Consider the following 72,089-nt stretch of genomic DNA (forward strand, 5'->3'; position numbering starts at 1 on the left):
TAATAATACATAAAATCAAGCATAATGACAAACCAGACAGTAATTGACTGGAAATAAACAGACCTGTTAGATATGCAAGTGGTAAGTGTATAAGCAAAAATAGAATTAGAAATTATGTAATAAATGCATGTTGAAGCCTAAAAGACATTGCTTTATACATTTCAAAGAAATTAATTACATAACTAAAATGAAACACCTTTGACACTGTATGTCAAGAGATATAAACAGACTGTAGAGTTGCCTCAGAGATTTCTAAGCTATTTTTCTATCCTGTTTCATATTAAATATTTCAGACTTCTGTGTATATTTGCATTTTTATTATACTTTTCGTATGCTTGACAAATGTTTATCTACTTAAATTATTTGGTTTTTTTTTCATGTGTAGCCATCATTTCCTCCTAATGAACAGATACAGGGCTATGTATTAAGTAGTGCTGGGTATCTTAATTTCAGGCTACATCCTTATATACGATTCTCTGAAACTTGTCTGCTGCCGTTTGTTTTTTTCAATCCAGTCAATAGCACAGAAACACTATCAACCAAATCAAGGCCTCTGTTGCAGATTAGATCCACAGTCTGTGATCTGCCATTTCCTCGACACTGTTGGGAGGAAACTCAATTTCTTAATATCAAAAGGGGTTTCTCACCTCCCCCCCCAGGAGAATTTTCTCAATTATGCCGAGGCAAGCTTAATCAGCACTGCCATCCTTGTCGAGCTGTGCTGTGATAACAGGAATGATGCAATGAGCTAGAACTAGATACAATGAGCACACAAGAGAGGGACCAGTATGCAATGTACTCTATCAAATCTTTATTTGTTTACTACTCAGAGCCATGAGTGCTTGAGTAGAACTCACTCGGGGAGCCTTGCAACAAATGATTTCCATGGTTCTCACTGAGGCTAACATGTTTCAGGAAACCCCAGGTACACATTCCATCAATGAGAAGAATGTAAGAAAAAAAAATTTCCTGTCAGAAAGAGCCCTTCCTCATCCTCCCTGGCCAGAAAAGGAGTTCCTGATGTTCTTTTCCTTAGGGAACCTTCCTTGTGCATCTTACATCCCTCTGCCCTCTCCTGCTATATCCTGTTTTCTCACGACTTCTATCATGTTCTATCTTTACAGTGGACTGCACCCTGTCAACACGAGCCTAAGTTGGCTGGCCTGGATGATCGCGGTACGCTTCCAAACCCCCTGGATGTTCACAGCTGCTGGTCTTCAGTCAGGAGCAGCTATTTTTCATTTAATGTTATTTATTTCACAAGAATTAGAGAATAAGTTAGCCGACCATTATTCTCCTCCCCCTACATCAAAGCTGGGAGAAGGAACCCGGCATGGGCAATAGGTTCCCAAAAGAGAGCTAAAGCACCAGGGACAAGTACTGATCCCACTGCTAGGAGCACCACAAACACATCAAGTTACATAGCAGTCACACACATGCAGAGGTCGTAGGTCGGTCCTTATTCAGGCTCCCTAGCTGTTGGTGCAGAATCCTTGAGCTCTCACAAGCCCAGGTCAGCTGTCTCTGGGCTCCACTCTCATGACCTTGACTCTCCCTTGCTTGCACAATCCTTTCTTACTCTCCTCCATGAAACTCCTGAAAGCTCAGCTAAGTGCTTGGCTGTGGATCTCTGCATCAGTTAGAAAAACATTCCTAAAAATTCACTGGTTTACTGGTAGCTAGTATATATATTTACTCTAGTAGGCAATGTTTCAGTTTCCATAAGTGGAGTCTTAGTATTAACACAACATATTAAAATAGCTCAATTTACAAATTTATTTTTAATAATAAATTAATAGTGAAATTAAAATAGTTAAAATATTTCTAAAATAGAATGATATCAAGAAAAGATTGTTATTGATTTCATAGTGATTGAATGAAAGAAAACAATCCAAACGCATGTAAGCAGTGTAAAATTTCCACCACTTTCAGTCTCTTCAAATACAAGAAAATATGAAGACAATTGTTTGCAAGCTCCCTCTTGTATAGAAAGCTGTCATGCTTTGAATAATGAGCCAATCAATAATATAGAATAAAATACTTACCAGAATTTGTTTCAAAACTTCAATATGAATACTATTCATTAAACTATACACAATGAGTTCCAAGCTAGCTGGAACTTTCTAATAATGTCCTGGCTCAAACAACAAAACAAAATTACATTCAAATATATGTGTATGCATATGGGGTGTCTGTGTTATTCTGGGTTATTTAGATATGTTTTATTATCATACTCACTATGTAGGCTATGCAGGCTTGGCTTGACTCTGCTACTATGCTCATATATATACATTTCTGAGAAAAATTTAAAGGGCCTAACACCTAAAATAACTTTAAGAGATATTGTCCTGAACCTCCTGTGTTGTTTGTTATTCAGTTTTGTTGTTTTTTAAACATTGTGGTATAAATTATTGGTGGGTTGATGTTGTCTCTGTAGCTCATGCCTTTAAACTCACAGTTAACTTCCTGCCTCTGTGTCTGGAGTTCTACATTTAAAAAATGCACCACCACAGCTTTAAACATAAGTTTTGTGGTGCAACTTATCTTTTGTTATGTTTTTTTGTTGTTGTGGCTTTATTTTTCAAATTTAATTTCAGTCATTATTTAATGTGCATGCTTTTTTTTTCTGTTTGCATGTCTTTGTACCTCACTCATGCCTGGTAAGCATGGAGGCCAGGAGATGGTGTCAGAAGCTCTGGAACTGGAGTTGCAGAGTGTAGTGAGCTTCTTCACATACTGGAAAGGGAAGCTGGGTCTTGTGGAAGATTCTTCATTACTTTTAACTGCTAAAGTATTTTCCAATGCAAATTTTCTGTTCTTGGTTGTATTTCCTGTACAAAGCAGCCTAGTTTGGGTCAGACACCTGATTAAAAAGTGGAATTCTCTTTTAGGTGAGAGAATTATCCTCAGGCTGGGACCCTAAACCCAACATGGTCAGCCCTTACACCATAAGCATACAAATGTCAAAAATGGACTCAACAGGGTGTATTCATATATTTCAACATACTTTTTTTTTGATACACACTTGGCTTGGAAGAAGTTTGAATGGAAGCATGTGGAAAAGAATAGAGTACAGACAAAAAAGGGAAATTGGTGTAATATGTTTTAATTAAAATGTATAGAAAATTAATAAAAAAGAGGAGCTAGGAAGATGGTTCATCTGTTAAGCTCACTGGGTACTGTTACAGAGTATCCAGGTTCCATTCCCAGAACCACCATGATAGATAATCATTTGTTGTAACTTTAATCCAGGCATCTCTTGCCTTCTTTTGGCCTCAGTCAGTACTGTTCAGGCAAAACACCCACATAGCAATTAGAAAAAAAAAATGAAAAAGGAAAGAACAGAATTTTATACAGTGATTTCACAGGCCTGAGACAAATAGCAGCCACGGGTAGTTAAAATGAGCTCCTTCTGGTATTGCATGGAAGAAGATGTAGCCTCCTTCCTAGGTTAGTGAGAGAAAAAAGCAGCTTTTTTCTTATGTTAATGGAGCTCATCATAACCCTTCTTGTAAGAGTAGAGTATACAGTGCTGTTAGGTGCCTTTTCCTTTGCTGCTTTCTGTAGTTATGGTCTGTCTTTTTTATCTGTGAGAATTGTGCCATTGGCACGGCTATCATTTAGATCAAATATCAAGGTTAATATGTGGTATAGGCTACAAAGCAGTATTCTTTCACGGTGTCATTTACTTGATTTTAAATAAAGAGCTCATGGTAAAAAATGAACTTGCCAGAGGTTCAGAAAACCAGCTGAGACAACCAGCCTCATGGTTTGAACAACTACTGATTCTTAACATCTCCATTGGTAGACAGCAATTGTTGGGTTAGGTGGACTACAACTTGTGAATCTTTCTAATCAATTCACATATATGAAGAGATTGATTCTTACCAGCCCTGCTCATGTCGAGAACCATGAATAATGCAGCCATTTTTTTTTCTGTCCGAGGAAGATGACCTGGCACACAGTAGTGCTCATAAAGACATTCTTCCTAGGTTCAATATTCTCTAAATATTCAACTTACCATGAAGATTACTCTGTTTATTATTACTCATTTGTCAAGAGTTTTCCTTGAACCCTAGAAGAAAGCAATTTTTCTTTCATCATCCTGACTTCTGGTGCAAGGGAGATTTATCATCATCATCATCATCACCATCATCATCATTATCATTATTTTTTATGCTTCCTTCATTTCTGTCCTGGTTCCCTTAAGTGCTTGTGACTAGCAAGTAAATACATTCAGTGAAAAGTACATTCCATTGAAAAGACACAGACCAAACCTCTCCTTTTGTGTTCTTAAATCTCTCTTTAAAATTGTTAATAAATTATAATATAATTAATATAATATAATATAATATAATATAATATAATATAATATAATATAAATTGTTTCTGGGCACCCTTCCACCTGTGGGTCAGGGAATCACAACACTCCTCAATGAGTAAAGGACTCTGCGAGCTAGTCACTTGATGTTCAGGAGGAAAAAATGGGAAGTGCTTATAGAAGGCAGGAATACAGCACAGTCTTCAAGTCAAGCCAGGGGCAAACGCTATTAAAATGCACATCTCTACAGTCCTAGAAGGAGGGCGTCAGAAACCCTTGTGCTGTGTCTTTAAACGCACTGTAACCTTAAGGGAGGTGCTCTTGTCACTCACGCCTTATTAGCCAATCAGGACCTCCAGTAAAAACTGCCAGTCAGAACCGGTGCAGGGCCCTTCCGGGAGCCCAGCGGCCGGCTTGGCTTTGCGGAAGAGCTGCAAAGCCAAGCGGAAGAGCTGCTGTTTCTTTTCCGCTTGCTGTGCTGCTGCAGGGAGCTGTGAAGGGGCTATGGGTGAGCTGGGAAGCCACGACATGGTGAGTGAGGAGCTGCTGTCCTCCTATGGGGAAGAGCGGATGAGGAGTTTCGAGAGCCTGTGTGGCGGGTCCCACCAGGGCCCGGGTGGGGATCTGCAGAGTCCCTGTCCCGTGAGTCCCCTAGCAATCCGAGCAACTTCCTGGACCCAGGCACAGGGCTCTGCCTAACTTCTCTGTGGGCTACATCTGTGCAGATATTGGGAGCAGAGAGCTGTGTGTAGAAACATTTGGAGTCAACTACAATGCTTTAGGTTGTCAACCTTGAACAGATGGAGTTTCTCCTTAGACGTTCAGCACTTTGCAGTAACATTTCATGTAAGATCCATTCACAGTTAATTTTGTGGAGGTTGTAAAAGTCATTTCTTGCGTTGGGTAGCACTCCACTACTTAGCTGTGATGTCGAAGGGTAGAATTGGTTATTACAAAAGTTAATTAAGGTTTAGTAGAAAGTAAGTCTCACAAAGAAGAATATAGATAAGGCAGGGCTGCTTCTGAAACACTCCAAAGATAAGTATAAGCGAATGAGGCCTGGTAGAGATAAAAGTGTTAGGATACACATTTTTTTTTTTAAAAAAAAAACAGGATTGTCCAGGCATTTGGCTCCAAACTGTTACAAAGGACATACCCCTGATTTAGAAGCAGCCACTGTATATCAAAAAACAGGCCTCTCCCTAGCTGCTCAAGAAGGTCACAATCTCCTTAAGGCCTGGTCTGCCGTAAAGTTCCAGTTTTCTATTGAGAAATACCCTAGTTGTGAGAGATGGGCAGTGTGACACCAGGGGACAACTATGTGAAAAGTAAAATATTGTTGTGTTATGAACTGACTTGGTCAAGCAAGGCTTTCATTTAGCAAGGCAGGGAGCAATCACATTCTTTGGAGAGTTAGTAACAGCCTGGGGCCTAGGCCTTCAACGTTTGCCTCAAGACTTGATGCATTGAGAATAAAGCAGAGCTCCTTCTCTAAAACCAGGAATATAGAGCTGGTAATGGTCTGGGGCCATGGCCTTTGTGGACTGGTTGCTCCAGATCCCAAGAACCCAACTCTTCCCACTATGTGGAGCTATTGTTATCAGTTCCAAAGCCACGGTAGTAATATTCTTGATACCCTGTATTCCCCTTGTGCAACAGTATTTGATTAACCTGCTCCTGAGTTTATTCCATTGTATCATAGATTCAGCTGGCTTCATGGAATTTTCCCATTTCCCTCCATTTCCCAAGTAGTATTCTTCTTAAGAATTTACTTGTCAGCTGGGCAGTGGTGGCACACACCTTTAATCCCATTACCTAGGGGGGCAGCGACTAGCGAATCTCTGAGTTCGAGGTCAACCTGGTCTACAAGAGGTAGTTCCAGAACAGGTTCCAAAGCTACAGAGAAACCCTGTCTTGAAAAACAAAGACAAAAAAAAATACAAAAAACAAAACAACAACAAAAAGAAATTACGTGGTATAAGACATAGCTTGTGCAAAAACCTCCCCACTCCAGCCAGCTTTTATCTCGTCTGCTTTCTACTTTTCCTGTCTTTCTCATTCCCTGGCACCTTTACCTCTGGACTCAGTCACTGAAAAATGTTCTGCTGTATCAGATCACTGGTATGTATACTTCAGAAACAATTCTGGGAATCTCTTTGAGTGTAAGTCTCCCATCTGCCTAAATGTATAAACATGCAGTCTCCTGTCTCTATTTAAATTGTGCACAGTGTAACCTGGAGCATGACCCTAACAGAAATGTAAGGATGACAGCATATGTTGAATGAAAAATATGTCTAGGATGGCTCTTTTATGAGCATTAGCCAGAGATAGATGCTTGCTCTTAATAAAGAGATTTTCCTTTATTAATTGCCTAAATATGTGGAGGTTTTTTCTCCCTGGAAAGGCATATTAATTCTAGGACAGCTGCATTTCCAGCCTTTTAGAAAAGTGTTTGTGAGACAAGCTCTCCTCTGTTGCCTCAGGTGGCCTTGATCTCCGACTCTTGCACTCCTGGGGTAACGACCTTGTTGTTCTCTATATTCCACTTCAATAATTCTTTTTTCGACACCTCCACAATTCTTGAACTAAATGCCCATACCACCTCAGAGTTTAAAAATTATCCATTTGAGTCCTGTAGCTGACTGTCCATTGCAGTTAGAGGAAAAGGATTTGCATGTGAGCATAGCATCTGCCTCCAGACCAGAATAGGAAGAACAGTTTATTGTGTACACTGCAGGGGAAACAGGACAGGCAGTCAAATTCTGGAATCACCACTATGAAAAAGGACCTAATTGTGGCAGAGGGAATTTATAATTTCCCAGTATGCGTTATTTCATGCCATGTGAATGAACACAGACCACATTGGTGGTTGTACAATTTGAGAAAGTTATCTTGAGTCAATGAATATTGAATTCTCCTGTGTAGATATACTCAGTCATGCTTGACACATTTAAGTCATCTTCGAAGTTTGAGAAACAGGCCATTGTAACTCAGTGTGTCAAGTTACAGACCTCAGCAGCCAATGTGCCTATAGGGAAGATCAATCCGTCTCTTATTAATGTCTTTCTCTCTACTAGGGAAGGGCCTACTCTTCTACAAAGTCAACATAGCTAAGGATTTTAATCTAAAAAATACATGATTTTTACAATTATAAAAAGTCACTTACTGGTTTCATTAATGCTCTTTATTTATTTGTTTCTGTTCTCCATCGTTTCCTGGTCATTAAGAATTTCATTACAAGACAGGTGGTGGTGCATGACTTTAATTATAGCACTGAGGCAGAGACAGGTGGATCTCTCTGTGTTCAAGGCCAGCCTGGTCTATAGAGCAAGTTTCGGGGCAGGCTCCAAAGCTACAGAGAAACCATGTCTCGAAAAACAAACAAACAAAAAAATAAGGAATTTCATTCCATCTGGGAGCTGGTGGTGAATCCTCTAATTCCAGCACTCGGGAGGCAGAGGCAGATGGATTTCTATGAGTTCAAAGCCAGCCTGGTCTACAAGTGATAGTTCCAGAGCAGCTAGAGCTGTTACACAAAGAAGTCTCGAAAAGAAAAAAAAATAAATCATTCCTTTTTTCTCAAGTGCAATTGATTTATTTGTTTCTCTTGAGAGCAAAACTTCCTGTAGCCCAGACTTGCCTGGAGCCATGAAATTGAGAAATGTTTTGAGAAATGCCTCTGCTGCCCAGTGGTGGGAAGTCAGTCTTGCAGCTCTTTTCAGTCTGGGCCTTGACTGGTGAGGATACAAGACCTTTCAATGAGTGTCCTCCAGTCTCTCTGACTTTTACTAGGAGTTATAAATGAAGAAGGACCAGAGCAAGAATTGAGTTCATTGACTAACTTCGAAAGTGATGTAGTCAGAACGTAGAAAGGGAGGGGCAGAAAGGAGGGTGAGAGCTTTTCTGCTTTGGCAATAGTTGTTATTAACAATGAGGAGTCAGGTAATGAATTTTAGAGGCTCCATAAATTTCCTGACTGGCCATTTCTTGAGGCCCACAGATCAGGGCAATCATGATTCGGAATAAAGTACTGACCTTATCATGTAACCAAATCATTGCAGTTACACTAGTTTAACCAATATAGAAGATCTGTGTAAACATTTCTGACCCTGCCTAACAGGCCTGTTATTTTTCAGATTTATTATGTACAGTCTGAGATAAAAGGTGTGAGTAATCCTTGATGTGCTCTTATACTAATCCCTAGTCTCTGGAGTACTTGGTCCTAAAGCCAGTTTTACCTTTCAAAATAATTACTTGAGATACATCGTATCCAAAGTCTTTTTCTTGACTCCATGCCCTACTATGACTCCTCATTATTTTCTAATTCATGATGTCTTTTATACTTTAACAACAGTCACTGTTTACTGTGACCTGTGTTTGGCTGCAGGACTTCCCAGCTAAGAAGCAAAGGGTTGGCTACACTGGAAGTTGAATGTGTAAATGGAATGGGCATACAAAGGACCCTGTGCCTTGGATGAGGAACAGAAAGTGCTCTGGGAGAGTGGAAGAATGTCTGCTAAAATACATCTTTCCAGACTAGGGCCCTGTCTATTGAGCTGGAAGGGCAGAGCTTGGGAGGACCACGCTGTCTGAGTAATTTGATCGCTGATCATCCAGTAGGGGATCTACTAATAGCTGGGTGCCCCTAGCTAGTGAGGGACTTTTGCAAGGCATATCAATAGCAATAACTAGCTAGCAGGTTCTTTCCAGGATATTTTTCAACTTCTGCTGTAGGGAGTTGTAAGGAAGACCGCAAGACATGTCATGGTGAGTATGGTTATTCATAGCAGGTCTGCTGCATTGTCATTTCTGCTGGGGCTTAGATGGACCATCTATTAGACTGTGGTTCTGATGGTTCATGTGGTGACCTGGGCAGTAGCCCTTGTCTTTGGAGCCTCCCTGTGTGTAATTTCCTGGGGAAGGGAAGGCTTCCCAGCCTTGGGATGTAAGGATATGATGCTAGTCCAGTGAACAGACATAAGCATTGCTTTTGTGGTGCATGGTGGGAAAATGAATTGGAAAAGTGAAGATCTAGTTTCTAGAAGTTCTGAATATTGCATTCTACTTTCAGGTTTGAGTTATAAATATTACAAATAGTTTAGGAACTTGTAGAAAGAGGTGATGTGGATCAGCCTTTAGCAATACATGAATAGAATGCTTTTAACTTTCTGCTACCACTAGCTGCCATGGTGTGATTCAGTCCAGTTCCAGAGGAAGAAGGGAATTTCTGATGTAGAGAGATTTCTCAGGAGTCCTTGGTGTTGTGCAGTTATATAGGGTAGATTTTATATTTTGTGCCATAATCTATGTGGCAGGAAGCAGATTTTAAATTATTCTTTCATATTGTTTAGGCATCAGTGAGACTGGGTTTGCCTGAAACCACAAGTAACCATAAGTGTCTGCAGAGCCATGTCTTGAGATTACCTCCATTTGCAAAGAAAGCTTTAGAACATGGGGCTTATGTGTTTTGAAAAACAAAAAAAATCAGTAGCCGGAAAGTCAGAAGCATAACAGTTTATGGGTTACTTTGAGTTAATTTTGTGCAAGTTGTGAAGTCTTTGTTTATTCTCTCTTGTTCTCTCTCTCTCTCTCTCTCTCTCTCTCTCTCTCTCTCTCTCTCTCTCTCTCTCCCCTTCTGCCCTAAGATGGGGTTTCTCTGTAGCTTTGGAACTAACTCTTGTAGACCAGGCTGTACTCAAATTAACAGAAATCTGCCTGTCTCTCTTTCCTGAGTTCTGGGAGTAAAGGCATGCACCACCATCACCTGTATACATATAGAATTGTACGGAGTGGGGTAATGGTGGTCAAAATCACACTTTTCCTGGCTGAGTTTCCTTTGGTCTTTTGATTAATAGTTGACTATATTTTCCTTCCTTTGTTCTGGGCCCTTTCTCTCCATCCTCTTTATTCTTTGACAAATATTTTACACATTCTTGATTGTTGTAGGTAGCGTTATGTTAAGTATAGAAGTCGTATTGTGTCAGTCTGTGTAGTATTTTTTCATAATCCCATTGAGCATTCTGAGTGCTTCTAGTATACTTTTTAATTATATTTCATGTTCTAAATTTTGGGCATTGTCACTGGATTATATTTACTTTATTGTGTAAATTTACCATACACAGCCTCTTATATTGATGCATTATATTCTCAAGGATCATTTATTTATTTCTTCATTTATTTAGGTTTTGTTGTTGTTGTTAATCTGTGAAAGACTTTCGTCTATTGGCCAAAAAGTGTCATATGTCTTGGCAGGTGGCTCAGCACATATTCTTTTTGGGGATAACCTGAGTTCAGATACCAACTCTCAAGTTAGGAGGCTCATAACTATCTACTATTCCAGATCCAATGGGTATGGCACCTTCGTTTGTATGTCGCCTGTACACATATAGAAGGTATTTTTTCTCATGCGCAAACATTTACAAAAAATAACAATAATCTTGTTTTCAAAAGTGCTTGTGACTTATAAAGCAAAACAAGTTGCTTAGGTCTTGACCAAATTTTCTGTCCCACTAGGTCCCACATCTGTGTAGTCCCAGATAAACACACAGAGTTCCACATTAATCATAAACTTATTGGCTTAGTATCTCAGGCTCTTCTTATTAACTAATTCTTACATCTTAAAATTAGCCCATTATTCTTGTCTGTGTTAGCCACATAGCTTGGTACCTTTTTTCAACGAAGCAGTCACATCTTGTATGCTCGGTGTCTGTACCTGGATGACGACTACAGACTGAAACTCCCCTCTTCCCAGAATTCTTGTTGTCCCACCTCTACTTCCTGCCTGGTTGCCCTGCCTTTACTTCCTGTGGAACTACTGGACAACCAGCATTTATTTAAAATACAAGTGACAAGGTAAAAGACCATTGTCCCACCGCACTTCGTCCCCTTTTTAAAAAAAGAACACTTTATCTAATATTCTTTGTTTAGCCTTTCTCCTGATCATTATCCATAACAACTTGTAACCAACATTCTAAACAAAGGAAAATATCTATAGTCCATTTTTGGGGAATGTGGGCATAGTTTTCCAGGCTACTTCCTGCTGATTGGGAATGCTGATAATTTTACAGGAACCTAAATGAAATTTAGAATCATGATCAAATTCTGACTGGAAAATTCTGTGAGCCTTGATCATCTCAGGATGTGGAACTCAGACATCTGGGCCATCTTCTCCTATCAGAGATTTTTCAGGAGCTCTTCCTTGATCAAACCTGATTTTTCATAACCTGGAATGAATTCACAGCTTCTCATTTCCCGAGGAAACAAAAGTAAAACCTCTTCTCCATATCTTTTGACTTCAACTTTGAAGTCAAGTATTTTCAAAATACCTAACTTGCATTAATTCAGCAGCATTTATAAACAAATATCTTTTAGCAGCTGTTGCTCCTTCCTCAGCATTTAAACAATTCAAAGAGGACATAATAACATACAGTATCCGGACTCCCTGTGTATTTTTGATCTTTATGTGGCTTTATCTTAACCTCTATTTCTTTTATTTTTATTTTTAAATTTTGGCCTTTTGAGACAGGTTCTCTGTGTATCTTTGGGTGTCCTGGAACTCCCTCTGTAGAACAGGCTGTCCTTGAACTCACAGAGATCTGTCTGTCTCTGCCTACCAAGTGCTGGGATTAAAAGTGTGTGCCACCACACCTGGAACTCACAGAGATCCATCTGCTGCTGCCCCCAAATGTTAAAATTAAAGGTGTCTGCCACCACACCCAGCTACTCTCTTTGTTTTTTATTTTAAGGACTTTATCCTTTTTTTTTTCTTTTCTCTCCCAAGCCTACATATGTTTTTTAACACACTGTAAACCATTTAGAGGTTTTCTTCATCTTTGAATTTCTATTTACTGTATATCTCTCTTTTTCTGACCACATGAGTCTTTAATTTGCCAAGTGATATGACTAGGAATAAAGCTGCAACTTTGATGGCTGGATCCACCCCATTTCTTAGCTTTCTCAGCCTAGCTTCATAGCAGAGGTACTAGCTGGAGCCATGTTTATTACTACAACTCTATGGTGTTTCAAGGTCCCTGCCACCACCAAAATTTATGCAGTCAGCTTTTCATCAACACCATTTAAGTGTTTTGTGGCAGGACCTCTTAAAAGAGCTGCAAGGTCTTGCAGCTAAAGCTATGTCAGGAAGCCTATCTTAAATGAGAGCACTTACCTCTAACAAGCATAGCCCACCTGAGAAAATGTTACTATCAAGAAGCCATGCTTGACTCCATTCTTTTCCAAGCTCCCTTAGGCTTTATATGCATGTAGCTGTCCACATGTTGGGCACCATTTGTTGACTGAGGTTTCTGACCTGTGTGGTTCCCACAGTTGTTAAGTCCCAGAGAAATCACTTTACTAAAACACTGATTGGCCAGTAGCCAGGCAGGAAGTATAGGCAGGGTGACCAGGCTGAAAGTAGAGGCAAGACAACCAGAATTCTGGGAAGAGGGAAGTTTCAGTCTGCAGTCGTGACCTAGCCTCAGAGGAAGCAAGATGTAACTGCTTCACCAAAAAAGTTTCCAAGCCACGTGGCCAACATACACAGGAATTGTGGGCTAATGTAAGTTATAAGAATTAGTTAATAAGAAGCCTGAGCTAATGGATCAACTAATGCAGACCGCTGTGTGCTTCATTGGGACTTTATGGCTACAGGACCAGGCAGGACAGAAAACCTCTGTTAACACTGAGGTGCACACTGATTCTTTAAAAATTTGTTATCTTGTATTTTGTTTTAAAAAGAGTTTTCATTTCCTCACCTTGCTTCAGACTTATAGAAAATCATCAATCATAAAAAACAAAACCATGTCTAAATGATACTAACAGACATCCTTTTCTTTCTATCTATCTTTCTTTTGTTGTTTGTTTTTGAGGCAAGATTTCTCTGTGTAGGTTAGCAGCCTGTTCTTGAACTTGCTGTCTAGACCAGGCTAGCCTCAAACTCACAGAGATTCACTTCTCTCTGGCTACTGAGTGCTGGGATTAAAGCTGTGTGACAGTACTGCCTGGCATCCTTTTCTTTATCACAGAGAATGAAATCCTTTTAGTACTCAAAACTATTTTCTACAAAGTTAAAACATCAGAAGGCTTGAAACAAATCTCTCCAATTTGGTGAAACAACCTCCTCCCTCATCCAATTCTCTGTGACTGGCAAAGGAGAGAACTGTGGTGCACACACAGGGTGAGTCATGGCCATTGACTTCTTAGAGTCTGATTTTGATTAGGAGGATCCTGTAGTTCTTGTTTAAGGGGCCATAAAAAATATTTGTAGGTCTGTCCTTGTGTCTTGTTTTGCCAGTGGTGCAACATATATTGTTGATTTTATTAATTGTAATCTAATTATTTTGTTTATTTTCTGGAAAATGATGGACTTTCACCATCCAGAAATTTTCTTGTTGTGAGTTCTGTGATTTATTGTTGTTGCTGTGGAACTTTTTGTGGAGAGACAGTTTTAGTTTCTCCTTTTGATCTTAGAGGCTTGCATTTTCCAATTTCCTGGCATATCAATATTTTCCAGTTGTTGCAATTTTCTAGTTTGGGTTTTTCCTGCTGAAGTGATTGGTATGAACAATACATTGTCTTTGCGTCCTAATTAGCTTCAGCTGTCAGCATGACAGACTAGAATCATCTGAGGGAACATCAGTAGAGGGCCTGCCAAATCAGAATATCTTGTTACTGTGTCTGGGGGAGGTTGTGTTGAGTATGATTGATGTAGGAAGGCACTTCCATTGAGTCAGCAATATCTCTAATCAAGTGGATCTGGGCTGGATAAGAAAGATAGCTGAGTATGAGACAGTGACTAAGTAAGAGAAGAAACCAGTAAAAAATGTTTCCCCATGTTTTGCCTTTATTTATTAGCTTGAGTTTCTTTCCTAAGCTCCTATTAAGGAGGGATTGTGACCTAGAGGTATCACTCGTCTTCCTTTTACACTTAGGAATGAAGAAGTCTCATAGATATCAACTAGACATGGTGTCTTAGTTAGGATTTCTATTGTTGTGATGAAACACTGGGACCAAAAAGCAAGATGGAAAGAAAAGGGTTTATTTGTATTGCAATTCCACATTGATGTTCACTATTAAAGAAATTCTGAACACATACTCAAACAAGGCAGGATTCTGGAGGCAGCAGCTGATGCAAATGCCATGAAGGAGTACTTTTTAATGACTTGCCCAGCCTTCCCTTTTTATAGAGCCTCAGGACCACCATCACAGGTATGGCAGCACTTTCAGTGTGCTTGGCCCCCCTCCATTGTTCAGTAATTAAGACCTCACTGCCTCATTAAGACATTTCCTCAACTAAGCCCCAACCCTCTGATGTCTCTCTAGCTTGTTGTCAAGTAGACAAACAAAATCAGCTAGTATACATACTACAGCAAGTTACAATAAGACTAGGCACAAACCATCATATCAAGGCTGGATAAGGCAACCCAGTATAAGGAAAATGGTCCCAAGAGCAGGTAAATGAGTCAAAGACAACCCCCCCCCACACACACACACACATTTCCACTTTTAGTAGTCTTACAAAAGCATAAAAGTACATAATCATAGCATGTATTTCAAAGAACTTAGCACAGACCCTTATGGGATTCATGATTGCTTCTTCTGTTTGTGTGACACCTAAGACCTTGGGTTATTTGATTCTGTGGGCTTTGTTCTCAATCTCTCTGGCTGCGACAGTTCTTCCTCCCCTTTATCAACAAGAGCTCCTTAGCTCCTCCTAATGGTTGGCTCTGGATCTCTGCATCTGTTCCCATCAGTTTCTGGATTAAGCTTGTCTGAATTCAGTTGAGGTAGGTATCATTCTATGAGTACAGCAGAATATCATTAAGAATTATTGACTTTTTTTAAAATCTTTTTTGTTTTTATCCTAGATCTGTAGGCTATTGAGCTTTGGGTTTTTGGACATCCAAGTAGTGTTTCACATGGGCTCCCTCTAATAGAACGGTACTCCAGTTAGACTAGTCAGGTTGTCCACTCCCACAAGTTCTGAGCCACCAATTAACCCATCATCATTCGACCTTGCCTGGTTAAAGAAGACTCTTCAGTTTCCTCATCCCCCTGTTTTTAGGAGTCTTTTCTAGGGTCGTTTTCATAAAATCTAAGGAGTAAATGAAGAGCTAGGTTTACTGCTTTTGAAATTAGAAAGAAAAGTGTTTCAACCAATTAAGTTCCAGAACAGAGACTGCACTAAGTTTCCATACTGACTCCCAAATTAGTCCTAATTCCAGTAGTCTTCCCTCATACTCTCCCCTTCCATCCCTTTCCCTAGCCTGCTCTCTCCTGTTCCCAGTCCCACCAGCTCCCAGTCTATCCAAAAAATCTATTCTATTTCCCCTTTCCAGGGAGATCTATGTATCACCCCCTCCCCAGACCTTCTTGCTAATTAGTCTCTCTGGGTCTGTGGATTGTTGCATGACTATCTTTTACTTAATAGCTAATATCCATGTCATGTTTTTCCTTTTTGGTTTCAGTTACCTCACTCGGGATAATTTTTTTCTAGTTCCATCCATTTGTCTGCAAGTTTTATGATCCTTTTGTTTTAATAACTGAGTAATGATTGTGTAAATGTACCTCACTTTCTTTATCCATTCTTTGGCTGAGGGACATCTAAGTTGTTTCCAGTTTTTTGCTATTAGGAATAAATCTGTGAACATAGCTGTGCAGGTGTCCTTGTGGTAGAATGAAACATCTTTTGGCTATGTGTCTAAGAATGGTATAGTGACATCTTGGCGTAGATCTTTACCAGTTTTTCTGAGGAACTGCCATTTTGATTTCTTTAGTGTCTGTACAAGTTTATAAAAGTTCTTTCCCATACAGAAACCAGAGTGATATAGTTAAGGTGTTGTTCATCTTGCTGTTCTGAGGTTTAAGAGGTTTTCAGTGACATGAAATTATTAGACCTTCTCTTACTATTCCAAATGGAATTTTGTTGTTGTTGCTTTGTTATCTGGTCTAGCCTGGCCACTCATTAATGACAGCTTTCTTCCCAGCTTCTGAGTGCTGGGGATATATGCTTTGTACTCCTGAACAGTTAAAAGTTAGTGTCAGATTGGAAAAACTAGGTTCCCTGCTTCCTGTATAATTAGATGGGAAAGTGGCTCGCCAGTGAGAGCTGTATAACAGAGGCTGCAGAGACTGAAGGCATTTATTCATATCCATTGTGCCATTCACACATTTTCAGAAGTTGATATGTTAAATTAAAAACAAAAAGTCAACTAGTGTGGAGTAATGGTAACCAAATTTGACTGCTCATCAGGATTGCAAGAAATGCTTACTCAGCAACAGTTGAGGTACTCCATATCACCGTAGGAGGTGTATTCTAGAAAATGGATTTTTAAATAAAAATGACCTAATGTAAGTATTTATAGTCTGCAGCTTTAGAGAGTTTCATAGATAAGAGGAAATCTCATCTTGGAATAATGTGGAATATTTACACTAGTGGTATTATTTGCTAGTACATGTACTTTATATTTTTTCATGTTTAAGTACTTCCCTGTCACCTGAATATACTAATAGATGGTTTATAAGTTGTATGCATCTTAAATTTTCACCTCTGTCCTATGGCAAAAACACTTGGAAAAGTTTCAGACTAGTGTTAGTAACTACATAGACCAGTGGATGAAGCGAATTTGTGTAGTTGTAGCCACTGTTGATTTAGATAAAATTAGTATAAGCATGAAAATCTTGCCATTCATGAATTTGACCTGCAATAGTTTAGTAATAAATTTGACTTAGTCCTTATATGTTTGAAAAGCAACCATACAAGACAGTATATTTACATTTACTCTGACTTTAGGTGCCAGCATTTATTTTATAAATTTTATTTATATGTATTTGTGAGATCTTGAGATGACTCATCAGGTCAAAACAGGTACAAGCACAATATGCTTATTCCTGACAACCCATGGTAAAAAGAACCAAATCCTAAAAGGAAAGTTGTCTGTTGGTCAGTACACATGATGTATGTACCTGCACTCACACAAAAAAACAGAAACCCACTTTGTGGACCTGGAGTTCTTGAGCAGTGCAAGCTGACTGGCTTCAAGCTCAGGAATCTGCTAGCCCCTGACTCCAGAGTCCTGGGATTAAAGTATGTGCCACCACAACTATCTGAGATCTTTTACATATGACCACTAAATGCTAATGTTGGCTGTGCTTTGAAAAAGTATATCATATGTGGGCTAAAAATTTCTGGCCATACTTACTTATGCTGCTTCCTTGTAGTATGGAGGAGTGGGCTGTGTCCCACCACCTGGCTAGCTTATTCCTTGAAATAACCACACAGAAATTGTATTAGTTATTTTTAGTGTCTTATTGGCTAACTCTCATATCTTGATTAACCCATTTCTTTCAATCTGTATATCACCACAAGGTTGTGGCTTACTGGGAAAGATTCTAACCAGCATCTGTCTCAGGCAGGAGAATCATGGCGTCTGCCACACTTCCCTTCTTCCCAGCATTCTGTTCTGTCTACTCTACCCACCTAAGGGCTGCCCTAGCAAAAATCCAAGGCAGTTCCTTTATTCTACCAATGAAAGCAATACATAAGCAGAAGAACCTCCTATACCATTTCCCCTTTTTTTTGTTTAAAAAGAATTTTACTTTAACATAGTAGAATTACAGTTACAACATTTATATATATTTTACCTTTTATCATAACAGAGGAAAACTATAACTATTTTTTAACTTCATCAAAGACTCCAGAAGGATATATTACTTAAGTAAACAACTTTTAAAACTCTAGAAATGATAGAGACATCTCGCTGCCTGTACAGTCACCCAAAGTTTTTTTGTACCGTTGAGCATCCATCTTTAGCCTACAGGCCCATAGCATCCAGCAGACATTTCCATGGAGTAGGAAATGTTAAAGATACTTTAGTCACTTTTTTTGTGCTTTAAAGAATCACTCACAGACTCTTATGAAACAGGAACCCCAAAGGATCATCTCATCTTTAGTCAAGTTTAGTAGTCCTCTCTCTGTGGGATCTTCGTGTCCAGTTTATGTAACAGTCCAGGTAAGAGCGTTTTTTGTTTTTTGTTTTGTCCAAATGGCTAACCAACTCCATAAGGATCCTCTTCGATGCCCATCTTCTTCTTGAAGTAGTTTGGTGCTGCAAGGAGCAGATGTGTCTCATTGTCACGAAAAGTCCTAAGTTATTAAAACATCTTAAATGCCATGTTTTGTGGTCTTTGAAAGATATGAAGAATGCCTGTCTGAAATATATCTATGTACATCTAGAAAATCTAACTAACATGACTGCAAACTTGACTATTATAGATGATTATCCATTAAAAACCTATATTTTAATTAGTTCATTAACTTTTAAATGAACTACACAATCACAATACCTTAATCAAGATCAGAAATACATATAACAAAATTGACCTTAAATTTGTATCCATAAATCAAGATTTATACTAATGTAAATTATTCATTTCTATATCATATTCCCCTTTAAATGTAAAAGAACATTCATAAACAAAATACAGAAGGACCTCTTACACCACTACCTGGTCTTTAGTTGGCTAAGGTGGCATTGAATTCCCCTGAGGATGACTTTGTCTTGATGTTCTTACTCCCACACAAGCCACTTTCCAGCTTATGATTTCAACACATATAATGTGGAAATGTTGATTCTTTGTTCATACTGCATAGATTTTCATTCAGAGTTGAATAATAATCTTGATTTTCTTTTAGGTCTGTGATTTATATTTTTGTTTTTTTTGCTCATGTCTGCATAAGTTAGTTCTAAATCCTTATTATTACTCAGATTTCCTTTTTAAAAGCTTATTTGCTTTTCAGGTATGGCTTTTTTGCATATCTTATATTCTCCAGTATTCTAGATAATTTTCATGTTAGGAGTGGAATACAGGCAGGGCTCCTGCTAGCAGGTGCTCTCTTACTACTTGATGTTTGAAAATATTTTTTTTTTAGTATGATTTCAGCAAATAGATCAAGCACTTTACTTAGTAACTCTTTTGTATTAGTTTTTACTTCATCTGTGGGGTTTCTCAATGTAGGACAGTTGTGCTTCTTTTAGTTTCTAAGATTTTCTTTGTTTCATGTATCCTATCTATGAAACTCATGGTTTTCTTGTGGATAGTATTGAGACTGTGTGTAAGGAAGTGTCTACTTTTGTCGCAAAATCTAAAAATCATTTTAGCTAAATTACATTTACCCTCTTTTAAAATTTTTCTAAAGAATTTACTTATTTATCAAAGATTTATTTGTTTATTCTGTATGCAGTCTTCTCCTTACATGCCGGAAGAGGGCACCAGATCTCATTACAGCTCTCCTGACCCATTCCCTCCATCCCACATCCACTTTTCAGAAAGGGTAAGGCCTCCCATTGTGAGTCTACAAAGTCTGGGTTATCTATTTGAGGCAGGACCAAGCTCCTCCCTGTATCATGGCTGAATAAGGCATCTCTACATTGGGAATGGGCTCCAAAAGCGAGTTCATGCACAGACGATAAATCTTGGTCCCACTGCCAGTGGCCCCACAGACTGTTGAAGCCACAGAACTGTCATTCACATTCAGAGTGCCTAGTTTGGTCATATGCAGTTTCCCCAACTATCCGTCCAGAGTCATTGAACTTCCACTAGTTTGGGTCAACTATCTCTGTGGGTTTCCCCAACATAATCTTGGCCCATTTACTCATATTATCCCTCCTGTCTGTCTTTGACTGGATACTGCCCAGTGCTTTGTTGTAGACTCTGCATCTGCTTTCATTGTTACTGGGTGAAGGTTCTGTGATGATAATTAGGGTTGTCATCAATCTGATTATAAGGGAAGGCCAGTTCAGGCATTCTTTCCACCATAAACTAGGAATCTTTAGCTGGAGTAATCCTAGTGGACATGAGAGTTTCCCTAGCATGAGATTTCTCTCCAACCCTACAAAGGCTCCCTCTGTCAACATATCTCATTCCTTGCTCTCACTTTCTCCCTTCATTAACTCAGCCATTTGGTTCTCTCATGTTCTCCCCTTTTTCTTCATACTTTCCTTGCCTACCCCAGCACTCCTAATTTACTCAGGAGATCCTGTCTATTTTCTCTTTCCAGGGCCATCCATACATATCTCACTTATTGTCTGCCTTGATACATAGTTTCTCAGGGGTTGTGGATTATAGTCTAGTTACCCCCTTTTTTTATGTCTAATATCCACTTATAACTGAGTATGTACCGTGCTTGTCTTTATCAATCTGGGATATCTCACTCAGGATGATTTTTTTTGAATTCCATCAATTTGCCTGCAAATTTCAAGATGTCATTTTTTTAATTAGTACTGAGCAAAACTCTGTTGTGTAAATGTGTCACAATTTCTTTATCCATTCTCCCTTCCTTTCTTTCTTTCTTCCTTCCTTCCTTCCTTTCTTTCTTGAAAAAATTTCCACCTCCTCCCCGCCTCCCATTTCCCTCCCCCTTCCATCACTCCTCTCTCCCTCCCTGCCTCCACTCCTGTCCCCCTTCCCCCACTCCTTTCCTCCTCCCTCTCCAGTCTGAGAGCAGTCAGGGTTCCCTGCCCTGTGGGAAGTCCAAGGTCCTCCCCCCTCCATCCAGGTCCAGGAAGGTGAGTATCCAAACAGGCTAGGCTCCCACAAAGCCAGTTCATGCGGTAGGATCAAAACCTAATGCCATTGTCCTTGGCTTCTCATAAGCCCTCATTGTCCTACATGTTCAGAGAGTCTGGTTTTATTCAGTCCCAGTCCAGCTGGCCTTGGTGAGCTCCCAATAGATGAGCCCCACTGTCTCAGTGGGTGGGTGCACCCCTCGCGGTCCTGACTTCCTTGCTCATGTTCTTCCTCCTTCTGCTTCTCATTGGGACCTTGGGAGCTCAGTCCAGTGCTCCAGTGTGGGTCTCTGTCTCTATCTCCATCCATCGCCAGATGAAGGTTCTATGGTGATATGCAAGATATTAATCAGTATTGCTATAGGATAGGGCCATAACAGGTTCCCTCTCCTAAGCTGCCCAAGGAACTAACTGGGGACATCTCCCTGGACACCTGCGAGCCCCTCTAGAGTCAAGTCTCTTGCCAACCCTACGATGACTCCCTTAATTAGGACATATACTTCCCTGCTCCCATATCCACCCTTCCATTATCCCAACCATCCCATTCACCCAAGCTCCCCTCCATCCTCCCCTACTCACTTTTCTCTCCCCATTTCCCCTTACCCCCATCCTACCCTACTCCCAAGTTCCCAATTTTTGCCCAGCAATCTTGTCTACTTCCCATATCCAGGAGGATAACTATATGTTTTTTCTTTGGGTTCACCTTCTTATTTAGCTTCCCTAGGATCACAAATTATAGGCTCAGTATCCTTTATTTATGGCTAGAAACTAATTATGAGTGAGTACATCCCATCTTTTTGGGTCTGGCTTACCTCACTCAGGATAGTGTTTTCTATTTCCATCTATTTGCATGCAAAATTCGTTGTTTTTTACCGCTGAGTAGTACTCTAATATGTATGTATTCCACACTTTCTTCATCCATTGAAGGGCATCTAGGTTGTTTCCAGGTTCTGGCTATTACAAATAATACAGCTATGAACATAGTTGAACAAATGCTCTTGTCATATGATAGGGCATCTCTTGGGTATATTCCTAAAAGTAGTATTGCTGGGTCCTGGGGTAGGTTGATCCCGAATTTCCTGAGAAACCGCCACACTGCTTTCCAAAGTGGTTGCACAAGTTTGCATTCCCACCAGCAATGGATGAAGGTACCCCTTCCTCCACGACCTCTCCAGCAAAGGCTATCATTGGTGTTTTTGATTTTAGCCATTCTGACAGGTGTAAGATGGTATCTCGAAGTTGTTTTGATTTGCATTTCCCTGATTGCTAAGGAGGTTGAGCATGACCTTAAGTGTCTTTTGGCCATGTGAACTTCTGTTGAGAATTCTCTGTTCAGTTCAGTGCCCCATTTTTATAATTGGCTTATTTAGCATTTTAAAGTCTAGTTTCTTGAGTTCTCTATATATTTTGGAGATCAGACCTTTGTCTGTTGCGGGCTTGGTGAAGATATTCTCCCAGTCAATTGGTTGCCTTTTTGTCTTAATGACAGTGTCCTTTGCTTTACAGAAGTTTCTCAGTTTCAGGAGGTCCCATTTATTCAATGTTGCCCTTAATGTCTGTGCTGCTGGGGTTATACGTAGGAGGTGATCTCCTGTGCCCATCTGTTGTAGAGTACTTCCCACTTTCTCTTCTATCAAGTTCAGTGTGTTCAGATTGATATTGAGGTCTTTAATCCGTTTGGACTTGAGTTTTGTGCATGGTGATAGATGTGGATCTATTTTCATTCTTCTACAGATTGACATCCAGTTGTGCCAGCACCATTTGTTGAAGATGTTTTCTTTCTTCCATTGTATACTTTTAGCTCCTTTATCGAAAATCAGGTGTTCATATGATTGAGGGTTAAAATCTGGGTCTTCTATTCAATTCCTTTGGTCCACTTCTCTGTTTTATGCCAGTACCAAGCTGTTTTCATTACTGAAGCTCTGTAATAGAGTTTGAAGTCAGGGATGGTAATGTCTCCAGAAGTTCCTTTATTGGATAAGATTGTTTTGGCTATCCTGGGTTTTTTGTTTTTCCATATAAAGTTGATTGTTGTCCACTCAAGGTCTGTGAAGAATTTTGATGGGACCTTGATGGGGATTGCATTGAATCTATAAATTGCCTTTGGCAGAATTGCCATTTTTACTATGTTGATCCTTCCAATCCAAGAGAAAGGGAGATCCTTCCATTTTCTGGTATCCTCCTTACTTTCTTTCTTCATAGACTTAAACTTCTTCTCAAATTGATCGTTTACTTCTTTGATTAGAGTTACCCCCAGATATTTTATGCTTTTTGTGGCTATCGTGAAAGGTGATGCTTCTCTGATTTCCCTCTCTGCTTCCTTATCCTTTGTGTATAGGAGAGCAACTGATTTTTTGGAGTTGATCTTGTATCCTGCCACATTACTAAAGGTGTTTATCAGCTGTAGGAGTTCTTTGGTGGAGTTTTGGGGGTCGCTTATGTACACTATCATATCATCTGCGAATAACGAAAGTTTAACTTCTTCCTTTCCAATTCGAATCCCCTTGATTCCCTTATGTTGTCTTATTGCTATTGCTAGAACTTCTAGCACTATATTGAAGAGGTATGGAGAGAGTGGACAGCCTTGTTGTGTTCCTGATTTTAGTGGGATGGCTTTGAGTTTCTCTCTGTTTAATTTAATGTTAGCTGTCAGCTTGCTGTAAATAGCTTTTATTATATTTAGGTATGACCCTTGTATCCCCAATCTCTCCAAGACCTTTATCATAAAGGGGTGTTGAATTTTGTCGAATGCTTTTTCAGCATCTAATGAAGTGATCATATGGTTTTTTTTCTTTCAGTTTATTTATATGATGGATTACATTGAAAGATTTTCGTATGTTGAACCAGCCCTGCATCCCTGGATGAAGCCTACTTGATCATAATGGATAATTTTTCTAATGTGTTCTTGGATTCGGTTTGCCAGTATTTTGTTGAGGATTTTTGCGTCAATGTTCATGAGTGAGATTGGCCTGTAATTCCCTTTCTTGGTTGAGTCTTTGTGTGGTTTTGGTATCAGGGTAACTGTAGCTTCTTAAAAGGTATTTGGCAATGCCTCTTCTGTTTCTATATTGTGAAATACATTAAGGAGTATACGTATTAGGTCTTCTTGGAAGTTCTGGTAGAATTTTCCATTGAAACTGTCTGGACCTGGGCTTTTTTTGGTGAGAGGTTTTTGATAACAACTTCTAATTCTTCACGACTAACAGGTCTTTGTAGATTGTTCACTTGGTCCTTGTTTAACTTTGATAAATGGTACTTATCTAAAAAAATGTCCATTTCTTTTGCATTTTCCAATTTTGTGGCATACAGGCTTCTTTTTTACATTTTTTTTTTTTTGCATACAGGCTTTTGTAGTAAGATCTAATGATTCTCTGAATTTCCTCTGTGTCTGTGGTTGTGTCCTCCTTTTCATTTCTGATCTTGTTAATTTGCGTATTCTCTCCTTGCCGTTTGATTACTTTGAATAGGGGTTTATCAATCTTGTTGATTTTCTTCAAAAACCAGCTTTTTGTTTCATTGGTTCTTTGGATTGTTTTCTGTGTTTCTATTTTGTTGATTTCAGCCCTCAGTTTGATTATTTCCAGTCTTCTACTCCTCCTAGCTGAGTCTGTTTCTTTTTTTTTTTTCTAGAGCTTTCAGGTAGGCTGTTAAGTCTCCAATGTGTGCTTTCTCCATTTTCTTTAAGTGGGCACTTAGTGCTATGAACTTTCCTCTTAGCACTGCTTTCATAGTGTCCCTTAGATTTAGGAACAAGACAAGGTTGTTCACTCTCTCCATATCTATTCAATATAGTACTTGAGATTCTTAGCTAGAGCAATAAGACAACAAAAGGAAATCAAAGGGATACAAATTGGAAAAGAAGTCAAACTCTCACTGTTTGCTGATGATATGATAGTTTACATAATTGACACCAAAAATTCTACAAAGGAACTTCTACAACTCATAAAAACCTTCCGTAATGTACCAGTATACAAGATTAAGTAAAAAAAAGAAAAAAAATAGTAGCCCTTCTTTATACAAGTAATAAATGGGCTGAGAAAGAAATTAGAGAATTGCCAACCTTCACAAAAGCCACAAATAATAAATAATGTCTTAGAGTAATTCTAACCAAAGAAGGGAAGTCCTGTATGACAAGAACTTTAAATCTTTGAAGAAAGAAATTGAAGAAGACACCAGAAAATGTAAAGATCTCTCATGATCTTGGGTAGGTAGAACTAACATAGGAAAAATAACAGTCTTTCCAAAAGCAATCTACACATTCAATGCACCTCCCATCAAAGTCCCAACACAATTTTTCACAGACCTCAAAAGAACGGTACTCAACTTCATATAGAAAAACAAAACGCCTGGGTAGCACAAACAATCATCTACAATAAAGAAACTTCTGGTGGCATCACAATCCCCAGCTTCAAACTTTACTGCAGAGCTACAGTACTGAAAACAGGCTGGTATTTAATAATTACTGCTGACATATCTGGATATCAGATGTAGAAGAATGAAAATAAATCCATATTTATCACTACACACAAAACTCAAGTCCAAATGGATCAAAGACCTCAACATGAAACTAACCACACTGAACCTAATAGAAGAGAAAGCAGAAACTACATTTGAACGCATTGGGACAGGAGACCACTTCCTAAATATAATGTCAGTAGCAGAGACACTGATAGAAATAATTAATAAATGGGACCTGTTAAAACCGAGAAGCTTCTCTAAAGCAAAGATCTAGTTTCTTAGATAAAATATCAAATTTCTTGGATGGTTATTACTTATGATTCATTCAGGACTACAGTGGGAAAAAAGCAACACTTGGGTCATAAATAAATAATGTCTCTGGGTTGTAGAGAAAAACAGGTAGTTCTAAGTGGCAGTCAAGGGCTGAACAACGGCAGAGATTTTCAGGGAAATCATCACCATTATAGAGAAGACCACAATCTACATTGATAACCTAGCAAGCTGCCAAAATGTAAGAATTTATTTTTTCTATGCCCTCAGTTAATGGAAGAATTAGGTAAAGTAATTCCTAGTCTCCAGGTGCAGCTTCATAGGAAGCCTGCTGCAACTTTGGTCTAAGCAAGGCAGGGTCTATCACAACTTACAAGCCAAATTTGGGGGAATCATCAATGTTGTACTGGTTCTGAAAACAAAAAGGTGCAAAATTTAAGTCCATACATTCTTTCTTTCTTTTTTTCAGTTCAGCAATTTTGTAGGTGTTTGGTAGAGTCTGAGCTCCACTGAGGAGACTCTTAGAATTCATTGCAAGACACTGTGAGAAAAATGCCTGGGTTGTATTTTGAGACCACAAGATGGTGAGATATTTAAGCTATGAAACATCTTATGGAGAACCATATATATGGAGTGGAAGTAAAGAAAGAGAAAAAGATATATGCAAAGTTGTGGGGATAGGGCCATCTTAGCCATTTGATGTGTCTAACACAGAGCTACTGGATTTGATGGTTTCATTCTTACCTTGGACTAGTCTTTTCTTACCATGTCTCAATTCCTCTTTTTTGGAATATTCTCTGCCATTGTCTATTGAAAATATATAACTATTCTTGTTTTAAAAGATAACACAGTCTTGAGTGTCAAAAGAGACTTTGGACATTTGAGCAGTGTAGTGGTTGCTGCAGTCTATGAGTATCGTTGTGGTGACTAAATGCATTTTCTTCATTGATAGCCATGGTTGAACCTATAGTGACATGGCTCAGAATCTAGTTGACTGAGTGACTAAATTTCTATCTCCTTGATGGCTTTCTTTTTGGGGTGCTTGTGGAACCATTAGTATGAGAATCCTTTCTGGATGAAACTCATTAGAAGTGGGATTTGAGTGTCTCTAGCCTCAATCCATTTTTTTGTTCTTTGTATCTAATATGTTGTGTTTGAAACTTATCAACCCATTTCCTTCTTTTGCTGGCATGCCTTCAGCATTGTTATAAATTCTATCTGTAAATCATATAGGACACAGCAGAAACAATTTCTATTCAATGCTAAGCCATTTTGGTAGCATGATGATTTTATTTTTTGAATTTCTTTTGTGTAATAGTTGAAACTGATCAGTCAGCTTTTTGTGCTTTCATGACTTCATCACCATTATTAATGGTATCACTAAATCACATAAGGTGTAACAATTCAATGCTAAGCCATTTTACTAGCTTAATTATTTTATTTGTTTTTGTTTGTTTGTTTGTTTCTGAGACAAGGTTTGCGTAGTTCTGGCTGTCTTGAAGCTGTTTTGTAGACCAGGAGGTGGATTTTTAATATTTACTTCTTACTGTCTTTGAACTGATTGCATAGATTAGGATAGCATTCAACTCAGAGGCAGATATACCTGCCTCTGCCTTCTTAGTGCTGGAATTAAAGACATAAGCCAATACACTGATCTTGCCCATCCTTTCTTGTAGTTAGTAATTGTTTATAAAATTTCTTTGTTGTGTACTCATTACTGTTGATGTGTTTGCTTGTCTTTCTTTGTTAGTAAGCATTTTCCATGACAGGTAGTATCCCACTCAGGAATGATAGAGATAAATCTCCTACTTAATTTCCTTCTAAAGTCTCTTAATGATTGTATTATAATGCCTGCCATAGGATACATCTAGTAAGTACCAGAATTAAATGATTGTACATTTACAATGTTGTTAGTATTACCCGTTTTTATACATTTATGGCATATTTTAGGATGCAGTAACCTATAGTGATGTGCATATTGACTTCAGTCTGGAAGAGTGGGCTCTGCTGGATCCTTCCCAGAAGAATCTCTACAAAGATGTGATGCTGGAGACCTATACGAACCTCACTGCTATAGGTAATACTGTGGAATTTCCTTCACATTTTAAATTAATGGAATAGCTGTGTTTTGCTTACTAACGCTCTTCAGTATTTGTGATTGAGAAGGAGGAAGAATAAGATGAATAAATCAGGCATAGTTCTAAGTTCCACTGAAGATAGTAACCTATGTCCAATTTTCAATAACATATAATACATTTCTTGCTACTGTCTTTTAGGCTGCAGGTGGGAAGATCATAATATTGAAGATTATTGTCAAAGTTCTCGAAGATTTGGAAGGTAATTTTTATTTGCAAGCTGATACAATGTGCCTCTGAAGATATTTTAATATATCTGGAGGTTTTAAAGAAAAGCAGCAGTGTAAATAAGGACAGCTTAAAGTGTATTAATGATTATTAAATCCTCACAAAATCATATGTCTCAATGGCAAGTAAGTGAACTGTGTTTTCTTGTAATTGTTAAAACAATTAAAAGGAGGACAAGGAAACAATGTCTTAACAGATCTTACTACTTGAATCATAGCTACATCAGAGCTATGCTGTAGAACTTCCAATCTGTTTAGTTTGAAACCACTCCTATTACAAAAGATAGACATATTAAATAGGTGATAAGTATATATCCAAAATCTTTAAATAAGCAATTAATCCCTAGTTAAACTAGGGTTACTCATATAGTTGTCATGACGGCTAAGTTCAGTGAGAGGGGTAGTTAGAGTTAAGAGTTAAGGGAGTTTGTTGTGGAGAAACCTTAATCAGTATACCATTTCTCTCTGAGTAACAGAGATTCAAGCTGTGTCTATGTATTGCGGAAATCCTTTGTTTTGCTTTCTTTAATAGGTATATTCTATGTCAGTCTGGATAGAAACCATATGATCATAGGGATGTGGAAAGAAGTAACTTTTTTCCTCTCAAAACAATTAGAAGATATGTAGTAGTCCCCATGTTGAGTAGACTTGTTGAATATAATGCAAGTTTACAAGTAATTGCTTTTCCAACTTCTTTGGGAATGCATCAACAAACTCATAGTGCAGAAAAGTCCAATGAGTAATAGGAATGTGTATAAACTTCTCTTTGTCCTGTCGGACTTTACAAATGTAGTATGACTTACAATATTAAAAAACATTAACAGTTGAATAATTGGGGTAAAGGTCTGAATTCTTCCAGTACTGTTATAATAAGTGAAAAATCTTATAGAGAAAAAAGATGCCATAAATGTGAACAAGGTAATAAAGGCTCTTTCCATCACAGGCATCTTCAAAGATGCAAAACAGTCTTTAATGAAGGAGAACAATATAAGTGCAAACAAGGGGTAAAAGCTTAAGTTCTGAATCCTCTTTATAGTTAGAACAAATTAATTAATTTGTAAAATTAATTAATACAGATATAAAGATTCAACATTGTAATGAATGTTGTGAAGATATTACATGTGCCAATTATCCTTGCAGGCATAAAAGAAGTCATTCAGAACAACCTTCTGAATATACTCAGTGGGTTAAAGCCTTTCCATATCACAGTTATCTTCAAAGATATGAAAGAATTCATAGTGGTCAGAAGCTCTATGAAGGTGTTCAATATGGTGATGCCTTTGAATGTCATAATAGTTTCCAAATACATAAAGGAAGCCATAGTGCAGCAAAACGCCATGAATGTGATCAGTGTGGTAAAGCCTTTTCACGATACAGTCGTCTTCAAATACATAAAAGAACACATACTGGAGAGAAACCCTATGAATGTACTCAATGTGGAAAAGCCTTTTCACAGCACAGTAATCTTCAAATACATAAAAGAACACATACTGGCGAGAAACCCTTTGAATGTACTCAATGTGGTAAAGCCTTTTCACAACTCAGTACTCTTCAAATGCATAAAAGAACACATACTGGAGAGAAACCCTATGAATGTACTCATTGTGGAAAAGCCTTTGCACGTCTTAATATTCTTCAAATGCATAAAAGAACACATACTGGAGAAAAACCTTTTGACTGTAATCAATGTGGGAAAGTATTTGCAGTACAAAGAAGTCTCCACATGCATAAACGAACACATACTGGAGAGAAACCCTATGAATGTACTCAATGTGGAAAAGCTTTTGCAGAACACAGTTATCTTCAAAGGCATAAAAGAATACATACTGGAGAGAAACCCTATGAATGTAATCAATGTGGAAAAGTCTTTGTATATCAAACTAGTCTCCGAATGCATAAACGAACACATACTGGAGAGAAACCCTATGAATGTAATCAATGTGGTAAAGCCTTTTCGCAACACAGATATCTTCAAATGCATAAAATAACACATACTGGAGAGAAATCTTATTTATGCACTCAATGTGGAAAAGCCTTTGTACATCAAAATTCTCTTCAGAGGCATGAAAAAACACATACTGGAGTGAAACCCTATGAATGTAATCAATGTGGTAAAGCCTTTGTTTGTCAAAATAGTTTCAGACTACATAAAAGAGCACATACTGGAGAGAAACCCTGGGAATGTTCTCAATGTGGTAAAGCTTTTGTATGCCAAAGTCGTCTTCAAAAGCATAGAAGAACACATACTGGAGAGAAACCCTATGTATGTGTTCGATGTGGAAAAGCCTTTGCACAACATGGTCATCTTCAAAGGCATGAAAGAATACATACTGAAGAGAAACTCTATGAATGTAATTATTGTGGAAAAGTTTTTTCACATCCCAGTGTGCTACATAGGCATAACAGAATACATACTGGAGGGAAACCCTATCATTGTTCTCAATGTGGAAAAGCCTTTGCACATCCTAGTGTTCTACAAAGACATAAAAGAACACATACTGGAGAGAAACCCTATAAGTGTGTTCAGTGTGGAAAAGCCTTTACAGAACACAGTTATCTTCAAAGGCATAAAAGAACACATACTGGAGAGAAACCCTATAAATGTACTCATTGTTCAAAAGGCTTTGCACGGCACTGTTATCTTCAGAGGCATGAAAGAACACATAATGGAGAGAAACCCTATGAATGTAATCAATGTGGTATAGCCTTTGTATCTCAAAGCAGTTTCCGAATACATAAAAGGGCACATACTGGAGAGAAACTCTTTGAGTGCCCTCAATTTGGAAATGCCTTTGTACACTGAATTCTCTTCATAGGTATGAATGATCATATAGTATAGATAAACCCTATGAATATACTCAATGTAGAAAGACTTTTGTATGTCAAATCAGTCTCTTGAGTACTAAAAGAACATATTCTGGAGAAAAAACATACACATGTAATATGATAAAGCCGTTACAAAATCATAAAAGATCATACTGCAAAGAAACCCTCTAAATGTAGTCAGTGTAACAAAGTTTTGCAAGTCATGGTAGTAGTATAATAGTAAAACTTGTATAATTGGTCTGTTAAAGCCTTTGAACATATTAGACTTTGAGGATTGGAAAAAAAACTCATACTGAATGGAATCTGTGTAAAGTATCTGGTAAGATTTATAGCCAACACACTTATGTTCAATTAAACAAGATTATTTATTCTGCAGGAAAAAAAAATTGACAAGAGTCAACAGTTTCTTCAAGCATTATTATGGATCTCAGTTCAAGCCAGCCTGGTATCCAGGACAGCCAAAGATGTACAGCGAAACCCTGACTGGATAAACCAAATATTAAAAGTAAAACTAAAAGAAATATAGAAAAAAAAGCTACATAATCACAGATAATCTGGATATTGTATAATATTGTGTTGTCTTTCAAGTGTTTGGCTTCAGAGGAAGGAGGAACAACAGCTTCTAAAAGACAATTATAAATGCTTTTGGATTAATCCAACCTATATATTTTCAAAATGTCTTGACATTGCAATTTAAGTCAAAAGATATGTTACTTCGGAGAAGAGGTTTTGTTTTTGTTTTCACAAAAAATGAGAGGCTGTGAATTTATTTTAGGCTAAGAAAAATAAGCTTTGATCAAGGAAGACCTCCCAAAAAAAATCTCCAGTGGAAATGGATGGCCGCAATGATGCAGTGTTGTAGAGCACCAGTTTTGCAGTTTCTGAGTTTTGCATACAGAACATCCTCCAAATTGCTGGATGAAATGACCCAGCCTCACAGAATACTCCAGTTAATACTTTGACCATAATCCATAATTTTATTTTCTTTCTTCAATGTATAGAATGGGATGCCCATCACCTAAGTGAACCATTTTTATTTAAATAACAAGCAGTGTATGATCATGCTTTCCAAGTAAATATGTCTGTGAAAGGGTGGTGGATTGTTGTTCCTGGTTTTAATTTTCATGTTTTTAAACAAATTCCCTAAAATGTTGTTTGTTATCCGTTCTAGCATGGATGTCAATAAATAGGTATGTATTTAAATTCATGATCCTCATGTGTCAGTTTCCTGAGTACAACTAGGAGTTAGATGATGTAATGTCACTGTTTGCTATTTTGTCGATACAACACATTTTAACAATATTAATATTATGATGGTTAATAGAAGAGAATATAAGAAACATTAAATTTCTCATGTGTGTATCCAAGGCAGCATTTTCATCTATCTGGTAGAGATGTAATGAGCTGGGATAATCAGCAACCTATAGTGTATCTCACAACATTGCTTGATGTTCTATTCATATACTATTTGAAGTTTCATGCATCTTGTTGTCCCCATCAGTTTTCCATTTGTAATGATAATGATATTGTTTTAAAGTGTGTGTGTGTGTGTGTGTGTGTGTGTGTGTGTGTGTGTGTGTGTAACATTATTATGGGTTTTTAGGCCATGAAACATATGTGAAGATTGGAAATCAACTTTGTGAAATCTACCTTGTTTTATTCATGTGGTGATCAAGATAAGCTTACACACCAGAGAAATTGCCCACTGTGTTCTCTGGCTGATGCTGAAATAAGATTAGTTGAATTGTTATTGTCAGTAAACTTGTCTTTTCAGAATGTAAACATATTTCCATTGAAAGATAGATGAAAATAGGAAAGATTGGATAATAAATTGCAAACGAAATTGTTACATTGCTATCTTTTTCTTTCTTTGTGGAATGTTTTAGTTCTTTCTGAGAGCTAAGCACTCTTTAAAGACTTGATGACCTGAATTAAATCTCTGGGAGATCCATATTCCTCCTAGAAATTTTTGTAATTTTTCTACACTTGGGCTGTAGCATATGCTGCCTCCCACAGAGGCACATATATAAATAATTTTTTAAATCAAATAAGTGCCACTGAGTTCACGTGTAGCCAAATGACTCCCTAAGTTTCACATTTAGAACTCACATAGTGAAAGTAGATAATAGACAACTCTAAATTTTCCTCTCACTACCACATACACATCATGATCAATGCATAGACACATAGAAGCATTTTTAAATGGATGAAATTGATAAAATAGCCCAATTATTGAGAATATATGAAATGATTTACCAGTTTAAGTTAAGAATTTCAAGAAGTTTTATCGTTCATTAGAATATTGATTGATGCTTTCTAAATCTTTATTTTATCATTTAACTCTCTAATTAAAATATAGGTTATTGTAAAACATTTCAGCTGGACTTAGAGTTGTATGCCTGCAATTCCAGCACTTGAGAGATAGATGCCACTCTCTCTTAGTTTGAGGACAGTTTAGTCTCCATAGTGAGTTCCAGGATAGCCAAGACTATTTAGAATTATTCTATCTCCAAAAAAATTCCAAAAGGAAAACTCACATCTCAAATTATGGAACTTTTCCTAATATAATCCAACTGTACTCTGACTGGTTACAAGAAAACCTTTTGTTATCTTTACTCATTAATAGAACTGTGTTAACTGAAAATAAGAAGACTATGGAGAGTCCATTAACAGATGTGTAGAAAGATATTGAATCCTGTCAGAAGCCATGTCATAAGAAGAGCAAATGGCAATTAATATTCAAGGTTTCAACTCAGCAGGAAGAAATTTTCTAATGAGAAGCCTTATTAAACAAGGCCAGAATGCTAGAGACTCCAGAATATCTTTTGCTTTTGTTTGTAATTTCACAGGTGGTATTGGTTTGGATCAGTTTGAACGAGTATGATCTGGTTTGGAACCAGTAAGAACCGGTTTGAACCGCGCTTGATCCGGTCTGAACCAGTTTAAACCAGTTTGAGCCAGTTTGAGCCAGTATAAACCAGTTTGCAGCGTTCTAAACTTATTGGATTTGTTTTGGACATCCTGTACCAATCTAATCCGAATTGAGTCGGTTTATTCCGCTTTGAACCAGTTTGATCCAGTTTTGAACCAGTCTACACTTGTATGATACAGTTCGAATCACTTTGATACAGTCTTCAGTTTGATCACATTTGAACAGGCCTAAGCTGGTTTGATCTGTTTTGAGCCAGCCTGAACTGGTTTGAGCCGGCCTAAAGCGGTTTGATTCGGTTTGAACCAGTCTAAACCGGTTTTATCTGGATTGAACCAGTTTAGTCCAATTTTGGACTGGTCTAAACTGGTTTAATCTCTTATGAACCAGTTTGATCCGGTCTGAACCAGTTTGATCATATTTTGAACCAGTCTACACTGGTATGATCCAGTTTGAACCAGTTTGATCTGGTCTGATCCAGTTTGATCCGGTTTGATCCTGGCTAAGCTGGTTTGATCCATTTTGACCCGGCCAAAACTGGTATGAACCGGTCTAAACCGGTTTGATTCGGTTTGGCCGACCTGTAGTGATCTAATTCAGATTGTGCAGGTTTAATCTGGTTTGAACCAGTTTGATCCAGTTCTGAACCAGTCTACATTGGTTTGATTCAGTTTGATCCAATTTTGAACCAGTCTATACTGGTTTGAACCAGTTTGATCTGGTCTGATCCAGTTTGATCCAGTTTGATCCTGGCTAAGCTGGTTTGATCCATTTTGACCTGGCCAAAACTGGTATGAACCGGTCTAAACCGGTTTGATTCGGTTTGGCCGACCTGTAGTGATCTAATTCAGATTGTGCAGGTTTAATCTGGTTTGAACCAGTTTGATCCAGTTCTGAACCAGTCTACATTGGTTTGATTCAGTTTGATCCAGTTTTGAACCAGTCTACACTGGTATGATCCAGTTTGAACTAGTTTAATGTGGTCTGATCCAGTTTTTATAGTTTGAAACAGGCTAAACTGGTTTAATCCGGTTTTAGCCGGCCTAAACCAATTTGAACTTGTCTAACCCGGAGATTCTGTCCGAACAAGTTTGATCTAGTTTGGAACAAGTCTAAACCGGTTTGAACCGGGTTTGATCCGGTCTTAACCATTTGAAACCGGATTGATCTGGTTTGAGCAGGTCTAAACTGGTTTTATCTCGATTGAGAGAGTTTGATCTGATTTTGGACTGGTCTAAACCAGTTTGATCCGGTTGAACCAGTTTGATCCATTTGATCCGGTCTTAACCAGTTGAAACTGGTTTGATCCTGATTAAGACGTTCTAAACCAGTTTATTCTGTATTGAACGAGTTTGATCCGATTTTGTACTGGTCTAAACCAGTTTAATATGGTTTTATCCACTTTGAACCGGTCTCAACAGGTTATATCTGGTTTGAGCCGGTCTAAACCGGTTTGAACCGGTCTAAACCTGTAGGATTCGGTTTGGCCGTCCTGTAGCGAACTAATCCGGATTGAGTTGGTTTAATCCACTTTGAACCAGTTTGATGCTGTTTTGAGCCAGTCTACACTGGTTTGATTCTGTTTGAACCAGTTTGATCTGGTCTGATACAAATTGATCCCATTTTGAACCAGTCTACACTGGTATGTCCAGTTTGAACCAGTTTGATCCAGTTTGATCCACTTTGAAATAGTCTAAACTGGGTTGATTCCAGTTTGAACCGTTCTCAACTGGTTAGATCCTGTTTGAGGAGGTCTAAAGCAGTTTGAACCGGTCTAAACTGGTTTGATTCGGATTGTCCAACCTGTAGCAATCTAATCCAGATTGTGCAGTTTTAATCTGCTTTGAACCAGTTTGATCCAGTTCTGAACCAGTCTACACTGGTTTGATCCAGTTTGATATGGAGTAATACAATTTGAACCAGTTTTGAACCAGTCTACACTAGTAAGATCCAGTTTGATCCGGTCTGATCCAGTTTGATCCGGTTTGAACCGGGCTAAGCTGGTTTGATCCACTTTGAGCTGGCCTAAACTGGTTTGAATCTCTTTGAATCAGTTTTATATGGTTTGGATCCATCTAAACCGGTTTGAACCGGGTTTGATCTGGTCAGAACCACCTTAAACAAGTTTGAGGCAGGGTCCTAACCCAAAGCGGAGGGTAAAGGGGAGCTCGGTAGCTCCTTTGTCCCCCTAGCCTGCCTGCAGCAAGCAGGGTGGGCCCTTTGCGAGCGAACCAAGCAGCACGGAGTTTCGATCAGGGCACCTAGTGAAACATCATTGTGGTGAGTGAGTGCTGCGGCACCCGGGAACAGCCTGCCTACACTTCCTGATCAACCTACAGGGCTCTACTGCCCGGTACCTCCTCTCTCTTCCTATCCCATCCAGCTTACATCCAGATCCCCCCACCCCCTATCTCTCTCCCCCCTCCCTTCCTTGGTGGCAGAGCGCCTTCCTGCTCTGCCTGCTTGGGCGCTGGGTCCTAACCCAAAGCGGAGGGTAAAGGGGAGCTCGGTAGCTCCTTTGTCCCCATAGCCCACCTGCAGCAAGCAGGGTGGGCCCTTTGTCTGCGAGCGAACCAAGCAGCACGGAGTTTCGATCAGGGCACCTAGTGAAACATCATTGTGGTGAGTGAGTGCTGCGGCACCCGGGAACAGCCTGCCTACACTTCCTGATCAACCTACGGGGCACTACTGCCCGGAACCTCCTCTCTCTTCCTATCCCGTCCAGCTTACATCCAGATCCCCCCACCCCCTGTCTCCCTCCTTCCCTTCCTTGGTGGCAGAGCGCCTCCCTGCTCAGCCTGCTTGGGCGCTGGGACTGAACCCGAAGGTGAATGCAAAGGGGAAGGCGGTAGCTCCTTTGTCTCCATAGCCTGCCTGCAGCAAGCAGGGTGGTCCCTTTGTTTTCAAGCTAACCAAGCAGCAAGGAGATCCGAACTGGACTCCAGGAGAAACATCACTGGGGAGTGACATCACTGGGACGGTACATCAGTCAGCAAAAAGACCTGATCCTGTAAAAGAAGATCCATAGGAGAATTTTGGGAGGAAGAGATGGGGAGACGCCAATGCAAGAATTCACCCAGCAATCTAAAAAACAACATGAAACCACCAGAAGCCAGCGACCTCACAACAGGAGGACATGAACACCTTAATCAAGAAGAAGTAGAAAAAACTGACTTCATAACAGTGATTGACACCCTTAAAAAGCATATAAAAACCACCCTTATAGAAATGGATGAGAAGTATAACAGAAAGTTCGAGGAATTGAGTAAATCAGTGAATGATACCATAGGAAAGCAAGGAAAAACAATCAAGCAGATAATGGAAACAGTTCATGACTTGAAAACTGAAATGGAGGCAAAGAAGAAAACACAAACAGAGGGCCGGCTGGACATGGAAAATCTAGGTAAACGAATAGAGACTACAGAAACAAGCATAACCAGCAGAATACAAGAGATAGAAGAAAGAATCTCAGATTCTGAGGATAACATAGAGAAAATAAACGCACTGATCAAAGAAAACAGCAAGTCCAACAAACTCTCATCACAAAACATTCAGGAAATATGGGACACAATAAAAAGACCAAACCTAAGAATAATTGGAGTAGAAGAAGGAGAAGAAGTGCAGCTCAATGGTCCAGAAAATATACTTAATAAAATTATAGAAGAAAACTCCCAACCTGAAGAAGGACGTGCCTATGAAGGTTCAAGAAGCATACAGAACACCAAATAGGCTGGATCAAAAAAAAAAAGCATCCCCTCGCCATATAATAATCAAAACACAAAATATACAGAATAAAGAAAGAATATTAAGAGCCGCAAAGGAAAAAGGCCAAGTTACTTATAAAGGTAAACCGATCAGACTTACACCTGACTTCTCTATGGAAACCATGAAAGCCAGAAGGTCCTGGATAGATGTACTGCAAAAACTAAGAGACCATGGATGCAAGCCCAGACTACTATATCCAGCCAAGCTTTCGTTCACTATAAAGGGAGAAAACAAAATTTTCCAGGATAAAAACAAATTTAAGCAATACGTAGCCACAAATCCAGCCTTACAGAAAATAATAGAAGGAAAATCACGAACCAAGGAGTCCAACAAAGACCACAATAACTCAGACATCTAGAGACCCTTCATCAGCGCAACTCAAAGAAGGGAAACACACAAACCCTACTACTAAAACAGTGACCAGAGTTAACAACCACTGGTCATTAATATCACTTAATGTCAATGGGCTCAACTCACCTATAAAAAGGCACAGGCTAAGAGATTGGACACGAAAACAGGATCCAACATTCTGCTGTCTACAAGAAACACACCTCAACCACAAAGACAGGCACCTACTCAGAGTAAAGGGCTGGGAAAAGGCTTGTCAAGCAAATGGACCTAAGAAACAAGCAGGTGTGGCCATACTAATTTCTAACAAAGTTGACTTCAAACTTAAATCTATCAGAAGAGATGGAGAGGGACATTTTATACTCATAACAGTAACAATTCATCAGGAAGAAGTCTCAATCTGAATATCTATGCCCCTAATATAAAGCCACCCACGTACGTAAAAGAAACATTGCTAAAATTCAAGGCAGCCATCAAACCGCACACACTAATAGTAGGAGACTTCAACACTCCTCTCTCACCAATGGACAGGTCAATCAGACAGAAACCAAACAGAGAAATTAGAGAATTAATGGAGGTAATGAAGCAAATGGACTTAACAGACATCTATAGATTATTCCACACAAAGAGGAAAAAATATACCTTTTTCTCTGCAGCTCATGGAACCTTCTCGAAAATTAACCACATACTCGGTAACAAAGCTAACTGACACAGCTACAAAAAAATATTACTAACCACCTGTGTCTTATCAGACCACCATGGATTAAAGTTAGAATTCAACAACAATGCTACCCCCAGAAAGCCTACAAACTCATGGAAACTGAACAGTCAACTACTGAACCGTACCTGGATTAAGGAAGAAATAAAGAAAGAAATTAAAGTCTTCCTGGAATTTAATTAAAATAAAGAAACAACATACTCAAACTTATGGGACACTATGAAAGCAGTGCTAAGAGGAAAGTTCATAGCAATAAGTGCCCACTTAAAGAAAACAGAGAAAGCTCACATTGGAGACTTAACAGCCCACCTGAAAGCTCTAGAAAAAAAAAGAAGCAGACTCACCTAGGAGGAGTAGAAGACTGGAAATAATCAAACTGAGGGCTGAAATCAACAAAATAGAAACACAGAAAACAATCCAAAGATTCAATGAATCAAGAAGCTGGTTCCTGGGGAAAATCAACAAGATTGAGAAACGCCTATCCAAACTAGTCAAAAGGCAGAGAGAAAATTTGCAAATTAATAAGATCAGAAATGAAAAGGGGGACATAACCACAAACACAGAGGAAATTCAGAGAGTCATTAGATCTTACTACAAAAGCCTGTATGCCACTAAACTGGAAAATGTAAAAGAAATGGACACTTTTTTAGATAAATACCATTTACCAAAATTAAACCAGGACCAGGTGAACAATCTAAACAGACCTGTCAGTCGCGAAGAATTAGAAGCTGTTATCAAAAACCTCCCTACCAAAAAAAGCCCAGGGCCAGATGGGTTCAATGCAGAATTCTACCAGAACTTCCAAGAAGACCTAATACCTATACTCCTCAATGTATTCCACAATATAGAAACAAAAGGGTCATTACCAAATTCCTTTTATGAAGCTACAGTTACTCTGGTACCAAAACCACACAAAGACTCAACCAGGAAAGAGAATTACAGGCCGATCTCACTCATGAATATCGACACAAAAATCCTCAACAAAATACTGGCAAACCGAATCCAAGAACACATCCGAAAAATTATCCATTATGATCAAGTAGGCTTCATTCCCGAGATGCAGGGCTGGTTCAACATACGAAAATCTATCAATGTAATCCAAGATATAAATAAACTGAAAGAAAAAAACCATATGATCATTTCATTGGATGCTGAAAAAGCATTCGACAAAATTCAACATCCATTTATGTTAAAAGTCTTGGAGAGATTAGGGATACAAGGGTCATACCTAAATATAATAAAAGCTATATACAGCAAGCTGACAGCTAACATCAAATTAAACGGAGAGAAACTCAAAGCCATCCCGCTTAACTCAGGAACATGACAAGGCTGTCCACTTTCGCCATACCTCTTCAATATAGTGCTGGAAGTTCTAGCAATAGCAATAAGACAACATAATGGGATCAAGGGGATTCGAATTGGAAAGGAAGAAGTTAAACTTTCGTTATTCGCAGATGATATGATAGTGTACATAAGCGACCCCCAAAACTCCACCAAAGAACTTTTCCTGCTGATAAACAGCTTTAGTAATGTGGCAGGATACAAGATCAACTCCAAAAAATCAGTCGCCCTCTTATACACAAAGTATATGGAAGCAGAGAAATCAGAGAAGCTTCTCCATTCACGATAGCCAGAAACAGCATAAAATATCTTGGGGTAAATCTAACCAAGGAAGTGAAAGATCTACTTGACAAGAACTTTAAGGCATTGAAGAAAGAAATTGAGGAGGATACCAAAAAATGGATGGACATCCCTTGCTCTTGGATTGGGAGGATCAACATAGTAAAAATGGCAATTCTACTAAAGGCAATTTATAGATTCAATGCAATCCCCATCAAGATCCCATCAAAATTCTTCACAGATCTGGAGAGGATAATAATCAACTCTATATGGAAAAACAAAAAACCTAGGATAGCCAAAACAATCCTATACAATAAAGGATTGTCTGGAGGTATTACCATCCCTGACTTCAAACTCTATTACAGAGCTACAGTAATGAAAACAGGGTGGTAAAGGCATAAAAAACAAAGAAGTCGACCAATGGAATCATATAGAAGACCCGGATTTTATCCCACAAACCTATGAACACCTCATTTTCGATAAAGGAGCTAAAAGTATACAATGGAAGAAAGAAAGCATCTTCAACAAATGGTGCTGGCACAACTGGATGTCAACCTGTAGAAGAATGAAAATAGACCCATATCTATCACCGTGCACAAAACTCAAGTCCAAATGGATTAAAGACCTCAATATCAGCCCGAAAACACTGAACCTGATAGAAGAGAAAGTGGGAAGTACCCTACAACAGATGGGCACAGGTGATCGCTTCTTAGGTATAACCCCAGAAGCACAGACATTAAGGGCAACATTGCATAAATGGGACCTACTGAAACTGAGAAGCTTCTGTAAAGCAAAGGACACTGTCACTAAGACACAAAGGCAACCTACTGACTGGGAGAATATCTTCACCAACCCCACAACAGACAAAGGTCTGATCTCCAAAATATATAGAGAACTCAAGAAACTAGACTTTAAAATGCTAATTAACCCAATTAAAAATTGGGGCACTGAACTGAACAGAGAATTCTCAACAGAAGAAGTTCAAATGGCCAAAAGACACTTAAGGTCGTGCTCAATTTCCTTAGCAATCAGGGAAATGCAAATCAAAACAACTTTGAGATATCATCTTACACCTGTCAGAATGGCTAAAGTCAAAAACACCAAGGATAGCCTTTGCTGGAGAGGCTGTGGAGGAAGGGGTACCCTCATCCATTTCTGGTGGGAATGCAATCTTGTGCAACCACTGTGGAAGGCAGTGTTTCGGTTTCTCAGGAAATTCGGGATCAACCTACCCCTGGACCCAGCAATACCACTCTTGGGAATTTACCCAAGAGATGCTCCATCACATGTCAAAAGCATTTGTTCAACTATGTTCATAGCAGTATTATTTGTAATAGCCAGAACCTGCAAACAACCTAGATGTCCTTCAATGGAAGAATGGATGAAGAAAGTATGGAATATATACACACTAGCGTACTACTCAGCGGTAAAAAACAATGACTTCTCGAATTTTGCATGCAAATGGATGGAAATAGAAAACACTATCCTGAGTGAGGTATCCCAGACCCAAAAAGATGAACATGGGATGTACTCACTGATAATTGGTTTCTAGCCATAAATAGGGGCCACGGAGTCTACAATAGGCGAATCTAAAGAAGCTAAGTAGGAAGGTGAACCCAAGGAAAAACATATAGTTATCCTCTTGGATAAGGGAAGTAGACAAAATTGCCGGGGAGAAAAGTGGGGTGTTGGGGGTGGGGTGGGATGGGGGTAAGGGGAGATGGAGAAAGAAAAGGTAGAAAGGAAGGAGGGGGGCCTTGGGGAAACAGGAGGATCGGGGTAAAGGAAGGTTGGATAGGGGAGCACGGAACCACAATTCTTAGTTAAGGAACCCACTTTAGGGTGGGCAGGAGACTTGACCCTAGAGCGGCTCCCAGGTGCCCAAGCCGAGGTCCCCAGTTAGTTCCTTGGGCAGCTGAGGATAGGGAACCTGAAATGACCCTATCCTATAGCAATACTGACGAATATCTTGCATATCATCATAGAACTTTCATCTGGCGATGAATGGAGATAGAGACAGAGACCCACACTGGAGCACTGGACTGAGCTCCCAAAGTCCCAACGAGGAGCAGAAGGAGGGAGAACATGAGCAAAGAAGTCGGGACCACGAGGGGTGCACTCACCCACTGAGACAGTGGAGCTGATCTATTGGGAACTCACCAAGGCCAGCTGGACTGTTACCAAAAAAGCATGGGATAAAACTGGACTCTCTGAACATGGCGAACAATGAGGGCTGATGAGAAGCCAAGGACAATGGCACGGGCTTTTGATCCTATGCAATCTGTTGGCTTGGTGGGAGCCTAGTCAGTTTGTATGTTCACCTTCCTAGATATGGACGGAGGGGGGAGGACCTAGGACTTACCACAGGGCAGGGAATCCTGAGGGCTCTTTGGACTGGAGAGGGAGGGGGAGAAATGTGGGGGGAAGGGGAGAGGGGTGGGAGGAGGGGGAGAAGAGTGGGAGGAGGGGGAGAAGAGTGGGAGGAGGGGGAGAAGAGTGGGAGGAGGGGGAGGGAAATGGGAGGCTGGGAGGAGGTGGAAATTTGTTTTTTTTTTTTTTGTTTTTTTGTCTTTTCTTTATTCTCCTTTTATCAATAAAAAAAAAAGAAAAAAATCAAATTGTCACCTGCTCCAGGGACTCAGGCAAAGCCTGTACTTGGCTGATAATGAAAAAAAAACAAGTTTGAGCTGGTTTGAGCTGGTCTAAACTGGTTTTATCTGGATTGAACCGGTTTGATCTAATTTTGGACTGGTCTAAACCTGTTTAATTCAGTATGAACCAATTTGATCTTGTCTGATTCAGTTTGATCCAGTTTTGAACCAGTCTATACTTGTTTGATCCATTTTGAACCAGTTTGATCCGGTCTGTTCCAGTTTTGAACCAGTATACACTGATTTGATCCGGTATGAACCAGTTTGATCCAGTTTCATCCTCTTTGATCTGGTTAGAACCAGTCTAAGCGGGTTTGATCCAGTTTTACAGTGCCTAACCTGGTTTGAATCGGTCTAAACCGGTTTGGTTCGGTTCGAACCAGGATGATCTGGTTTGGAACCAGTCTAAACTGATTTGAACTGGGTTTGATCCAGTCTGAACCAGTTGAAACTGGTTTGATCCGATTTGAGCTGGTCTAATCCAGTTTGCACCAGTCTTAACCTTTGGACTCACTTTGGGCGTGCTGTAACAATCTAATCCGGATTGAGCCGATTTATTCCATTTTGAACCAGTTTGATTCAGTTTTGAACCAGTCTACACTGGTATGATCCAGTTTGAACCATTTTGATCCGCTCTGATCCAGTTTGATCCAGTTTGACCCAGGCTAAGCTTATTTGATCCGTTGTGAGTTGGTCTAAACTGGTTTCTACCGGTCTTCTCCAATTTGATTCCGTACTAACCAGTTTAACTGGTTTGGAACCAGTCTAAAGCAGTTTGGACTGGGATTGATTTGAACTGACAAGGTTTAAACTGGTTTGAGCCAGTTTGAGCCTGTCTAATCAGTTTTTTTTCTGGATTGAACCAGTTTGATCCGATTTTGTACTGGACTAAACAAGTTTGATCCAATTTTTTACTGGTCTAAAACACTTTGATCTGATTTGATCCATTTTGATCTGGTTTGAAACAGTCTAAACTGGTTTGAGATGGTTTGAACCGATCTAAACTGGTTAGATCTGGTTTGAGCCCGTCTAAACTGGTGAAGGATTTGGTTTGACAGTCCTGTAGTGAACTAATCCGGATTGAGTCGGTTTAATCTGCTTTGAACGAGTTTGATCCAGTTTTGAACGAGTCTACACTGGTTTGAAGCAGTTTGAACCAGTTTGAGCCAGTCTGATACAATATGATCCACTTTTGAACCAGTCTACACTGGTATGATCCAGTTTGAACCAGTTTGACCCTGTCTGCTTTAGTTTGAACCACTTTTGAACCAGTCTACACTGGTATGAACCATTTTGAACCAGTTTGATCTGGTCTGTTCCAGTTTGATCAGGTTTGAACCGGGCTAAGTTGGTTTGATCCATTTTTAGCTGACCTAAACCAGTGTGAACTGGTCTAAACCTTTTGGATTCGGTTTGGCCGTCCTGTAGCAATCTAATCTGGATTGATGTGGTTTAATCCACTTTGAATCAGTTTGATCCAGTTCTAAACCATTTTTTTTCTGGATTGAACCAGTTTCGTCCTAATTTGGACTGGCCTAAACTGGTTTAATCCGGTATGAACCAGTTTGATCTGGTCTTATCCAGTTTGATCCAGTTTTTAACCATTCTACACAGGTATGATCCAGATTGAACCACTTTGATCCTGTCTGATTCAGTTTGATCCCGTTTGAACAGGGCTAAGCTGGTTTGATCTGTTTTGAGCCAGCCTGAACAGGATTGAGCCGGTCTAATGCAGTTTTATTCAGTTTGAACCAGTTTGATCTGGTTTGGAACCAGTTTAAACTGGTGTGATCCGGTTCGAGCCAGTCTAAATGGGTTTTACCTGAACTGAACCAGTTTGATACGATTTTGGACTTGTCAAAACCTATTTGATCGGTATGAACCAGTTTGATCCGTTTTGATTTGATTTGATCCGGTTGGAACCGGTCTAAAACGGTTTGATTCAGTTTGATCTAATTTGGTCTGGTTTGGAACCAGTCTACACCAGTTTGAACTGGGTATGATCCGGTCTGAACCACTTTAAAACAGTTTGTGCTGGTCTAAACTGGTTTTATCTGTATTGAACTGGTTTTATCTGATTTAGGACTGGTCTAAACTGGTTTGACCTTGAATGAATCAGATAGATCCGGTGTGATCCTCTTTGATCCAGTTTGAACCAGTCTATACCGGTTTTATCTGGATTGAACCAGTTTCTTCCGATTTTGGACTGGTCTACACTGGTTTAATCCCTTATGAACCAGTTTAATCCAGTCTAATCCAGTTTGATCCTGTTTTGAACCAGTCTACACTGGTATGATTCAGTTTGAACCAGTTTGATCCGGTCTGATCCAGTTTGATCCAGTATGTACCAGGCTAATCTGTTTTGAACCAGTTTTTAGCTGGCCTAAACTGGTTTGAACCATTCTAAACCGGGTTTGATTTGTTCTGAACCAGTTGAAACTAGTTTGATCTGATTTTGTACTTGTCTAAACCAGATTGGTCCGATTTTGTCCTGGTCTAAAACAGTTTGATCCGGTTTGATCCACTTTGATCCGGTTTGAAGCAGTCTATACTGGTTTGATCTGGTTTGAACGGGTCTCAACTGGTTAGATCCGGTTTTAGCCGGTCTAAACGGTTTGAACCGGTCTAAACCTGTAGGAATTGGTTTGGCTGTCATGTAGCGAACTAATCCGGATTGAGTCTGTTTAATCCACTTTGAACCAGTTTGATCTGGTTTGAAACCAGTTTAAACCCGTTTGAGCCGGTCCAAACCAATTTTAACTGATTTAAACCAGTTTGATACAATTTTGGACTGGTCTAAACCAGTTTAATCAGAATGAATCAGTTTGATCCAATTTGTTCCACTTTTATCAGGTTTGAACGGCTCTAACCAGGTTTGATTTGGTTCAAAACAGTTTGATCTGGGTTGGAACCAGTCTAAACCGGTTTGAACTCTGTTTGATCCAGTCTGAACCACTTTAAACAAGTTTGAGCCGGTTTGAGCTAAACTAAATCCGTTTTACCTGGATTGAACCTGTTTGATCCGATTTTGGACTGGTCTCATCTGGTTTAATCCGGTATGAACCAGTTTGATCCAGTATGATCCAGTTTGATCTAATTTTAAACCAGTGTACACTGGTATGATCCAGTTTGATCCAGTGTGATCAAATTTTATCCAGTTTTGAACCAGTCTCCACTGGTATGATCCAGTTTGATCTGGTCTGATCCAGTTTGATCTGGCTTGAACCAGTCTCCACTGGTATGATCCAGTTTGATCTGGTCTGATCCAGTTTGATCTGGCTTGAACCAGTCTCCACTGGTATGATCCAGTTTGATCTGGTCTGATCCAGTTTGATCCGGTTTGAACCTGGCTAAACTGATTTGATGCATTTTAAGCTGGCCTAAACTGATGTGAACCGGTCTAAACCTGTTGGATTCAGTTTGGCAATCCTGTAACGATCTAATCCGGATTGATGAGGTTTAATCTGCTTTGAACGAGTTTGATCCAGTTTTGTACCATTCTTCACTGATTTGATCCAGTTTGAACCAGTTTGATCCAGTCTGATACAATTTGATCCAGTTTTGAACCAGTCTACAGTGGTATATTCCAATTTGAAGCAGTTTAATCTGGTCTGATCCAGTTTGATCCAGTTTGAACCAGTTTTAATACAGTCTGATTTAGTTTGAACCAGTTTTTAAAGAGTCTATGCTGGTATGATGCAGATTGAACTACTTTGATCCTGTATGATTCAGTTTGATCCTGTTTGAACAGGGCTAAGCTGGATTGATCCGTTTTGAGCCGACCTGAACAGGATTGAGCCAGTCTAAAGCAGTTTTATTCGGTTTGAACCAGTTTGATCTGGTTTGGAACCAGTTTAAACTGGTGTGATCCAGTTCGAGCCAGTCTAAACGGGTTTTACCTGAATTGAACCAGTTTGATATGATTTTGGACTTGTCTAAACCTATTTGATAAGTATGAAACAGTTTGATCCGTTTTGATCTGATTTATTCCGGTTGGAACCGGTCTAAAACGGTTTGATTCAGTTTGATCCAATTTGATCTGGTTTGGATCAAATCTACACCAGTTTGAACTGGGTATGATCCGGTTTGAACCACTTTAAACCAGTTTGAGCTGGTCTAAACTGGTTTTATCTGTATTGAACTGGTTTGATCTGATTTTGGACTGGTCTCAACCGGTTTGAACTTGTATGAATCAGTTAGATCCGGTGTGATCTTCTTTGTTCCGGTTTGAACCAGTCTAAACCGGTTTTATCTGGATTGAACCAGTTTCGTCCGATTTTGGACTGGTCTAAACCGGTTTTATCCCTTATGAAGCAGTTTAATCCGGTCTGATCCAGTTTGATCCACTTTTGAACCAGTCTACACTGGTATGATCCAGTTTGAATCAGTTTGATCTGGTCTGATCCAATTTGATCTTGTTTGACCTGGCTAAGCTGGTTTGATCCATTTTGACCAAGCCAAAACCGGTTTGAACCGTTCTAAACTTGCTTGATTCGGTTTGGCCAACCTGTAGCAACGTAATCTAGATTGTGCAGCTTTAATCTGCTTTGAACCAGTTTGATCCAGTTCTGAACCTGTCTACACTGGTTTGATCCAGTTTGATCTGGTCTGATTCAATTTGATCCAGTTTTGAACCAGTCTACACTGGTATGATCCAGTTTGATTCGGTTTGAACCAGTCTAAACTGGTTTGATCCAGTTTTAACCAGTTTGATCTGGTCTGATCCAGTTTGACATGGCTATGCTGGTTTGTTCCGTTTTCACCTGGCCAAAACCGGTTTGAACCAGTCTAAAACGGTTTGATTCTGTTTAGCCGACCTATTGCGATCTAATCCAGATTGTGCAGGTTTAATCTGCTTTGAATCAGTTTGATCCAGTTCTGAACCAGTCTACACTGGTTTGATGCAGTTTGATCCGGTCTCATTCAATTTGATCCAGTTTTGAACCAGTCTACACTGGTATGATCCAGTTTGATCCGGTCTGATCAAGTTTGATCCGGTTTGAACCGGGCTAAGCTGGTTTGATCCATTTTGAGCCGGCCTAAACCGGTGTGAACTGGTTTAAACCTGTTGGATTTGGTTTTGCCCTCCCGTAGCAATCTAATCCAGATTGTTGCGGTTACTCCACTTTGATCCAGTTTGATCCAGTTTTGAACCTTTCTGCACTGGTTTGATCCAATTTGAACCAGTTTAATCGGTCTCATCCAATTTGATCCGGTTTGAATAGGGCTAAGCTGGTTTTAGCTAACCTAAACTTGTTTGAACTGGTCTAAACCGGTTTGATTCGGTTAGAACAAGTTTGAACTGGCTTGGAACCAGTATAATCTGGTTTGAACCATGTGTGACCCGGTCTTAACCAGTTGAAACGGTTTGATCCGGTTTGTGCCGGTCTAAACTGGTTTTCTCTGGATTGAACCAGTTTGATCCGATTTTGGACTGGTCTAAACCAGTTTGATCCAGTTTGATCCTGTTTGATCCAATTTGATCCGGTTTGAAATGGTCTCAACTGGTTTGAGCTGGTCTAAACTAGTTTGTTCTGGTTTGGCTGTCCTGTAGCAATCTAATTAGGATTGATCCTGTTTAATCTGCTTTGAACCAGTTTGATCCATTTTTGAACCAGTCTACACTGGTTTGATCCAGTATGAACCAGTTTGATCCGCTTTCATCCTCTTAATCAGGTTTGAACCAGTCTAAGCTGGTTTGATCCAGTTTGACAATGCCTAAATCAGTTGAACCGGTCTAAACTGGTTTGGATCGGTTTGAACCAGTATGGTCTTGTTTGTAACCAGTCTGAATTGGTTTGAACAGGTTTTGATCCGGTCTGAAGCAGTTGAAACCAGTTTGATACAGTTTGAGCCAGTCTAAACCAGTTTGTTCCGGTCTAAACCTGTTGGATTCGGTTTGGCAGTCCTGTACCGATCTAATCCGGATTGAGCCAGTTTATTTTGCTTTGGACCAGTTTGATGCAGTTTTGAACCACTCTACACTGGTATAATCAAGTTTGAACCAGTTTGATCCGGTCTCATCCAGTTTCATCCAGTTTGAACTGGGCTAAGCTGTTTTGAACCAGTTTGAGCTTGCCTAAACCAGTTTGAACAATTCTAAACTGGTTTGAACCGGGTTTGATTTGGTCTGAACCTATTTCAAACCAGTTTGATCCAATTTTGTACTTATCCAAACCAGTTAGATCTGATTTTGTACTGGTCTAAAACAGTTTGATCCGGTTTGATCCGGTTTGATCCAGTCTAAACTGGTTTGATCCACTTTGAACCTGTCTCAATTGGTTAGATCCGGTTTGAGCCGGTATAAACCGTTGTGAACCGGTCTAAATCTGTAGGATTCGATTTGGCCATCCTGTAGTGACCTACTCCGGTTTGAGTCGGTTTAATTCGCTTTGAACCAGTTTGATCCAGGTTTGAACCAGTCCTCACTGTTTTGATCCAGTTTGAACCAGTTTGATCCTGTCTGATCTATTTTGATCCAATTTTGAACCAGTCTACACTGGTGTGATCCGGTATGAACCAGTTAAATCTGGTTTCATCCTCTTTGATCCGGTTTGAACCGGTCTAAGCTTGTTTGATACAGTTTGACCCTGGCTAAACCGGTTGACCTGGTTTAAACTGGTTTGATCCAGTTTGAAACAGTTTGATGTGGTCTGATTTAGTTTGAACCAGTTTTGAAACAGTCTACACTGGTATGATCCTCTTTGAACCAGTTTCATCTGTTCTGATCCAGTTTGATCCGGTTTCAACAGGAATAAGCTTGTTTAATAGGTTTTGAGCTGGCCTGAACTGGTTGGAGCCGGTCTAAAGCCATTTGATTTGGTTTGAATCAGTTTGAATTGGTTTGGAACCAGTTTAAACTGGTTTAATCCAGTTTGAGCCGGTCTAAACCGGTTATATCTGAATTGAACCAATTTGATACGATTTTGGACTGGTCTAAACCGGTTTGATCGGTATGAACCAGTTTGATCTGGATTGATCCACTTTGATCCGATTTGAACCGGTCTAACCTGGATTGATTTGGTTCGAACAAGTTTGATCTGGTTTGGAACCAGTCTAAATCAGTTTGAACCAGGATTGATCTGGTCTGAACCACTTTAAACCAGTTTGATCCGGTCTAAATTGGTTTAATCTGGATTGAACCAGTTTGATCTGATTTTGGATTGGTCTAAACCGGTTTGATCCAGTATGAATCAGTTTGATCCGCTGTGATCCACTTTATTCTGGGTTGATCCATTCTGAACTGATTTCATCTGGTTTGAGATGGTCTAAACAGGTTTGAACCGGTATAAACTGGTTTTGTCTGGATTGAACCAGTTTCATCTGATTTTGGACTAGTCTAAAATGGTTTAATCTGGTATGAACTGGTTTGATCCGATCTAATTCAGTTTGATCCACTTTTGAACCAGTCTACAATTGCATGATCCAGTTTGATCCGGTTTGAAACTGGCTAAGCTGGTTTGATCCATTTTGAGCCAGCCTAAACTACTGTGAACCGGTCTAAACCTGTTGGATTCGGTGTGGGCGTCCTGTAGTGATCTAATCCGGATTGGTGCGGTTTAATCCGCTTTGAACCAGTTTGATCCAGTTTTGAAGCATTCTACACTGGTTTGATCCAGATTGAACCAGTTTTATCTGGTCTGATCCAGTTTGATGCAGTTTTGAACCAGTCTATACTGGTCTGATCCAGTTTGAACCAGTTTAATCCTATCTGATCCACTTTGATCCTTTTTGAACTGGGATAAGTTGGTTTGATCCAGTTTTGGCCGGCCTAAACTGGTTTGAACCATCTAACCCGGATTGATTCGGTTGGAACAAGTTTGATCTGGTTTGGAACCAGTATAAAATGGTTTGAATAGTTTGATCCAGTCTTAACCACTTTATACCAGTTTGAGCCAGTTTGAGCTGGTATAAACTAGTTTTTTCCTGGATTGAACCAGTTTGATCCAATTTTGTACTGGTCTAAACCAGTTTGATCCGGTTTGATCAACTTTGATCTTGTTTGAACCCAGTCTAAACTGGTTAGATCTAGTTTGAACTGGTCTAAACTGATTAGATCTGGTTTAGCGGGTCTAAACTAGTTTGAACCAGTCTAAATATGTAGGATTTGGTTTGGCCGTCCTGTAGCAATCTAATCCAGATTGAGTCGGTTTAATCCATTTTGAACCAGTTTGATCCAGTTCTGAACCAGTCTACACTGGTTTCATCCAGTTTGAACCATATTGATCCTGTCTGATCCAGTTTGATCAAGTTTTGAACCAGTCTACACTGGTATGATCCAGTTTGAAGCAGTTTGATCTGGTTTGAAACATGCTAAGCTGATTTGGTCCAGTTTTAGCTGGCCTAAACCATTTTGAACTGGTCTAACCCTGTTTTATTCGGTTCGAACAAGTTTGAATCAGGTTTGGTACCAGTCTAAACCGGTTTGAACGGTCTTAACCAGGTGAAACTGTTTTGATCCGGTTTGTGCCAGTCTAAACCGGTTTTATCTGGATTGAACCAGTTTGATCCGATTTTTTGACTGGTCTAAACCGGTTTGATCCGGTTGAACCAGTTTCATCCAGTTGGATCCACTTTGATCTAGTTTGAACTGGTCTCAACTGGTTTGATGCAGTTTGAGCCAGTCTGAACTGGTTTGATCAGGTTTGGCCATCCTTTACTGAACTAACGCGGATTGAATCAGTTTAACCTGCTTTAAACCAGTTTGATCCAGTTTTGAACCAGTGTACACTCGTTTGATCCAGTTTGCACCGGTCTTAACCTGTTGGATACGGTTTGGATGTCCTGTAGTGAACTAATCCTCATTGATCGGTTTCATCCGCTTTGAAACAGCTTGATGCAGTTTAGAGCCAGTCTACACTGGTTTGATCCAGTTTGAATCAGTTTGATCTGTTCTGATACAATTTGATAAAGTTTTGAACTAGTCTACACTGGTAGATCCAGTGTGAACCAGTTTGATCCGGTCTGAACCAGTCAAAACTATTTTGATCTAGTTTGAACCAGTTTAATCCGGTCTGATTTAGTGAACCAGTTTTGAACCAGTCTACACTGGTATGATCCAGTTTGAATCACGTTGATCCAGTCTGAATCAGTTTGATCCCGTTTGAACAGGGTTAAGCTGGTTTGATCTGTTTTGAGCCGGCGTGAACAGGTTTGAGCTGGTCTAAAGCAGTTTGATTTGATTTGAACCAGTTTGATCTGTGTTGGAACCAGTTTAAACCAGTGTGATCCAATTTGAGTTGACCTAAACCAATTTTATCTGAATTGAACTCAACTGGTTGGATCGGCATGAACCAATTTGATCCCGTTTAATCTACTTTGATCTGGTTTGAACCGGTATAACACAGTTTGATTCGGTTTGAACCAGTTTGATCTGGTTTGGAAGCAGTCTAAACCAGTTTGAACTGGGTTTGATCTGGTCTGAACCGCTTTAAACCAGTTTGAGCCAGTTTGAGCCTGTCAAAACTGGTGTTATCTGGATTGAACCGGTTTGTTCCGATTTTGGACTTGTCTAAACCTGTTTGATCCTGTTTGAACAGTTTGATCTGGTGTGATCCAGTTTGAACTTGTCTAAACTGGTTTGATCTGGTTTGAGATGGTCTAAACTGGTTTGAACCGGTCTAAACCAGTTTTATCTGAATTGGAGCACTTTCGTCCAATTTTGGACTGGTTTAAACCGGTTCAATCTGGTATGAACCAGTTTGATCCGGTCTAATCCAGTTTGATCCAGTTTTGAACCAGTCTACACTGGTATGGTCCAGTTTGAATCAGTTTGATCTGGTCTGATCAAGTTTGATCCAGTTTGATCCTGGCTAAGCTTGTTTAATCTGTTTTGAAGGGCCAAAACCGGTTTTAACCGGTCTAAACTGGTTTGATTCGGTTTGGCCCACCTGTAGCAATCTAATCCAGATTGTGCAGGTTTTATCTACTTTGAATCAGTTTGATCCAGTTCTGAACCAGTCTACACTGGTTTGATCCAGTTTGATTCAGTGTGATAAAATTTGATCCAGTTTTGAACCAGTCTACACTGGTATGATCTAGTTTGATCTGGTCTGATCCAGTTTGATCTGGTTTGAACCGGGCTAAGCTGGTTTGATCCATTTTGAGCCGGCCTAAACTGGTTTGAATCACTTTGAACCAGTTTTATATGGTTTGGATCCATCTAAACCGGTTTGAACCAGGTTTGATCCGGTCAGAACCACTTTGAACAACTTTCAGCCAGTTTGAGCTGGTCTAAACTGGTTTTATATGGATTGAACCGGTTTGATACAATTTTGGACTGGTCTAAACCTGTTTAATTCAGTATGAATCAGTTTGAGCTGTTCTGATTCAGTTTGATCCAGTTTTGAACCAGTCTACACTGGTATGATCCAGTTTGATCCAGTTTGATCCGGTTTGATTCTGACTGGTTTGATCTGTTTTGACCCAGCCAAAACTGGTTTGAACAAGCCTAAACCGGTTTGATTTGGTGTGGCTGACCCTTAGTGATCTAATCCAGATATTGCAGGTTTAATCCACTTTGAACCAGTTTGATCCAGTTCTGAACCAGTCTACACTGGTTTGACCCAGTTTGATCTGGCGGGATCCAATTTGATGAAGTTTTGAACCAGTCCACACTGGTATAATCCAGTTTGATGCAGTTTGATCCAGTTTTTTCCAGTTTGAACCTGGCTAATCTGATTTGATTCATTTTGAGCCAGTCTAAAACATTGTGAACCGGTCTAAACCTGTTGGATTCTGTTTGGCCATCCTGTAGCGATCTAATCCAGATTGATGTGGTTTAATCTGATCTGAACCAGTTTGATCCAGTTTTGAACCAGTTTAATCCAGTCTGATCCAGTTTCATCCGGTTTGAATCAGGCTAAGCTGGTTTGATCTGGTTTCAGCCGGCATAAACCGGTTTGAACCAGTCTATCCCAGTTTGATTCAGTTCGAACAAGTTTGATCTGGTTTGGAACCAGTCTAAACCAGTTTCTACTGTGTTTGATCCAGTCTTAACCAGTTGAAACAGGTTTGAGCCGGTCTAAACCGGTTTTATCTGGATTGAACCAGATTGATCCGGGTTGATCCACTTTGATCCGGTTTGAACCGGCCTCAAATGGTTTCATCCCTTTTGAGCCAGTCTAAACCGGTTTGATCTGTATTGAACCGGTTTCGTCCTATTTGGGACTGGTCTAAACCAGTGTGATCCAGTATGAATCAGTTTGATCCGGTGTGATCCACTTTGATCCAGTTTGAACTGGTCTAAACAGGCTTGATGTGGTTTGAGGCAGTCTAAACCGTTTTGAAACGGTCTAAACCGGTTTTATCTGGTTGAAACAGTTTCGTTCGATTTTGGACTGGTCTAAACCAATTTGATCCTTCCTTATCTGGTGTGATCCAGTTTTAGCCAGCCTAAACCGGTTTGAACTGGTCTCAACTGGTTTGGTCCATTTTGAAACGGCCTAAACCGGTTTGATTTGCTTTGAACAAGTTTGATTTGGTTTGGATCCATCTAAACAGGTTTGAACCGGGTTTAATTTTGTCTTAACCAGTTTGATCTGGTTTGAGCTGTTCTAAACTGGTTTGATCTGGTTTGGCCGTCCTGTAGCAATTTAATCCAGATTGAGCTGGTTTAATCCGCTTTGAACCAGTTTGATCCAGTTTTGAACCAGTCTACATTGGTTTGATCCAGTTTGAACCAGTTTGATACAGTCTGATAAAGTTTGATCCAGTTTTGCACCAGTCTACACTGGTTTGATCCAGTATGAACCAGTTTGAACAGATTTCATCCTCTTTGATCTGCTTTGAACCAGTCTAAGCTGGTTTGATCCAGGTTTACCCTGCCTAACCTGGTATGAACCTGTTGAAACCGGTTTGGTTTGGTTTGAATCAGTATGATCTGGTTTGTAACCAGTCTAAACCAGTTTGAACCGGGTTTGATCAGGTCTGAACCAGTTGAAACTGGTTTGATCCGGTTTGAGTCGGTCTAAACCTGTTTGCACCAGTCTAAACCTATTGGATTCAGTTTGGGCATCCTGTACCGATCTAAGCCAGATTGAGCCTGTTTATTCTGCTTTGAACCAGTTTAATGCAGTTTTGAACTAGTCTACACTGGTATGATCCAGTGTGAACCAGTTTAATACCGTCTGATCCAGTTTTATCCGGTTTGAATCAGGCTTAGCTGGTTTGATCCGGTTTTAGCTGGCCTAAACCGGTTTGATTTGCTTTGAACAAGTTTGATCTGGTTTGGATCTATCTAAACAGATTTGAACCGGGTTTGATCCGGTCTTAACCAGTTAAAATCACTTTGAGCTGATTTGAGCTGGTCTAAACCGGTTTTACCTGGATTGAACCAGTTTGATCCGATTTTGGAGTGGTCTAAATCGGTTTGATATGGTTGAACCAGTTTGATCCGGATTGATCCACTTTGATCCGGTTTGAACCGGTCTCCACTGGTTTTATCCGGATTGAGCCGGTCTAAACTGGTTTGATCTGGTTTGGCCATCATATAGCGATCTAGTCCAGATTGAGCTGGTTTAATCCACTTTGAACCAGTTTAATCCACTTTTGAACCAGTCTACACTTGTTTGATCCAGTTTGAACCAGTTTGATCCGGTCTTATCCTGTTTGATCCAGTTTTGAACCAGTCTATACTGGTTTTATCTTGTATGAACCAGTTTGATCCGGTTTCATCCTCTTTGATCCGGTTTGAACCAGTCTAAGCTGGTTTAACCCAGTTTGACAATGCCTAAAATGTTTGAACTGGTCTAAACGGGTTTGGGTCGGTTCGAACCAGTATGATCTGGTTTGAAACCAGTCTGAACCAGTTTGAACCGGGTTTGATCCAGTCTGAACCAGTTGAAACTGATTTGATTTGGTTTAAGCTGGTCTAAACTGGTTAGCACCGGTCTAAACCTGTATGATTTGGTTTGGGCGTCCTATACCAATCTAATCCGGATTGAGCCGTTTTTTTTTTTCTGTTTTGACCCAGTTTAACGCACTTTTGAACCAGTCTACACTGGTATGATCCAGTTTGAACCAGTCTGATTCGGTCTGATCCAGTTTGATCTAGTCTGAACCAGGCTAAGCTGGTATGAATCAGTTTGAACCGGCCTAAACCAGTTTGAACCATTCTAAACCGGTTTTAACCAGGTTTGATTTCGTCTTAACCAGTTTAAAACAGTTTGATCCAATTTTGTACTGTTCTAAACCAGTTTGATCATATTTTGTTATAGTCTAAAGCAGTTTGATCTGGTTTGATCCACTTTGATCAGGTTTGATCTAGTATAAACTGGTTTGATCTGGTTTGAATCGGTCTAAACCTGTAGGATTCGGTTTGGCCATCCTGTAGCAAACTAATCCAGATTAAGTCAGTTTAATCTGCTTTGAACAAGTTTGATGCAGTTTTGAGCCAGTCTAAACTGGTTTGATGCAGTTTGAACAAGTTTGTTCCGGTTTGATCCACTTTGATCCAGATTGAACCTGTATAAACTGGTTTGATCCAGTTTGAACTGGTCTCAACTGGTTGGATTTGGTTTGAGCTTGTCTAAACCGGATTGATTTGGATTGTCCGAACTGTAGCGATCTATTCCAGATTGTGCAGTTTTAATCCGGTTTGAACCAGTTTGATGCAGTTCTGATCCAGTCTACACTGGTTTGATCCAGTTTGATCTGGTGTGATTCAATTTGATCCAGTTTTGAACCAGACTACACTGGTATGATCCAGTTTGATCAGGTCTGATCCAGTTTTATCTGGTTTGAATCGGGCTATGCTGGTTTGATCCAGTTTGAGCTGGCCTAAACCAGTTTGATTCACTTTGAACCAGTTTTATTTGGTTTGGATCCATCTAAAGCGGTATGAAACTGGTTTGATCCGGTCTTAAACCAGATGAAGCCGGATTGATACGGTTTGAGCCGGTCTAAACCAGTTTTATCTTGATTGAACCAGTTTGATCCGTTTTTGGACTGGACTAAACCAGTTCTATCTGGTATAAACCAGTTTGATCTGGTTTGATCTGCTATATCAGGTTTGAACCAGTCTCAACTCGTTTGATCTGGTTTGAGCTAGTCTAAACTGGTTTGATCTCGTTTGGCCATCTTGTAGTGATCTAATCCAGATTGAGCTGGTTTAATCTGCTTTGAAACAGTTTGATCCAATTTTGAACCAGTCTGTACTTGTTTGATCCAGTTTGAACTAGTTTGATCCGGTCTGATCCAGACTGATCCAGTTTTGAATCAGTCTACACTGGTTTAATCCGGTATGAACCTGTTTGATCTGGTTTCATCCTCTTTGATCCGGTTAGAACCAGTCTAAGCTGGTTTGATCCACTTTTACCCTGCCTAGCCTGGTTTGAACCGGTCTAAACTGGTTTGTTTTGGTTCGAACCAGTATGATCTGGTTTGGAACCAGTCTAAATGGTTTGAACCGGCTTTGATCGAGTCTGAACCAGTTGAAACTGGTTTGATCCGATTTGAGCCGGTCTAAACCGGATTGCACCAGTCTTAACCTTTGGACTCGGTTTGGGCGTGCTGTAACAATCTAATATGGATTGAGCTGGTTTATTCTGTTTTGAACCAGTTTGATTCAGTTTTGAACCAGTCTACACTGGTATGATCCAGTTTGAACCAGTTTAATCCGATTTGATCCTGTTCTCACATGCAGAAGCTACTAAACTGATCTCAAAGTAGTAGAGAATAGAGTAACTGTCTCCAGATCCTGGGAAGGATCAAGGGGGTGGGTATGAAAAGAGGATAGATGGTAGGCACAGGGTCCAGCTGGACCCATTCTACAGTTATTTCCTGTGTCTTTGAGTCTTAGGTCCACAGTAGCAATACCATGGACTGCTGTGCGGCTTAGGACTTACCGCGCTCTCTGGCTCAGGTTCATCGTGCCCTTAATAGCTTGAAAGAAATCTTGGCTGAAAATCAGCAAAGACTACACATGAAATGTTTTGTTATTATCATTCTTCTCTCTCTTTTTTTTTAACCCAAGACACCATTTCCTGTTGTGAAACCTTTGCTATCATGCCACTAATGACAGAGGCGGGAAAAAGTCAACAAATAGAATGTCTGTGTTCCAGAAACAGAGGAGCCCTTCTTCAACCACAACTTCCTATCTGAGCTGGACAAAACAAGGAGGTATGTTTATTTTAGTTTCAGCTGCTGCAACTCTGACAACTGGTACATAATTTCCAAGTTATTTAGAAGTTGGGTTTTCTTTTATAATGAAGAGCAAACAGTTCAGTGAATTGCTATCTAACTGGTAAAATTATAATTCCAAGAAGGTATGCCTGGAACATACTTAATATAAAAGCAGAGTACACTAAAGTGCTGATCATTTTTAAAAGGAAGTGGGTTAGGAAGATGCAGCCAAGCAGGAAAGGCTTCCCCTGGGTGGCAATACATTTTCTCTGGCCAGTGTACTGTGTTCTCAGAAAACAGACTGCATTTGCTTTACAGAACAGCAGGAATTAGTGACTTACAGACAGCACAGAACAGGAAAGGAGGGCAACATGATGGAGTCATGAACAGCAGGAAATATGGAGATTCAGTGTGAAGCAGTCAGTGCTGTTCACTCCTCAGGCTTCCTGTTCCACAGTAAAAACTCATCTGAATGGGTCTCAGGCCTTTGTTTTCTTTAAAAATCCTTGTTCCTTTCATATATGGAGTTTTGAATTTAGATATTATCTTTAGATTTACAAAAAATTCCTACATTTTTCATATCCAGTTTCTTCTCTTATGTCTTGTACTAGGATAACATATTCCATACAATAAAGAACAGTGATAAAGGATTACTAACCAACCTCTGAGTCCCAATGAGATTTCATTAGTTTTTATAATGGTTTGAAAGAAAATGGTCCCCATAGGGAGGGGTACTATTAGGAGGTGTTGTTTTGTTGGAGTAGGTGTGGCCTTCTTGGAGAATGTGTGTCATTGTTGGGCTTTGTGGTCTCCTATACTCAAGCTATGCCCAGTCACACAGTTCAATTCCTGTTACTTGTGAATCTAGATGTAGAACTCTCAATTCCTTCTCCAACAGCATGTCTTCCTGTAGGCTGCCATGTCTCCAGGATGACAGTGGACAAAATATTTGAAGCTGAAAGTCGCCCCAATTACATGGTTTTCTTTATAAGAGTCGCCATGGTCATGGTGTCTCTTCATGGCAATAAAATCCCTAAGATAGGTCTTCTCTCTTCAGAATTCAGTCCAGGACATCTCAGTCGATTCTGGTGTTTCCTTAGATACACTTAAACTGTGTGTTTTATAGATTTTCCTCTTTCTTGATGATATTGGCAGTTTTCTGGAGTTACTGGCAGTTTATAGAGTGTATTCTCTTTTTGGATTGGTTGATAGAGTTATGTCAGCAGCAGAGACAAAGCACTATTGCATATTCTTTATAAATAAACAGTGTATAGGCCACAGCTAAGGGAAGAGTGGAACTGACGGTGCATTTTTTGGAGGAAAATATATGTCAATTAATTTGAATTCTACTATATAAGATCTCTAGATATTTCCCATTTATATATGGAGTTATTTTATGTCAATATGAACACATTTGGATTTTGGATTTTGAGTTATGATTCAATACCACAGTTATCCTGTTCCTCAAATTACACCTTTAGTTAGCTTCTTTGTCTTTTTATATGTGCCCACTATGACTTGTTTTGATTTAGTGTTTTGAGCATGTCTTACTTTCTGGAGCTACAGGATGTTTGGGGGTCATTTTGGGGTTATCCTGCCTACTCCCAGAGTTGGTCATTTCTCTAAGTAGCTCTGCCTCCTCTTCTGACACTAGGAGGATTCTTACTTCAGATGCCTGTATAGAATTCATTTGTATTTTCTATAATGACTAAGGATGCTGAATACTTCTTTGCTTCTCAGTCATTTATGTTCCCACTTTTAAATCTTTAAGAACTCTATGCTTAGATCTATATCCCATTTTAATTTTTTATTTCTTGTCTTTTAGTGCTTTTCTAGGTTCTTTACATATTTTAGATATTGGCCCTCTATTGGATGTGGATTTGATAAAAAAATCTTTTCCCATTTTTTATTCTGCCTCCTTGTCCAAATGATGTTGCCTTGCAAAAAAAGCTTTTCAGTTTCTTGATGTACAATTTATTAATTGTTGATTTTAGTGACTGTGCTATTGGTGGTCTGTTCAGAAAGTCTAATTTTCTTGTGCCAATGAGTTCAAGACTATTCTCTAGTTTTTCTTCCATCAGATTCAGTATACCTGGCTTTATGTTGAGGTCCATTAGAAAGTGAATTTTGTCCAGGGAAATAGATATGGATCTATTTGGACTCTTCCTCATGTGTACATCCAGATAGACCAGCACCATTTGTTAAAGATGCTGTCTTTTTACAGTGTGTATTTCTGGCTTCTTTATAAAAACTCAGGTTTCTATAGGTGTGTGGACTTATTTCTGAGTCTTCAATTCTACTACACTGATTAATATGTTTGTTTTTATGCCAATGCCATGCTGTTTTGATAACTGTAGCTATGCTGTATAAATTGAGATTGGGGATGATGCTACATGCAGAAGTTCTTTTATTACTCAAGTTGTTTTAGTTATCGTGTGTATGTGTGTGTGTGTGTGTGTGTTTCTGATATCGCTGAGACACAGTCTCACAATGAACTTACTGATTTTCCTCGACGATTCCTTAGCCTTTGTTTGGTATGGGAGTGGTTTTGTAGTTATATCCATTGTACTCCACAACTCTGTGTTTTGATTGGTTGTGTTTTTTTGTAATGCTCTCATTTGCAAAAAAAGGAAGTTTCCTTGGTAAGAAATAAGAATTATACTTATTTGAAAGTAAAGGACAAACATTTACAATGTAGTGAAGGACTGTAGATAGTGAAGATTATAGATTCTCCTCCAACATCCCTGATTTTCTTAGCCTTTGATAGCTGGCTAGGTTTCCAGTACCAGACATGATTTTCCTATTGCGGAAAGGATCTTAAATCCACTGGGGCTTTTTTTGTCTTCCATTTTTCTTACAGTTTTACCTTTTATAGAATGTTACATACATGAAATAATAAAGTATGTATACTTTTTTAAATGGTTTCTTTCAGTTAGCGACATGCATTTGCATACCATTCATGTATTTCATGACTTGGTGCTCACTTTTGTCTTCTGTTAAGTAGTATTGCATTGTATGGATATACAACAGTTTATCTATTCATTATTTATCAGAAGAGCCTTTCTTTGCAGTACTAGATATTGAATCTAGGACACTACACATGCTAAGCAAGCACTCTATCATTGGGCTACATCCACCATCTTTATTTTTAACTTGAAGCACAAAAGAATATTAAGGGAGAAGGAGAGATAGGTCAGCATTTAAGAACACTTGCTCCTCTTCCAGAGGGCCTGAGTTGGCACCGACATGTTAGGTCACAATAAATTGTAACTTCAGGGGATCTAATATCTTCTTCTGACCTCTGGCCATACACACATGCATAAATCAAAATGAAATAAAAATAAATAAGAGCAGCTCCAATTATTTACCTGAAAATTTCATAATTGTATTTTTTTCCAGCTGAAGAAATTTCCAAGGAAATGGTTAGAGCCAGAAAATGCTATCCTAAGTAAGGTAACACAAACAAAGAAAAACAAGCATTTCATATTCTCATTCATAAGTGTATCTTTAGATTTGTGTGTGCAAGTTGGAGTACCTGCAAAATCCAGGAAACTAGAAAGGGATCACTGGTCTTAAGGAAAGGGGATAGTAGATCAGGTAGTGGGGAAAAGAAAATATGGGGAAGAAGATTTAAGTTAGGAGAAAGAGAGTAGAGTAGGCCAGAGAGGATTATGGGAGGATATTTGAAAAAGCCATATAAAAATTTAGTATTTTAAATGCATATATATATATATATATATATATATATATATATATATATATATATATATGGGGTATATGTGTGAACACAGGTAGATACACATATAGGAATTTAACTGGAGTCACCTCACTCATAGGATTATGCTTATCCCAAGAAGCCACAGGTCTCCAAATAAAAACCTCAGAGGCTGCTTTAGGGTACCTCCCTTCAAATTGTTGGTCTCAAACTCCCAGAGAACCCCAAAACAATGCAGTGTATTACCATTCCTCGAAGTTGCCCACCGGAATTAAATGGTAAGAGCCTATTGTTGAAGACATCACAACATTGGCCACAGGACATGAAGAGATTAAGTTCTTACTCAGTTTTCTCCCTGTTGACTACTAGTCCTCAAAGTACTGGGGTGTGCTCTAGAGGCTTCCAGAGAGGGGCTAGGCTAGGCATCAACACTCTTACCAAACTGTGAACCAGTGAACTGCAATAAGAGCTAGTGTGGTGAGCTCTCTACCACTGCCTAGGCAAGCACACGCAACGCAGCCTACCCACATCAAGGAGTGAGACCACCTCTCAGACGCTCAATCCATGTCCCCAACTCTCACTTCGACAGAGGCAACTCTACTGTTCTGTCCGGGCAAGGTTCAGAGACATCTCTCCTACTTGCTGTAGAGGGGATACGAAGGGGTGTAAGGGTCAGGTCCCCTGCACTCGTGCCCGCAGGGCTGGCTCACTTGTGGTTCTGACACCTATACAGTAGTACAGTAGTCTCAGTGTCTGCACTAATACTCTTCACCTATACAGTACTCTCAGTGTCCACACTAATACTCTTCACCTATACAGTACTCTCAGTGTCTGCACTAATACTCTTCACCTATAAAGTACTCTCAGTGTCTGCACTAATACTCTTCACCTATACAGTACTCTCAGTGTCTGCACTAATACTCTTCACCTATACAGTAGTCTCAGTGTCTGCACTAATACTCTTCACCTATACAGTACTCTCAGTGTCTGCACTAATACCCTTCACCTATACAGTACTCTCAGTGTCTGCACTAATACTGTTCACCTATAAAGTACTCTCAGTGTCTGCACTAATACTCTTCACCTATACAGTACTCTCAGTGTCTGCACTAATACTCTTCACCTATACAGTACTCTCAGTGTCTGCACTAATACTCTTCACCTATACAGTAGTCTCAGTGTCTCCACTAATACCCTTCACCTATACAGTACTCTCAGTGTCTGCACTAATACTCTTCACCTATACAGTAGTCTCAGTGTCTCCACTAATACTCTTCACCTATTCAGTACTCTCAGTGTCCACACTAATACTCTTCACCTATAAAGTACTCTCAGTGTCTGCACTAATACTCTTTACCTATAAAGTACTCTCAGTGTCTGCACTAATACTCTTCACCTATAGAGTAGTCTATGTGTCCGCACTAATACTCTTCACCTATACAGTAGTCTCAGTGTCTGCACTAATACGCTTCACCTATACAGTAGTCTCAGTGTCTGCACTAATACTCTTTACCTAATATACTCTCAGTGTCTGCACTAATACTCTTCAACTATAGAGTAGTCTATGTGTCCGCACTAATACTCTTCACCTATACAGTAGTCTCAGTGTCTGCACCAATACTCTTTACCAATACAGTAGTCTCAGTGTCTGCACTAATACTCTTCACCTATACAGTAATATCAGTGTCCGCACTAATACCCTTCACCTATACTTTAGTCTCAGTGTCCGCACTAATACTCTTCACCTATACAGTAGTCTCAGTGTCTGCACTAATACTCTTCACCTATACAGTAGTCTCAGTGTCCGCACTAATACTCTTCACCTATACAGTAGTCTCAGTGTCTGCACTAATACTCTTCACCTATACAGTAGTCTCAGTGTCTGCACTAATACTCTTCACCTATACAGTAGTCTCAGTGTCTGCACTAATACTCTTCACCTATACAGTAGTCTCAGTGTCTGCACTAATACTCTTCACCTATACAGTAATATCAGTGTCCGCACTAATACCCTTCACCTATACTTTAGTCTCAGTGTCCGCACTAATACTCTTCACCTATACAGTAGTCTCAGCGTCTGCACTATTACTCTTCACCTATAAAGTAATCTCAGTGTCTGTACTAATAATCTTCACCTATACAGTAGTCTCAGTGTCTGCACTCAGAACAACACCTGTTCAAATCGTGAAACAGGGCTGGTTGAGTCAGGTAGGAGGAATTGTACGAAAATTAGCTCCTTGCCCCTCCCACAGCTCCTTCTGCAGGGCTGCCTTTCTTTAGCACGACCCAGCCCCCCCCAGCACCTCTCCCCAACCCTGCCCTGCTGTATGCTAGGACCAGTGCTCAAGAACAGTTTTAAGATCCTATACTAAGGCTACCCACCCAGAGCGTTGAGTGCCTGCCTACTGGGCAGGCCTCAGGGTCCCCTTTAAGGGAGCCCGGGCACCTTCAGCTCCAGCGCCAGGCTTCCTGTGCGCTCCTGGATAAGGCGCCCCCCCCTGCTCCACTCATCCTTTTGTCCCTGGTTCATTGGGCTACCGGCAGCCCTGTTTAGTTGCTGAGGAATCCCATCTGGACGGGAATGGTTCCTGCTTCTACAGTGAAGAGATATACCCAGAGAGTCAATCACAGCAAAGACTGGACCAAGACACCAGGCCTCTCCTGGCTCCATTTGAAGGAAGAGATGGGAAGGCGCCAATGCAAGAATTCCTCCAACACCCTGAAAGGCAGGGAGCCCGAAATAAGAAGAATTGTACACCCTACTCCTGAAGAAATAGAAGAAATCGACTCAAAAGTGAACTATATGAAAATAATAGAGGACCTTAAACAGGAGGTGAAAAACTGCCATAAACAATTAGAGATTACAAACAAAAAGGTAGAGGAAATGAATAAATCACTCAAAGACACACAAGAAAACCAAGAGAAACAAGAAAAAGCAATCAAACAGGTTAGGGAAGCGGGTAAAGACTTGAAGGATGAAATGCAAGCAATGAAGAAAGCACAAACCGAGGGAAGAATGGAGATGGAAAATCTGGGTAAACGAACAGGAACTACAGAGACAAGTACTAACAACAGATTACAAGAGATAGGAGAGAGAATGTCAGACACTGAAGATACCATAGAGAAAATAAACACACTGATCAAAGAAAACAGCAAGTCCAACAAATTCTCATCACAAAACATTCAGGAAATCTGTGACACAATAAAAAGACCAAACCTAAGAATAATTGGAGTAGAAGAAGGAGAAGAAGTGCAGCTCAACGGTACAGAAAATATACTTAACAAAATTATAGAAGAAAACTTTCCCAACCTGAAGAAAGATGTACCTATGAAGGTTCAAGAAGCATACAGAACACCAAATAGGCTGGATCAAAAAAAAAAGCATCCCCTCGCCATATAATAATCAAAACACAAAATATACAGAATAAAGAAAGAATATTAAGAGCCGCAAAGGAAAAAGGCCAAGTTACTTATAAAGGTAAACCTATCAGACTTACACCTGACTTCTCTATGAAAACCATGAAAGCCAGAAGGTCCTGGATAGATGTACTGCAAAAACTGAGAGATCATGGATGCAAGCCCAGACTACTATACCCAGCCAAGCTTTCGTTCACTATAAATGGAGAAAACAAAATTTTCCAGGATAAAAACAAATTTAAACAATACATAGCCACAAATCCAGCCTTATAGAAAGTAATAGAAGGAAAATCACTAACAAGGAGTCCAACAATGCCCACAATAACTCAGTCATCTAGAGACCTTTCACCAGCGCAACTCAAAGAAGGGAAACACACAAACCCTACTACTAAAACAGTGACCGGAGTTAACAACCACTGGTCATTAATATCACTTAATGTTAATGGGCTCAACTCACCTATAAAAAGGCACAGGCTAAGAGACTGGATACGAAAACAGAATCCAACATTCTGCTGTCTACAAGAAACACACCTCAATCACAAAGACAGGCACGTACTCAGAGTAAAGGGCTGGGAAGAGGCTTATCAAGCAAATGGACCTAAAAAACAAGCAGGTGTGGCCATACTAATTTCTAACAAAGTAGACTTCAAACTTAAATCAATCAGAAGAGATGGAGAAGGACATTTTATACACATAACAGGAACAATTCATCAGGATGAAGTCTCAATCCTGAATATCTATGCCCCTAATATAAAAGCACCCACTTGCGTAAAAGAAACATTGCTAAAATTCAAGGCAGCCATCAAACCGCACACACTAATAGTAGGAGACTTCAATACTCCTCTCTCACCAATGGACAGGTCAATCAAACAGAAACCTAACAGAGAAATTAGAGAATTAATGGAGGTAATGAAGCAAATGGACTTAGCAGACATCTATAGATTATTCCACCCAAATAGGAGAGAATATACCTTCTTCTCTGCAGCTCATGCAACCTTCTCGAAAATTAACCACATACTCGGTAGCAAAGCTAACTTACACAGTTACAAAAAAATATTAGTAACCACCTGTGTCTTATCAGACCACCATGGATTAAAGTTAGAATTCAACAACAATGCTACCCCCAGAAAGCCTACAAACTCATGGAAACTGAACAGTCAACTACTGAAACATACCTGGATTAAGGAAGAAATAAAGAAAGAAATTAAAGTCTTCCTTGAATTCAATGAAAATAAAGAAACAACATACTCAAACCTATGGGATACTATGAAATCAGTGCTAAGAGGAAAGTTCATCACACTAAGTGCCCACTTAAAGAAAACAGAGAAAGCACATATTGGAGACTTAACAGCCCACCTGAAAGCTCTAGAAAAAAAAAAGCAGACTCACCTAGGAGGAGTAGAAGACTGGAAATAATCAAACTGAGGGCTGAAATCAACAAAATGGAAGCACAGAAAACAATCCAAAGAATCAATGAAACAAAAAGCTGGTTCCTGGAGAAAATTAACAAGATTGATAAACCCCTATCCAAACTAATCAAACGGCAGAGAGAGAATACGCAAATTAATAAGATCAGAAATGAAAAGGGGGACATAAGCACACACAGAGGAAATTCAGAGAATCATTAGATCTTATTACAAACGCCTGTATAACATAAAACTGGAATATGTAAAAGAAATGGACACTTTTTTTTAGATAAATACCATATACAAAAGTTACACCAGGACCAGATGAACAATCTAAACAGACCTGTTGGTCGCAAAGAATTAGAAGCTGTTATCAAAAACCTCGCTACCAAAAAAAGCCCAGGAACAGATGGTTTCAATGCAGAATTCTACCAGAACTTCCAAGAAGACCTAATACCTATACTCCTCAATGTATTCCACAATATAGAAACAAAAGGGTCATTACCAAATTCCTTTTATGAAGCTACAGTTACTCTGGTACCAAAACCACACAAAGACTCAACCAGGAAAGAGAATTACAGGCCGATCTCACTCATGAATATCGACACAAAAATCCTCAACAAAATACTGGCAAACCGAATCCAAGAACACATCCGAAAAATTATCCATTATGATCAAGTAGGCTTCATTCCCGAGATGCAGGGCTGGTTCAACATACGAAAATCTATCAATGTAATCCAAGATATAAATAAACTGAAAGAAAAAAACCATATGATCATTTCATTGGATGCTGAAAAAGCATTCGACAAAATTCAACATCCATTTATGTTAAAAGTCTTGGAGAGATTAGGGATACAAGGGTCATACCTAAATATAATAAAAGCTATATACAGCAAGCTGACAGCTAACATCAAATTAAACGGAGAGAAACTCAAAGCCATCCCGCTTAACTCAGGAACATGACAAGGCTGTCCACTTTCGCCATACCTCTTCAATATAGTGCTGGAAGTTCTAGCAATAGCAATAAGACAACATAATGGGATCAAGGGGATTCGAATTGGAAAGGAAGAAGTTAAACTTTCGTTATTCGCAGATGATATGATAGTGTACATAAGCGACCCCCAAAACTCCACCAAAGAACTTTTCCTGCTGATAAACAGCTTTAGTAATGTGGCAGGATACAAGATCAACTCCAAAAAATCAGTCGCCCTCTTATACACAAAGTATATGGAAGCAGAGAAATCAGAGAAGCTTCTCCATTCACGATAGCCAGAAACAGCATAAAATATCTTGGGGTAAATCTAACCAAGGAAGTGAAAGATCTACTTGACAAGAACTTTAAGGCATTGAAGAAAGAAATTGAGGAGGATACCAAAAAATGGATGGACATCCCTTGCTCTTGGATTGGGAGGATCAACATAGTAAAAATGGCAATTCTACTAAAGGCAATTTATAGATTCAATGCAATCCCCATCAAGATCCCATCAAAATTCTTCACAGATCTGGAGAGGATAATAATCAACTCTATATGGAAAAACAAAAAACCTAGGATAGCCAAAACAATCCTATACAATAAAGGATTGTCTGGAGGTATTACCATCCCTGACTTCAAACTCTATTACAGAGCTACAGTAATGAAAACAGGGTGGTACTGGCATAAAAAACAAAGAAGTCGACCAATGGAATCATATAGAAGACCCGGATTTTATCCCACAAACCTATGAACACCTCATTTTCGATAAAGGAGCTAAAAGTATACAATGGAAGAAAGAAAGCATCTTCAACAAATGGTGCTGGCACAACTGGATGTCAACCTGTAGAAGAATGAAAATAGACCCATATCTATCACCGTGCACAAAACTCAAGTCCAAATGGATTAAAGACCTCAATATCAGCCCGAAAACACTGAACCTGATAGAAGAGAAAGTGGGAAGTACCCTACAACAGATGGGCACAGGTGATCGCTTCTTAGGTATAACCCCAGAAGCACAGACATTAAGGGCAACATTGCATAAATGGGACCTACTGAAACTGAGAAGCTTCTGTAAAGCAAAGGACACTGTCACTAAGACACAAAGGCAACCTACTGACTGGGAGAATATCTTCACCAACCCCACAACAGACAAAGGTCTGATCTCCAAAATATATAGAGAATTCAAGAAACTAGACTTTAAAATGCTAATTAACCCAATTAAAAAATGGGGCACTGAACTGAACAGAGAATTCTCAACAGAAGAAGTTCAAATGGCCAAAAGACACTTAAGGTCGTGCTCAACTTCCTTAGCAATCAGGGAAATGCAAATCAAAACAACTTTGAGATATGATCTTACACCTGTCAGAATGGCTAAAGTCAAAAACACCAAGGATAGCCTTTGCTGGAGAGGCTGTGGAGGAAGGGGTACCCTCATCCATTTCTGGTGGGAATGCAATCTTGTGCAACCACTGTGGAAGGCAGTGTTTCGGTTTCTCAGGAAATTCGGGATCAACCTACCCCTGGACCCAGCAATACCACTCTTGGGAATTTACCCAAGAGATGCTCCATCACATGTCAAAAGCATTTGTTCAACTATGTTCATAGCAGTATTATTTGTAATAGCCAGAACCTGCAAACAACCTAGATGTCCTTCAATGGAAGAATGGATGAAGAAAGTATGGAATATATACACACTAGCGTACTACTCAGCGGTAAAAAACAATGACTTCTCGAATTTTGCATGCAAATGGATGGAAATAGAAAACACTATCCTGAGTGAGGTATCCCAGACCCAAAAAGATGAACATGGGATGTACTCACTGATAATTGGTTTCTAGCCATAAATAGGGGCCACGGAGTCTACAATAGGCGAATCTAAAGAAGCTAAGTAAGAAGGTGAACCCAAGGAAAAACATATAGTTATCCTCTTGGATAAGGGAAGTAGACAAAATTGCCGGGGAGAAAAGTGGGGTGTTGGGGGTGGGGTGGGATGGGGGTAAGGGGAGATGGAGAAAGAAAAGGTAGAAAGGAAGGAGGGGGGCCTTGGGGAAACAGGAGGATCGGGGTAAAGGAAGGTTGGATAGGGGAGCACGGAACCACAATTCTTAGTTAAGGAACCCACTTTAGGGTGGGCAGGAGACTTGACCCTAGAGCGGCTCCCAGGTGCCCAAGCCGAGGTCCCCAGTTAGTTCCTTGGGCAGCTGAGGATAGGGAACCTGAAATGACCCTATCCTATAGCAATACTGACGAATATCTTGCATATCATCATAGAACTTTCATCTGGCGATGAATGGAGATAGAGACAGAGACCCACACTGGAGCACTGGACTGAGCTCCCAAAGTCCCAACGAGGAGCAGAAGGAGGGAGAACATGAGCAAAGAAGTCGGGACCACGAGGGGTGCACTCACCCACTGAGACAGTGGAGCTGATCTATTGGGAACTCACCAAGGCCAGCTGGACTGTTACCAAAAAAGCATGGGATAAAACTGGACTCTCTGAACATGGCGAACAATGAGGGCTGATGAGAAGCCAAGGACAATGGCACGGGCTTTTGATCCTATGCAATCTGTTGGCTTGGTGGGAGCCTAGTCAGTTTGTATGTTCACCTTCCTAGATATGGACGGAGGGGGGAGGACCTAGGACTTACCACAGGGCAGGGAATCCTGAGGGCTCTTTGGACTGGAGAGGGAGGGGGAGAAATGTGGGGGGAAGGGGAGAGGGGTGGGAGGAGGGGGAGAAGAGTGGGAGGAGGGGGAGAAGAGTGGGAGGAGGGGGAGGGAAATGGGAGGCTGGGAGGAGGTGGAAATTTGTTTTTTTTTTTTTGTTTTTTTGTCTTTTCTTTATTCTCCTTTTATCAATAAAAAAAAAAGAAAAAAATCAAATTGTCACCTGCTCCAGGGACTCAGGCAAAGCCTGTACTTGGCTGATAATGAAAAAAAAACAAGTTTGAGCTGGTTTGAGCTGGTCTAAACTGGTTTTATCTGGATTGAACCGGTTTGATCTAATTTTGGACTGGTCTAAACCTGTTTAATTCAGTATGAACCAATTTGATCTTGTCTGATTCAGTTTGATCCAGTTTTGAACCAGTCTATACTTGTTTGATCCATTTTGAACCAGTTTGATCCGGTCTGTTCCAGTTTTGAACCAGTATACACTGATTTGATCCGGTATGAACCAGTTTGATCCAGTTTCATCCTCTTTGATCTGGTTAGAACCAGTCTAAGCGGGTTTGATCCAGTTTTACAGTGCCTAACCTGGTTTGAATCGGTCTAAACCGGTTTGGTTCGGTTCGAACCAGGATGATCTGGTTTGGAACCAGTCTAAACTGATTTGAACTGGGTTTGATCCAGTCTGAACCAGTTGAAACTGGTTTGATCCGATTTGAGCTGGTCTAATCCAGTTTGCACCAGTCTTAACCTTTGGACTCACTTTGGGCGTGCTGTAACAATCTAATCCGGATTGAGCCGATTTATTCCATTTTGAACCAGTTTGATTCAGTTTTGAACCAGTCTACACTGGTATGATCCAGTTTGAACCATTTTGATCCGCTCTGATCCAGTTTGATCCAGTTTGACCCAGGCTAAGCTTATTTGATCCGTTGTGAGTTGGTCTAAACTGGTTTCTACCGGTCTTCTCCAATTTGATTCCGTACTAACCAGTTTAACTGGTTTGGAACCAGTCTAAAGCAGTTTGGACTGGGATTGATTTGAACTGACAAGGTTTAAACTGGTTTGAGCCAGTTTGAGCCTGTCTAATCAGTTTTTTTTCTGGATTGAACCAGTTTGATCCGATTTTGTACTGGACTAAACAAGTTTGATCCAATTTTTTACTGGTCTAAAACACTTTGATCTGATTTGATCCATTTTGATCTGGTTTGAAACAGTCTAAACTGGTTTGAGATGGTTTGAACCGATCTAAACTGGTTAGATCTGGTTTGAGCCCGTCTAAACTGGTGAAGGATTTGGTTTGACAGTCCTGTAGTGAACTAATCCGGATTGAGTCGGTTTAATCTGCTTTGAACGAGTTTGATCCAGTTTTGAACGAGTCTACACTGGTTTGAAGCAGTTTGAACCAGTTTGAGCCAGTCTGATACAATATGATCCACTTTTGAACCAGTCTACACTGGTATGATCCAGTTTGAACCAGTTTGACCCTGTCTGCTTTAGTTTGAACCACTTTTGAACCAGTCTACACTGGTATGAACCATTTTGAACCAGTTTGATCTGGTCTGTTCCAGTTTGATCAGGTTTGAACCGGGCTAAGTTGGTTTGATCCATTTTTAGCTGACCTAAACCAGTGTGAACTGGTCTAAACCTTTTGGATTCGGTTTGGCCGTCCTGTAGCAATCTAATCTGGATTGATGTGGTTTAATCCACTTTGAATCAGTTTGATCCAGTTCTAAACCATTTTTTTTCTGGATTGAACCAGTTTCGTCCTAATTTGGACTGGCCTAAACTGGTTTAATCCGGTATGAACCAGTTTGATCTGGTCTTATCCAGTTTGATCCAGTTTTTAACCATTCTACACAGGTATGATCCAGATTGAACCACTTTGATCCTGTCTGATTCAGTTTGATCCCGTTTGAACAGGGCTAAGCTGGTTTGATCTGTTTTGAGCCAGC

General features: G+C 39.7%; 1 protein-coding gene across 3 annotated transcripts; it reads left to right on the forward strand.

Annotated features, from left to right (window-relative positions):
- The first annotated feature begins 4,712 nt into the window (after positions 1-4,712).
- On the forward strand, positions 4,713-32,649 carry LOC142849439 (zinc finger protein 120-like). 3 transcript variants are annotated; one of them, XM_075971563.1, is made up of 4 exons: positions 4,713-4,852; positions 27,565-27,691; positions 27,891-27,951; positions 31,179-32,649. In XM_075971563.1, the coding sequence occupies exons 1-4, from the start codon at positions 4,826-4,828 to the stop codon at positions 31,291-31,293; spliced, it is 330 nt and encodes a 109-aa protein (XP_075827678.1). In that variant the 5' UTR covers positions 4,713-4,825; the 3' UTR covers positions 31,294-32,649. The 3 variants fall into 3 exon arrangements, with proteins under 3 accessions (XP_075827678.1, XP_075827676.1, XP_075827679.1); XM_075971561.1 differs by having other exon boundaries at positions 4,719-4,852; positions 29,117-32,649; XM_075971564.1 differs by lacking the exon at positions 31,179-32,649 and having other exon boundaries at positions 4,719-4,852; positions 27,891-27,955.
- The last annotated feature ends 39,440 nt before the right edge of the window (positions 32,650-72,089 follow it).

Source organism: Microtus pennsylvanicus, chromosome 5 (assembly GCF_037038515.1).
Source record: "Microtus pennsylvanicus isolate mMicPen1 chromosome 5, mMicPen1.hap1, whole genome shotgun sequence".
Lineage (NCBI taxonomy): Eukaryota > Metazoa > Chordata > Mammalia > Rodentia > Cricetidae > Microtus > Microtus pennsylvanicus.

Bases quoted from the DNA above. Each gene is read 5' to 3' on its own strand.
- LOC142849439 (XM_075971561.1), top strand. From the start codon at position 4,826: ATGGGTGAGCTGGGAAGCCACGACATG. The intron at 4,853-27,564 runs GTGAGTGAGGAG...GGCATATTTTAG, and splicing joins AGCTGGGAAGCCACGACATG to GATGCAGTAACCTATAGTGA. The intron at 27,692-27,890 runs GTAATACTGTGG...ACTGTCTTTTAG, and splicing joins TACGAACCTCACTGCTATAG to GCTGCAGGTGGGAAGATCAT.